This window comes from Nyctereutes procyonoides, unplaced genomic scaffold (assembly GCF_905146905.1).
Source record: "Nyctereutes procyonoides isolate TBG_1078 unplaced genomic scaffold, NYPRO_anot_genome, whole genome shotgun sequence".
Lineage (NCBI taxonomy): Eukaryota > Metazoa > Chordata > Mammalia > Carnivora > Canidae > Nyctereutes > Nyctereutes procyonoides.
In genome coordinates this window covers 20,879,936-20,952,024 of record NW_026575133.1, presented here as the reverse complement: position 1 = coordinate 20,952,024, position 72,089 = coordinate 20,879,936, and the positions used below count along the sequence as shown (strand labels likewise).

General features: G+C 38.3%; 1 protein-coding gene across 1 annotated transcript; it reads left to right on the top strand.

Moving 5' to 3' along the window:
• The first annotated feature begins 25,133 nt into the window (after positions 1-25,133).
• Positions 25,134-67,150, top strand: RAB11FIP2 (RAB11 family interacting protein 2). The gene is made up of 5 exons (XM_055299943.1): positions 25,134-25,710; positions 31,384-31,826; positions 32,527-32,995; positions 56,951-56,996; positions 62,784-67,150. The coding sequence occupies exons 1-5, from the start codon at positions 25,358-25,360 to the stop codon at positions 63,009-63,011; spliced, it is 1,539 nt and encodes a 512-aa protein (XP_055155918.1). The 5' UTR covers positions 25,134-25,357; the 3' UTR covers positions 63,012-67,150.
• Positions 67,151-72,089: the final 4,939 nt, after the last annotated feature.

Sequence of the window (72,089 nt, the reverse complement as noted above, 5' to 3'; positions counted from 1 at the left end):
GATGTTTGAATACAAGAGGTCCCAGAAAAAGTTATCTGACTAAAAAATCAAATTGAAGCTACTTGCAGGTTTTAGAACTGTCCCTTCCATAAGGGACTTCAATTAAAGCACTCATGGTGGGGAGGCATCTGTACTTTCATCTTTAGTTTTTCATAAGAAAAAAGAACTTACCCTTTTATTCCTAATTTGAACCTCACCAGGAGGTAGATGAGTTTATTTCCTAGAGGGAAGAGGCTATTGTAAAAGTCGGCCTCCAAAGTGATCTTCCAGTTTCCAATCTCTCACCCTTTTAATCCATTCTCCACACTAACACCAGAATGGCCTTTATTTTTAGGGGGAAAAATGCGATTATAGCACATCTCTACTTAAAATCCTTTGACGGGCTCCAACTGCTTAGCCCAACTCCTAAGCGAGGCAGACGGCCTTTGTGACCCAGTCCCACCCATCCTTCCAGGCTCACTCCCTCCTGGGCCCTCTGCTCCAGTGTGTTGGGTCACTGGCCATGCCTGCGTGGCTTGCTCATGACTCTCTATGTCTTCACCCTTTGTTTTTGCTGCCCCTATGCCCCTTTTCCTTATTCTTCTTTCAAGGACCAGCTCAAAGGCTACTTCGTGTGCCTTGTCACAAAGACAACCACTGTCCTGTCAGAATCCATTGCTTTTTCAATGCTTCCATGTCATCATATCCTTTTCCTCCCTTTGCGCTTAATTGTGTAGGTGTCTGTCTTGCTATTAAGGTGAAAATCATGGAAGGCAGGGCCCTTGTCATACATCTGTTCATTCTTAGCATCTCAGTGCATAGGGATATAATAGTGCTCAACCAAGGTTTGTTGGATGGAAAAGCTGGACAGAGTGAATTGGAGGGAGAGGCGAGGGGAGATGGGTTACGAGTTTGGGACACAGGTCAGCAAACCTTTCTTGTAGGTAGAGTTAGGGGAAGATTTGGAGACAAACCAAAGTGGACTTTTCATGTCTCCCTAAGAGGCTACTAGATAAAAGCCTAGAAAAGAATACACATTATCTGAGATTGAAAGATATTTATGCATGAGGAAAATTAATGAGGAAGTTATAACCATAATAATAAGGAAAATAAGACGAGGTCACTAAATCTGAGAAGCTACTGTGTCCCAGAAAACAGGACTTAAAACCAGAATCAGAAAACTGAAGTGAAGTCTCACCTCTCTCTCTGTGATCTAATGGCAAGTGTTTCTTTCTTCCTACCTACTTTCCACCTCTGTAAAAATAGGAATTATAATGACTACTTCCCAATGTTTCAGTGTTAATTAAAGAATATCATATATATGAAATGATGATAAATGGCTATGACTTGTTGAAAATCTATGATAGGCTTTGTGCTCTTTCTATGTTTAATTTAATTTTCTGAAAGTACACAATGTATCTGTAATCATTATATTTATGGAACAGGCACTGGTTCTCTTTCCCAAGGGGTCATGAGTACCTTGACTTCTTCAGGCTTTATAATATCAGATTCCTAGCCAAGAGATGTGCTTACTGATGTCTTTACCTTAGACAAAAGCATCTCACAAATGTTTCTAGTGTGTGCAAGTGGTTGACTTAACCATGTGCTTCCTTAGAAGCAGGGCCAGCTACAGTCAAAACTGTGAGAGAGGCAAAGATTTGTGTCATTTCCATATCATCGTCTTTGTCTCCTCTGTCCCCACTGGCAATACTGTCGTGTCGCCTGTGACCTGCACAAGGATTTCATACCTGGAGCTCTAAAATGATCCCCTATCCTCTTCCCAATCTAGTAAGTGAACCAAAAAAGCAGATGAAATTGCTTCATGGCAACTGTAGGTGTCTGCTTCAGTCCTTCTAGGTGGGTATTTTTCATTTTAAAGAAGGGTACAAATTAATAAATCTATTTAGTCAAGAATTTTTAGTTTAAGACTAATCCAGTGGCAGATTTGCTATTAATTAATAAAACTTAACCTTTGGAGTCCTTCATTGACTTATCTCCCTTCTAAATAAATATTTACTCAAATCATTTATGTTTTAGGACTTGGAACAGCCTGTAACAGGTCCTATCTAAAGGTTCCAGCACAATTTGTCTCTGCTTATAGCGTGGCCTCTGGGATTGGCTGACTTCTTTCCCAACTACTACTCAATATCTTTGATTCACTGCATATGCCTTGTATAAATCTAAGGGTAGAAAGGGCAATAGAGGTTGTCATGGGAAGCCCCAAACATTACACAAGCTCTCTGTAGCTCAAGGTGTACCCTTCAACTCCAATTCCCAGAAAATTCCATCTGTTTCCTCTGAGTTTAAAGGAATATATTTATGATCACTCTGCTAATAAAATAAATAATTTAAAGTGTATAATGTGAAGGGGTAGCCATGAGTGTTTCTTTGTGGTGATGGAAGAGTTCTGTATTGGATGGTGGTGGTCATTACGTGAATCTATACATATGATAAATTTCATAATACTATGCATTTCATAATACTATGCATGCTAAAACTGATAAAATCTGAATAGGGCTTGTAGTTTAATTGCACTGTCAGTTTCATAAGGTATTATGGTTATAAAAGACATTATCATTGTGGAAAGCTAGGGCTATTTGGGAAATTTCTGCACTATTTATACATCTTTCTGTGTTTATTTTTGTATCTTAAATTATTGCAAAATAAAAAGTTGAAATATGTAATGGATTCTTTCTAAACTTACCTGAGTAGTTTTCAAGTTTGGGGCTTAGTTGGTAATACTAGTAGAAAACTATTTCAAAGACACTGGCTCACTCTATGAAAGCTGTTACCCTCTTCCAAAAATGGAAAAATAAAACAACAAAGAATGTAGAAAAAAAAATCTCAGTTTTCAACATCACCTTGTCTTAATATATATTCCAGTGCAGAAAAGTCCTGCCTTCTTCTGCTTTTCTCTAAGTGCCAGAGAGATAGGCACAGATTTTGGGGGGCCTCCTACTGTGATCCTCTTTCCCACCTGTCACTAATCACAAGCATGAGTCAGGAGGCTCTCTGAGGGCTGGATGTGCAACAAGCAGATCTTCAAAGTGGCTTAAAGAGGACGTTTGAATCGAGTGGAAGGTTAGACTAGCCTGGTGATTTCTAAAGTACACAGACTGTGCCAGGACAGTATGAAGGTTTGCTGCATTTATAAATGAGAAAAGTAAGGAGCATAAAGCCCACAAGTAGTTTTAGATCTGATGTATACATTTTGAGTGAAGATCAATTTTTTAATCCCAAAATTATGTCCTCCAAATTTTGTTGGTCACTGTTGAACTTTATTTTTAGACCCTGTTTTGTTTCTAAACTATGGTTTATGAAATAATGATGATAGTAGATAATTGTTTATTTAAAGCTCTTGGCAAAATCAAAAACTGGCAATTCTAAGTGACCCTCTTTCCCATGTTTTTCCTTTTTATTTCACCAATCTGTGAGACCCAACTGGATTAAATGTCTTTAAAGCATTTTCAAATTCTATTCCTTCAATTGTTCACTCACGCAGTGGTTTATTTAGGGCTTCTTACTTGCAAAGCACAGTCTTAGGCATTCTGGGGTTCTGCCTTCCAAAAAGTCAAGATAAGACAGGTGCAGAAATAATAATAATGTGAGGTAGAAAGTGAAAAGTGTTGTGAAAAGTTTGAAAAATGAGCTGGAAATTTATTCTGACACCTATAAACGCACTCAACACTGGAAAAGGTGAGAACTGAGATGTCAAGTGGCATGAAATTCATTGGCTAGACCTTTCAATAGAAAGGGAGCCTCATATCAAGTTCGACAAGGGTAAAGGCTAGAAAAAGGCAAAGCCTGTCAGGATTAAAATAAACATGCACTAAACTCGAGGAAGTTTAGAGGGGCTTGGACAAGAACCAGAACACATGTCTCAAAGGTCCTTCCAGCCCGAAGGGAATGAAATCATTTATCTATGTACCTTTAAGCATGTTAGCCACGACACTTCTTTACATGTTGAATCTGAGAAAACATATTGACTGTGACTATAAAGAATTAATCGGTAGTAGATTTTTTTTAAAGCTGAATCCTTAAAGCCAGTAAATTAAAAGAAAATCAGTATGTCAATACATGGATTTATATAAATGATGAGCAAAAGAAAAAAGGAAGAAAAGGAAGGAGCATGTGAAAGGAAAGACAAATCACAGAAGTTACCACTGCAAGAACTAGGGGATGGAAGGAGGGGGTAGCAGAGAAAGGTTGGTGATGAAGGAAGTCAAAAATTCTTCCATTGAACAGAAGGTTTTATTTTCTCACTCCCTATTGTCACTTAACAGCTATGTTCACAAAACACACAAATCATTGCGAGTTTGAAAGCTCCAGTGTGGTGGCTGTATTTGTCTTAATGTCTACACAGGTGAAATTCCAATTGTCAGACTCATTATTAATTGAGCTGGCATTTTATCTAATATATTTCTAGCAGTTTTAAGGCTTAGTCTAGCAGCCCCCCCACCCCAACATTTCTAAGGTCTGCTCTTATAATTCTGTAATAGTACAATCTTGCAACTACATTTAAGGGCTAGAAAAGCATAACCATTTCCTTTTTTAAAAAAAAATAAATTTATTTTTTATTGGTGTTCAATTTGCCAACATACAGAATAACACCCAGTGCTCATTTCCAATGTAAGTATTATACCCTGCAGTACATCTCTCTACTATGGTTATTTATTGTGTCAGAGGATTGATAACTCAGTTCTCTAGTGCTTACTACTTTTTTCCTTAAAGATATCTAGGTAGATTTCAAATCTGGGTACTATACTAGTTATGTATTGCTGCCTAGTAAACTACTACAAACATAGCAGCTTATCACAATACATGTTTATTATCTTAAAGTTTCTATGGTTATCTGGACATAACTTGCCTGGATCCCCTCCCAAGAACCTACCAGGCCACAATTACAGTATTGGTTGACAGATTCTCATCTGAAGACTCAATTGAGGACGAATCTACTTCCATGCTTATTCAGGTTGTGGGAAAGTTCATTTTCTGGAAGAGATTCTCAGTTTCTAGAGGCTACAGCATGGACTTCTCTACAGGTAGTTCACAGCATGGCAGCTATTCCCTCCAGAACAGCATGAAAGTAAGAGCTGGGAAAAAGAGTCCTCTATAGTGTGATACAACCATGAGAGTGACATCCCATCACTTTTGTCATACTCTAATGGTGAGAAGCAGGTCATAGCTCCTGTGTATACTTGAAGGGAGCGGATTATATAAAGATGTGAACGACAGAGGGTGGGGTTCATTGGGGGGTATTCTTAGGGTCTATCTACCACAGCTGCTAAAATCAACTTCTCATATTTCAGCTATCTTTTTATATGCCAAAAATAGACATCACTTAGGTGAAAGAGATAATGGGGAACAGTGCTTTTCACAGAGAGAAAAACAGTTAAAGTGAAAAAAATTTAAAGGCACCTTTTGTAAACTCAGTATGGTAAATTAAATTCAAATTTACATTTTAAAAATTATTAAATAATAAATGGAACTGAATAAATATGTTAGCTAAATGATTTCTTGAAATGTTTACATGCTAGCAATTTTTCTTTTTCTTTTTTTAAGATTTGTTTTTTTTTTTTTTTTTTTTTTTTAGAGAGGGGGTAGGGGCAGAAGGTGAAGGAGAAAAAGTCTTGAGCGGGTTCCCCACTGAGCATGGAGCCAGATAGGGGGAGGGTGGAGCTTGAACCCATGACCATGATCCTGAGATCATGATCTAACCTGAGCTGAAATCTTGCTTCACAAACTGAGTCACCTAGGTGCAGCCCTGCTAGCAGTTTTTCACATACTCAGAATTCAGAAATCTAAAAAACTAAAAAAAAAAAAAAAAAAAAAAAGGCAGTAAACTGAGAGAAAGTATTTGCAACATGTTTAATAGAGAGAGAATTAATATCCAAAATACAGGAAAAGCTTCAACAAAACACTAAAGAAAAAGCAAACACCCCAAGGAAAAATAGACAAAACATGCAATTCTCAAAGAACGTATATAGTAAATAAAGATATAAATGCTCAGCTATTCTTGTAATTAAGTAAATAAGTGATCATAATAATAATAAAATATGAATGTTCATTCACACAATTGGAAAGATAAAACAAAAGAAGATTTGTAGTCTCAAGCACTTCTCAGGATATGAGAAAATGAATACTCACATATTTAGTGAAATGATAAGCTTTTTGGAAGGCCATTTATGGAAACCTATAAAATTTTAAAAAGGCTTATTATTTGACCCAGCAATTTAATTTCTGGGAAACTATCCTAAAGAAACACTCCCACTTTTAAAAAAGTAATACACAGAATATTCATTGTAGAATTTTATAACAGAATATTCATTGTAGAATTTATAACAGAAATAGCTTCAATGTACTATTATAAGGAACTGAACATGATAGATTCACATCATGAAATTCTATGCAGCCAATAAAAAGGAAGATGTTGATTTGTGAGTACATACCTTCTAAAAAAGGTTCCATGACATAGGGAGTGAAAAAAACTAAAGAACAATATATAGGTTATACTCTCATGTGTATGTAAACAAGATATGCAGAGATATGTGCATATATGTGTGAAAGACATGGAAAGGGAGCCCAAAGAATGTACATCCGACTCTCAACCACCCACACCTTTGAGTGGGATGTAGGAGTAGGAGGATGACCAGACAGATTCTTATGCGTTGGTTTGTGAACTTGATTTGTTTGGTTCATGTGCATTGAGAACAAAAATAAATGAAGCAGTACCACCTTTCTCTTTGCCATTCTAAATGGGAAAAAAAGCCACCCCCAATAATGAAAAAAAATAATAACTATTTTAAAAACCAACCACCTAAATTTATTTTTGTCCTTCCTTGGCAAACTTCTTGCTGAGTCAACTGATTTCCTGGCATGTGATAAACACAAGCAAGAAATGTAAAATTAAAGGGGAAGTTCTAGTATCTACTTGCTGATTGACCTATCTGTCTACCTAACTAACAATTTTCTGTGTTCTAGTCCACCATTCATACTCTCTGCCTTTCCTAAATAGTTTGTATTGCCCTGTTGCCAGTCCTCAAATTTGTACCTTTGTCCCTCAGAGGGTTTATTTCTCAAAAGCCATGAAATAACAAGAGTAGGATGGCAGAAAAATGAGATTACAATAACAGAAATAACAAGATCAATAGAAGAACTATATCAAAATTAGAATTTTGGCATCATCTGAAAAATCTTTCTTGCCTCTGTTTGGCTTCCACGTAGAAAAGATTCAGTAGCTCTATTTTCTTAGCAAAATGATAACAAGCTGCAAGAGGTTTGCCATATAATTCTGATTTATTTTGTCACAGTGAAGAATTTTTTTTAACGTGGCCTCATGTCACTTTTTGCTGATATGAGTGTTTATTGGCATAGTTGGTATATTGTATTATGATACAAGCAACATTTAAAAAAAAGCAAATCCAACTTTTCTTTTTACATCAAAAAAGCAACTAAAGAGCTTAAAAATTAAACCTAAAATTAGAAACATATGGCTTTGGGTCTTTGGATTTGATTGGGTAAATATGTATATAAATTATACTTGAACGTACTCATTGCCCATTTTTACTTTATGATTACCTTAAGTCAATGTAGGGCCTTGTAAAAATGTACCTATGCTACAGTCATTCCATAAACTCTATGAAATAAAACACATCTCTCTGGCTCAGCAACGTTCAGAAAATCTGGGTCTTCGCTCCTATAAATGTATCATATTGCATTTACTGCCTAATAAAGTCTCAAAGAACAAGATTGCCCTTCTTTTCACAACTTGATCCTTTACAAATTTACAAATGTAATGCTTTAACCTACTTGAACTCCACTCTGGCTCCCTGAGGGAAGATGCTAACCGAGTAGAAGTGTCTGTTCTCGGTTAGCTGGGCCTTGGCTAGAGGCGTTGGGTACCAGGAGGGGCAGCTGCCTGTGGTGGGGTATGGCTGGCCTCCTGGCCTCTGATGGAGGTCTGTGTAGCCTGAGTGGATGAGGTCAAAATAAGAAGACAAAGGGAGTGGGTACCAGGAGGTTAGGTCACAAAGAAGGGCAAGAGCTATTATCAAGATGGAAGCCAACTCCCTGAAAACCAAATAGAGATAAAACCAAATAGGTGACATTCTTCAGAACTGAGATATTCGTTCCTTCCCAGCTGTCAAATGCTTAGAGCAAAATGTCTCTGCAGAGCTTCTGTATTTAGACAATCTCAGCCTGAAAAGAAATTGGGACATTCAGGTGACTTTGTGGAGGGTCTTGCAATAATAAGCCCTCACTTGAAGCCCACCCAGAACAAGTGATTTCAGTTTATTTTTTGTGAAAAGGTTATGGTTTAAAACGAGAAGCTCCAGAGGAGGTAAATATGAAGGAAGAAACTATAATAACACTGTAGGCAGTCACTTGAATGTGACCTTGCATAAGAATGGAAATTTCTTTATCAAACAAGGAAATGTTTTGTCTACACAACTCAAAGCGTTCTGAACTCTGAACAGTAAAACAGTGAGTTTGCGTAGGAAGTAGAGGCAGGTGGAGAATGTAAGGACCAAGGAAGAGAGGAGGAAAAAAGAGCCAGGCTCTGCTGCCACCTCAAAAGCTTGAAAATTGTCCTCATGTAAAACTGGCTATTTTCTCAACACCCCGGATTCTTAACATCAGAAACCCCTCACCTAGGAGAATGGAAGCTAAAGCTGGTTCCTAAATCATTCAAAGTCACCACAAAAACTCAACACATGTATCATCTAGATAATTTCAAATCAAAGTGTTTGTATCCAAAATAATTATCTAGCTTTTCATTCTGCTCTGCTAGTGGATGCACACCTGAAAAACTACAAGTGACTTTTTTGGAGTGTGAAATACACATACCTCATTCGTTTTGAAGTTTTTTAACTGGGCAGATGCGCCCATCCATGGTGGTGCCATCTCTTAACTACCTTTCTACCTCCTCAAAGGAAAAGCAGTCCATGATCACCATCCAAATGCTGAAAATAGAATCTGTCTGTTTCACTAAGCTTCAAAGCAAACCACTGAAAGCACTCAATGACCACTGGCCACCTTGTGCATGTTTCCTCCATCTTTTAACAATTCAAAAGCTGATGGAAAGCAAGTAATTTTCATCAAAATGGTTGTAGTTCTGGCTGTCTCTAGATGAATCTGGGGCCCTCAGGAAATAACTTTTCATAAGGTCTCCAATTACTAACATTTTAATCCAGGTGAAAAATCAAGTTACATGAGTCTTTGTGGGAACCCTAGAGAACGAAAGGAGGTCAACCTGAAGGTGGTATGTGGAGGTGAAGAGGGGCAGGTAAGGAAATATTGAAAGGCCATATTTTCCAAAGAATTCTCAGGGAAACAAACACCCTCCCCCTCCTTTTCTGTCTCCACTCCATTCTCTGTGATATGAGAGATGAATTTCTTTTTTTTTTTTTTAAGCATATATAGAGAACCCCCTTCACCATCACACAAGTTGTTGTCCTCATCCCTTAGGGCAGGGCCCGGAACAACCATCTTTGATTAACACTTGGATAACAACATCCACTCTAGGTTTTGGAGCTGCAATGCCAGTTGGTCTTTATGTAGTTTTATCTTTATTTCTGATGCAGTTGAGACACCATGTTTGTGTGTGTGTGTGTGTGTGTGTGTGTGTGTGTGTATGTTTATGATTTTGAATATAGGAGAAAAGCTTTCCAGTGAAAAATCTGTTTGCAATGGTAATATGCAAAATAATTTGTCTGTTTGATCCAGAAAACAATTGTTCTGTAAGATAAGACTGTAGACTCATTCTGGAAGATAAGACTGTAGAACTGTAAATAGCTTACTGATTAAGCCTAGCAACTTGCTCAACAAGATTCCCTTTAAAACCTTAGACTTGCTTTGCACTTCCCCAGAGCCATTATGGCACAGACCGCCCAATCTCTCCCAGTGACCTCTACTCCTGCCTTGCAATACTCCCTTCAATATCACCAGCTCAGACTCTAATCACTTTCCCAATTTTCCCACTTTGAAGCACCACTGAGACCATGTCAAGTCTCAATTAGACTTATTGCAATAGATCTAATAAATTTCTCTTGGCTTGACCAGTTGCTTTTTCTGGTAGTTTTAAAAGATATTAATGGTCAGTGCATTCCTTGACAATATCTTTAGCAGGTTTCATAATGGGCCACTCTGGAATTAAGGTCTGGCTTACAAACCAGTTTATGTCCTCTTCACAAAGCATTACTAAGGCTTACCTCACCCCAGGTGAATGGTTCAAGGGACTTGAGGAGGCAGCTTGGCTTTCTCTTTAAGTGGGGGTGGAACAAAAAAGGGAGAGGACATGTGGTTTGAGATGACCTTACCCTGTTTGAAGATGTAACACCTCTGGGAAGAGGGAGGATCTTTGTGGGTAAGTGGTCATTAGTCAGCAGTGTGGAGAGGTTCATTGTCCTTTGCTGCTCTGGCTGGTTCCATATGTTTCTATGTCCAGCAACATGGTGGCCCTTGTGCAGATAGTACACATGGCTTTCTTTGAGCAGAGTCAGCATCATACTGTCCCCTCTATTGTTGATGTTCCACCGAAAGAGGATCGTCCTCCCCATCAGTTCCTAGCTTTAAAAACTTTGGTGTATTTTCTCACCATTCTCCCCACATTGTGGAAAGGAAACACTGTGCTCCTTGGTAGGTAATGAGAATAAAATAGAACATTGTTCTGAGATTAAACACACTTTTAAAATATGTGGCCCGTAGACAGTGACTGGTAATCTTTCTTTCCTATTTTACACAGTGCATTGTGTTGGTAATATTACCTTTGTAATTAAGAATGAAATGTAAAAATATTGTATTAATTCACCAGTTTCAAAAATATAAGGCAAGGTTCACAAGCATTCTATACTTCAAAACCAAAAACTAACCAACTTTGATTTCATCAAAATATAAACTAATGCAAATTTACCAACAAGTATTTTAAAATTCTAGTTCAGATCAATAAGAAAATTTTGATACCAGAGTGACACTCAGCTGTGACTTTTTTGTTGTTGCCCCTTAATAAATGCTCTTCAATTCAGTTTCTTGAAAAATAGATATTTCATTGTTGATATGGTTAGACTCTATTCAAGGTGTGAAATTAGTACGTGCCAACATGAAAGGGGGATAGTTCTCTTAATAACATTTTCCATGACATGTCTTAAACACTATGGCTATTTGGGAAAGATCCAAAAGAGCAGAGTGAGAAATATTTATAGCATATGAGTGTAATAAAAAATGTAATCATGAACAAACAATACATTAAATTGGTAGGACATAGTTTACATTAGATCACAGGAATGAATATCAAAAATACAGTCAATATTTTTGAAAAAACAACCAGCAGTGAAAAATTTATTTATAATACAAACCAGACACTCCAAAATAATTTGTGGTTTACTTAATTCTTACCGTTCATCCTATATTCTTTTGAATAAGCTGAAGGAAGGCACCCGAGTAACTACCTCAGCTGTTTTTAATTTTGATATTGAATTTTCAGTGAGATGAAAACTCTAGTCTATATAACAAAAAGAGATGGCATGTCATTTTTTAGAAATTTGGATTTTTCCCCCTCAATGTAGATTCCTATTAAAAAGAAATGTATTACAATAAATTACTATATTTCTAAATTGTCTCATTATTTCTGGACAAACAATAATTGCATATAAATTCTGAATAAAGGAATATCACATTGCATCTTATGTGTTCTGCAATATGCACTCATAGAAAATCATTACAGTAACAAAACCAGCTGCATGTAATAGAAAGCAAATGATTTACAATGTTACTATGAGAAACTACTTTATTTCATATTATCATAAAAAGAGCAGAACTGAATATTTGCATGACAAACAGAAGAATCCAGGAAATTCCAAAAGCAACTTGCTTTTTTTTTTAATAGGTATTAATGCTGGAAGGTGATTTGAAAGCCTTCTACTCTAGAGAATATTAGCAATTATAATTTGCAGTCATTATTAGGCCAACAATTGAAAGAAAAAAATCTACAAACATTAATAGAATATAGAAAGAAATCCTTGGAGTCATATGTGCTTCTATCATACAACATCTATGTTATAAGAGCTTACATTCAGCGATTTTGAACACCTTATTTAATTTAAGCTGAGAAGTAGAATGTATTTTTGCTCCTAAATGGAGCTTGACCCTGAAATTTGAACCACACCGAAAGTCTTCAAGGTCTATGTTTTAAGATGTTTTGTATGTCAACAATCCTATAGGCCTACCAGCAGCCAGGTCCAAGTGAATTGGCCCCGCCCACATCCCTAATAGACTGGAAATCCCATGCAGCCCACAAGTCCCCAGCTCTCTCCTTCCACCCAGCCTACCCAAGGGTGATGGAGGGGGAGCTGCTATGATGTGGCCTGCCTCAAGAAAAGCTGAGCTGGGTTAACAAGACTCCCTCTTGGCAAGGAGAAGGAACATTCAGATAAGGAAGATGTGAAAGCCATGAGACATGGACAAAACACAGAGTCCAGGGTACGAGTGTAGGAGTCCAGTGTAGGAGTGAGTAGTTAACAGCACAGCCAGAAGCAGAAGAGAGCCTGAGCCAAAGGGTGCATCTGCGGTGGATTACAGGTGCAAGCTATAAACCCCACCGCTGAGAATCCCAAATGTCCCCAGCTCCAGCTCCAGTCTCCAGGACACCAAGCTGAGAATTGGCTCCTAGACCTCAATATCCATATCTCTATTCCCTATCTCTAATTTTGCTCCACATATATCAATGTAGGAAAATCATTCTAAGCAAATTAACTGGTAAGAATGTCAGGTTTGTGTAGCCCCCCAAAATCTATAAACTATATACACAGTATAAATTTATACATTCTAATTATATATATCTCATACATAGCTTATAAATAATATAATAATAAGTATGTAATATATTATGTGATTGCATATTTTATATTTATAATATAATATTGTTTATAATATATTTATAATAATATATAATACTAAATATATTAGTAATCGCATATATGTTATATACTATATATTATATATATAACATTGTAAGTTCATATCGATAGATAGATAGGTAGATAGATCGATCGGTCTATCTTACCAAGGCAGAGAAAGGCCCCAGGACCCAAATATCTATGACTGAAGTCCAAGCCCCAATCTTTGTTAAAGCTATCATATTAGAGTTCTCTTCATTGATCACACTTTCTAGAGAGTCAACTGGTCCACGTTATTTAATAAACTTTATGGTAAGAGCAGTGGATGAATATAAAACATATTTTAATCATGATTTTAAAAATACACCAAAGGAGTGGGGTAAGCTGGTTCATGTTTTCATTACCCCCCATCACATGTCACAGTGGCATTATGCTACAACACTCCAAATGCTACAACAGAGTAAGCATCTCTCTGAACCTTGGTGTTCTTCTAGGATGTCTTTGCTTTATAAACTTGACGTTAACAGTACCCAGTGGATGAAAGATATGTGATTAACTGGATCACATGCTGCTAATCAGCCAAGGAAGACGACTAAAAATTGACCCAGACAACATGGAAGTGTAGAATGGCCAAGACAAAAATCAGATTGGAGCATGTCCAAGAGAAAATGGGAGAAAGAGAGAGGAAGTATGGACAAGTCTTTCAGGAAATTTTTCCCTGAAAAGAAATGGAAAAGTGGGGTGGTAGCTGGAGCAGATGTCGGGACAACTGAGCCATTGTTTTAATATGAGAAATATTAGAGACTATATATGTGGATGAGACTTGGTCCAGCAGGGAAGAAAAACATTGAGGAAGCAGGAGGGAGAAGAGATAATGGCAGATACAAAATCTTGATAACACAAGAAGGGATGAGTCTGATTACCGTGCTTAGAACTGCCCTGAGATGAAAGTACAGATGGACGATCACTGTACCAGGACAGGAGAGGGCAGGAGAGTGTTGGGGCACCTTCATGGCCTAGATTTCCATCAATGCACCCCAAATTTACATTAGCTTTGCAAGAAGCTACCCCACACTATCCATTTCAGTGGATCAGCCCTGACCCTCCATCTTTTCCCTGTATACTGCTGAGAGGTTGCCCAGTCTACCTGCAGGTGATTTTTAAGATCAGGTTCATTAGAGATATCATCTTAGGACAATACATTTGTAATATATTTCATATGTATTAATATGTTTTAACATTTAGTCCTGATGTAAGCTGGTAGCAAAGGAGATCCCGCATCATCTCATAACACCATAGAGGGGCCCCTCACATCCATGGGCAATTCTCTCACTTTTCTTACAATGGGTTATCCCTTCTAGCAAGTATAGTATTTCAGGCCACACACTCAGGTGATATGCAAGATACGTAACTATTTCCTTGAAGACCAACTTAATCTCTATTTGGATTCTCCTACTTCTGCTCCTGTCAAAATTCACCCAGAAAACATCCTAACTGGATATACTCAGTCATTTCAGGTTTTACACTCAGTAAGGCAAGAATTTCTGCCTCCTTATCTTTCTCCCTGGGACAGAACTGAAATCCTTAGGGCTAAACAGAAGTGGAGGTCCCAGGGGAGAAGCCAGGGTGAGTCCACGTCTGTTGGCATCTATTCCCACTAGTCTCCCCTTGTGTACAGACATGTGTGGGTCCCATCAGAGTGGGTTGTTGGTCTTTGACTCTGTGCTCCAGATCTTCCAGATTCTGGCTTGGAGAATCATTTAGGTCTACCAGTGGTTTCTTAGTCATTTTCACACCTTTCTGGGAAAGATAAAATTCTCAGAGGTTTTTTGGTACTTCATATTAAACAGGAAGCTTGGGGAGTTGCCTCCAGTCTTCTCTGCCTAAAGCCTCACTGCCCTGCTAGTCTACTACCACTGTTGCTGCCCCAAGTCAGCATAGAGCAAGGCACTGGGGTGGAGAAGGGGGTCATGCTCTTGGACCTTGCTCACCTTCAAGAGCCCTCCTAGCAAACAAGGTACAACTGATGACTCCTTTTGATGCTCAAATTGGTCTGGAGGCTCAATCAACAATTGGCCCAGTTCCCATGCCAACAAGGAGAGAAGGGAAAGGTCTTGCAGACATTTAAAAATATGCAACAAACTTGATCTTCTCTCCCAGTCCCTTTTTTTCCTTCTCTCTGACCAGTGACATCTTTCATCAATTGCATTCCTTCCAAAATCCTTCCTTTACTTCATGAACATTGGTTTTTATACCTCTTCCCCTCCTGGGTACTTTGAAATGGCAAAGTAATGGACCCTGGAGGAGCAGTAAGTCTGGTTCTGCTTGATGCTGCCTGAAACTGGAAGGAAAGTCACAGGGGCCTGGGTAATACTGGGAATGAAAAATACATCAGTTATTATCAACATATTATCAAACTTGCAGCCACATGAGCTTGTGAAAGTGTGTTTTTCCAAGAAGGAAGTAGGCTTTTCATTTCATAATAAATTTGAATTTAATCTGTCAATACAATGTAATCTTTTCTGCAATGGTCAACCAGTTTTGATCCATCACATGTATTTATCCACTTAGCTAGCAAATTCTTATTTTCAGTACCTTGTAAAGTTGATTAAATTTAACATAGTTTGTATGATGGCAAAGTAGAATTTTCTTGTTTTTAAATCTGTTCAACTCTTAATCATTTTAAGCAATTTTTGATGCTAAGACAATGTGTGAATGCTAAGAGGTATATATTTAGATATACACCTAAAAATTATGAAGAAATCTTATATTTACAAAATTCTTAACAGTTTAACAAAATGCTTTTACATACATTAGTGTGTTTTACTCTTCAGCAAATGTCCAATAAATGTAATTGGTAGGTTGAGATGGTGTGTAAGTTTTGTACTCCTGAATGAAAATCCAGTATTTTTCCACAAGAGACTGTTAACATTTTGTCTTTTGATTATGAAAGTAGGAGAATTTCATAACGTAAAAAGTGATTTTTTTTTTCCTCAATGTGTTCACTAATGCACCTCAGTCCTTCTGCAGTTTATGGATGTCCAGCTGCTGCTTCACAGAAGATGCTATGAGTTGCAAAATAGATCAATTGTCTTTTGCTTGTCTGTGCTTTCACTAAAGCAGTGCTAGGCTCTGGGATTGCGTCAAGGATATTATAATAATGCTTAAAGCCAGTCTAAGTATGAGAGTTGATCAAAGGATATGAAGGATTTGGTTTCCAAGTTTCCTCCCTCATCCTGGTGTGAGCAATGCCTAAAGAGGAGAGTTCACCACACAGACTCCCTTCATTCTTTGTGACGGGTTAGGAAAACATAGTGGTAATGTTTGTGTTGACTGTAGTGTTACCTCTTTGAAATTAAATGGGATTGTGACGTTAAGGCATTTAGCATAAGGTGAGCAATCAGCAAATGTTAGCTATTGTTTTTATTAAAAGAGATAACATGCTTCAAATTAGAGTGTCGGTACAAAGAAATCAGAAAACATGGATTAGTAGCCAAATATGTGTTACTAGGTGTATCAAAGGATGTCATATTTTTGTTTTTAAATTCATTTAAATTCATTTTAAATTCATTATTTCACAATTTAATGTGAAAACCTAGTATATTAAAATATTATCTGGTATACGATCTATTACTTAAGTTTCTAATTCAGCTACTTGTAGAGATGGAAGCTGTATAATTTAAGGAGTCCTTATTTTTCTGCAACTCAGAAATCAGATTAATTCTTATGGAGATGTTAAAATCATAGTTTAATGAATCATTATTAAATTTTAAATGACGGTTTGAAGTCTTATTAAGGGGTTATTTTATTTCCATTTTTGTTTGGAAAAAGTGTCTAACAATGTTGTATTTGGCTTAAGACAGGAGTAACTCGGGATCCCTGGGTGGCGCAGCAGTTTGGCGCCTGCCTTTGGCCCAGGGCGCGATCCTGGAGACCCGGGATCGAATCCCACGTCAGGCTCCCGGTGCATGGAGCCTGCTTCTCCCTCTGCCTATGTCTCTGCTTCTCTCTCTCTCACTGTGTGCCTATCATAAAAAAAAAAAAAAAAAAAAAAAGACAGGAGTAACTCAGGGTCTCCATTCACTGACTCTTGCCTGCTGGGCAAGGAAGGGCATCTGCTGCAGCCTCAGATCCTGAATTAGTTGGTGAAGAACAGCCTAGAACAACTGTTGTCCGGTCTTTGTTTTCAGATATGAGGAAAGCAGTTGCAAAGAGAAGTGGAGTTGCACCATCAACCCAACAGCAACAAACATCTTTTGAGCACTTCCTATGTACCAGGCCCTCCCTGAGCTGTACCTGACCCTTCATTTAATCCTCCTGACAACCCATTTTACAGACAAACCTAAATTTAGAGAGTTGACATAATTTGCCCCATGTCACACTGGTAGTTAGTGTCCAAGGGACAAAACCTGTCCTGGGCTAGGCACTCAAGGAAAGTTAAGCAAATGTCTATATCCCAGGAACTTTGGAGAAAAATCTTGCCCTAGAAAACGTTGACAGCCCTTGATTGTTGAAATGCCTAATGCATCAGACTTCACTTGTACGAAACCAGTTTGCTCCATCCCTTTCCAATGTCCAAGTACATCTAGAAAGGGAAAACAAAACCCCTCAAAATTACAAAGATGATTTAGGCAAAACTTTAACTTAGAAATTCACACAATGCACTTCATACTTGGATGGGAGTGGTTTTTTTTTTTTTTTTCTTAACTTCCTCAATTTTTTTAAGGCCTCAGGTTACAAGAGCATAGTTATAGGCACAAATTACACAATGTAAATACCTTAAACTCTGGCTTATGCCTGATAAACAACCACAATAAAACACAGTGGCTCAATGATGTCAGTCTATTGGGAAGACACTCTGCGTAAACCTAGATCCAAGTTTGGTGATAAAAGAAATTTACAGTCGCTATTCTATTGAGGAAGAATTTAAGTTGCTCAAGGTCATAGAAAACAGTTGTTTCAGTCAAATGACTTCTCTCAGTTCAGCGTTCTATTGTACTACTTAACTTCCTGGATGCAGGTATTTCTTTTAAGTCTACATTGCCAAGCTAAGTCCTATGCTTAACTATGTATCATTAATGATTCCGATAACTTGAAAATGATTATGATACAGTCTTATAACAGTCCTTTTCTGTATCATAACCTGTAAGTGCTCTGAAGGTGACCTAAATCAGGCTAGGTAAAAGATAAGCACCCAGTTCTAAGCCAAACTATCTTTATTATCAGATATTCAGATGGACTAGAACATTGTTCAGGCTGGTTGAAAACTGCTTGGCAGAGATAGTATAAAATCTGACCCTAGAACAAAAAGAGTTAGATCTATCCCTCAAAATGCAACCCCTCATTCCACCCAGTCAGGCTTTCTCTCTCTCTCTCTCTCTCTCTCTCTCACACACACACACACACACTATGTGATTTATATATATTATATCAAATATATATATATATATCAAATACTTTTAATGCCTTTTGCTTGGCTTAGCATACATTAAATAAGTAGAAAGGGAGAGACTACTAGAGTACTGGATTTTATAGAGAGGAAAAAAAACCTAACCACCAAAGGTTTCTGCCAGCTGCCTATTAGTTTAATGAGTTCCAAATGAGCACATACATTAGTTCCAGAAATATTATAATTCGAATCCCTTATTTTTCGTTAAAAAATAATCCTCCATCTTGGATTTTAACTGAACTTGAAAAAATGCTAACATGTTTACACAGTACAAAGGTGATGAATTTTCATAACTCTGATATGTAACTCTGGGAAATATTACTTTCAGTAATATTCAAAATTATCCAGTCTCTGTTAACCTTTACATAAGTCTATACAAGTTGCAATATTCTAGGAGATTTCAGAAAGGTTCATGGTGATGAGACAATTGAAATTTAAAGATAAATATCTGAGTTTCACAAAACTTTTATCCATTAACAATAATCTTTGCTCTTCGGTAATTTCATACATATGTAAATTTATTTTATTATATATATAAATATATAGAGAGGAAGTAATCATATATAATTTAATATATATGATATAACCTAAACGAATATACTATGAATTATACATATCATATATGTTATATATGTTAATAGCATATGTAGTATAAAGTAAAATAGGATAAATAGTATATATAGTATAAAATGATAGTAAATAGTATATATAAATTAATATGAGTTACTGGATATTATGTGGCATATATTATATATAATTTATGATATACAGTATATAATATTACGTAATATATATCATATACATTATATAGTGCATATGTACATATATAATAATATATATTATATATAAAATATATACATTATATAATCTATAATTATATAATATTCTATAATATATATTATATATCTAATGTATGTAATACTTATAAAGGACTTTGAGAATTCTGATGATGGAAGGGACCTCAGTAGCACATTATGACTTATTAGGATAACAACTCCTCAGTTGGAGACTCAGGACAGATCTAATGCTCAGGCCCATGGGTTTTCCACACTATCATTCACAAACTCCTAATAATTTCGGTGTCAGTTGTCAAAAAGAGGCATGGTTACAAAAAAAAAAAAAAACAATTCCCTGCACATGCACATAAGAGACATGCATAGATATCTCTGCAGCATTGTTTCTGATAGGAAAAAATCCGAAACAATTTAAACATCCTTTGGAAAGAAAAAGAGCAAATGGGGGTCATTCACCATATAACAGTTAAAGTAAATCAATTCATGCTTTGTGCATTAACATGAGTAAATTTTGTCAAGGGAACAAAAATTGCACAACATAATAGTATGATTGCATGAGGAAGAAATTAAAAGATATCCACACAAAACATTCTGATGTGCAAATATCTATTCTGGTCCATAAACTCCTATCTTCCTCAGTTGGCATGTCTTCATAGCTTCAAAGAGCTACAGATAGTATGAATAGAAATTACGTTTATTACTACAAGTGAAAAGTTTCAGCTTTTCAAAACCGAGTACGCTTACGTGTCATTTCTTCCAAATCTTGAGCTGTATCAATTTTTTTCATGTAGAGTCTATTAATAAAAGTTATATTTACTTCATTTCTGTGATGATCATTTTCATTTGGGAGAACTCTCAAGACATTTGTAAGATTTTTTTTTCTCTTAGAGGATCCTTTATTAATAAGTTACATAGAAAGAGAATCTGCTTTAGTATATTGACCAAATTCAATTAAATTAAAATGCAATTTGCTTCTTTGTATTGTGGACGTACTACTTAGAATTATTAAATATTATAGAATGCTTTAGTGGTTCCTATTATAGACTCTTATTTTACAGATGAAAAAACAGAGGTCCAAGAAAAGGAAATTACTTCCCTAAAGATATGTAGCTAGTAATAGGCAGACTTGGGATTAAGACCCACATTGCTGACTCGAACTCTTTACACTACACACCACACTGCTTCTCAGGCACCACAAACTGTGTCCATACACTGCCCAATTTCAGAAGACAAATCAAGACACCCAATGATGAAAACATAATGATCATCTCCCTCCCCCAAATACTAGCTTATTGTGATTATAATTTCAAATCAATTTGCCAAATACTCTTTTATTTTATTTTTTTGACTGGTTATGTGAAGATTAATCTATGTATGTATCTTCAATATAACTGGAGTTTTGCCATATGTATGTAAGTTTTGTATATTTTTGATAAAATATATTTTTTGGGACATATAACTCAAGTGTTTGTGTGTGTGTGTGTGTGTGTGTATTTGAAGTCTGAAGATTGTGATGATATTTTGGGAAAGCTTCTGGTTGCCCTTGTATCTTTGAATCTCCAAATGGAAAATAATATTTGTTATATAATGTATATGGGAGTGACCTAGTGGGTTATTTAAACACTAAGAGCGTTATAATTGTCCTACAATCAATTCACAAGGTGCAAGTTTAGAGATACTGATGCCCAAAGGGAAAAATCTTTTATAGTGCTTGGGATAAGTCTCCTTATGGGACTTGACTTAGACATGTAGCACTTACTCAATATTTTCAACTAGTGAAATCTTCCACTTTTGGAGAATAAATATTGACCATTTTTACTTTCTGGTCAAATTGTTCTTATTTGTTGCAACAGGCATTGTAACAGTTTAAAATGAGAACTTTCAGCATTTTACTCCTTTAAGATCTTATTTTCCCAAGTGCTGGTATTTGGTTTCCCAATGCCAAACATTTCTGCACATATCATTAGTCATAGGATAATAATAATAATAAAAATGACTTCAACTTTGGTGTGTTGTCTTTATGGATGCAATCCTTCTCTCCCTTTTAAATTACTGAATATGTATTTCTTTAAAATTAATAAGAAGAATTTTGTAAACTGTAAGACAATAAACATTCTGCAGAACCAATTTGATCCCAGATCTTATATAACTGCCATTATTTCTCTCTCTGAGCCAACCACATATTTGATCCAACTGACATGTTTTTACTTTTTAAATAATCAAAAAAGAAAAAAACACTTACCTATAGGAAATCACTTCACTTTTACAATGTAATTCTTGCTTCTATTTAGCTCATTTTTGTTGCTGTTATTTACTTCCCTGGGACAAAAATATGCTATTTTCTTATTCTGGCTTACGCACATTAGGTCATAACTTATGATCTTGCCAGATAGTAAAATCTAAACAATTTTGGCTCTAGCTAGGTTTTGGGAAAACTCAAAAGAAGTGTGGGTGCTACAGCAAGAGATGTTAGCAATCCTAGTTGTTTAGCTCTTGCCTTTGGAGTATTACCTGAATTGTGTTGGAGTATGTTATTGTGTTGCTGTGAACTACTGCTGCCAACTTCCACCCTAGAGATGACTATATTTCAGAGATGAGTGAAATGATACTTGTAAACAAGTTTATAATCATTAATAAAGCTTACCAAACAATTTAAGCTCTTTAGAAACACACATCCACTATTATAATTAATTGCCTATTGTTTATTTAATTACAACTTTTAATAGAGACATGAAGACTTTAAAAATGCAATGGTAAAAATTCTATTTTTTTTTTCAATTCTAAACTTAAATTTGTTTTTATCATGTTTCATTTTGTTGTTGTAACTTTCAGGTGTCAAATTATTTCTCGCTGGAGATCCTGCTTGAAATTCCACCATTGACTATTCAGTGCACTCTTTAAAAATCCCTAAGAATATTTTTCTTTAAAGTGGACAACTGCCCACTCTGGGATCCAGATGTTGTATATTCACAGTACGATGATGATTTTGTTTTATATTCCACACATGGCTTTTTCATACACTGGCTCAGAGATGGCAAAAAAATTTTTTTAAACATATTTATGGTATGCTTTTCTTAGAATGACCTAAAATCAGGTCTTTTCATTCTAGATGGTGTCTAGCTCAGTATCATTTCAGATTCATCTCTCATTTGTCTCCCTGAAGATTCTGGTGGCAAACTAATCCAGGGTCTCATTTTGGAGTGACTACTTTATGTAGAACTTACACCAGCCACGTGTGTAAGTAGTACTAAAAAACTGAGAATTCCCAATACATGAAAGGAAATCTATAGACACTAGCAAGTGTCAGTGGGTTCCCGAAAGAATGTGCTAGAATTTGGGTTGTCTTTGAGATTCCTGGTGTTGTCTTTTAGTGTGAGGAAAGTCCCTTCTTCCACAAGACTAAAATAACACATAAGGTCTCCCCTCCCCCGCTAAGATTCTTCAATGGCTACTCTTCTGACACAAATATAGTGGGCCTTCACCTAACTCCATTCAAAAAAATATTATATGAAAAGACCCCTGTTTGTGTTCAGTGCTGGTATCCTGCAAACACGGGACACTGAGGAACACGGAGCACATAATGTCCTTAAGTGGAAAAGTTTTAAACCTTGCCAAAAAATTATATACCAGCTTACTTTTATGGCCATTTTTAGTTGGAAAAGTGTACACACATCTATCATATTGTTTCACTCTCAAAATTCATCCTATAAAGGGGGAAGATGCATTGAGTCATTCAATAAATCAAGTACCTACTGGATGCTAGGCACTGTGAAGGGATGATCCACGATACACAAGGCAGTCTAAAGAATTTAGAATTTCCTTGGGAAGGGGGATCCCTGGGTGGCTCAGCGGTTTAGCGCCCGCCTTCTGCCCAGGGTGTGATCCTGGAGTCCCAGGATCCAGTCCTACATCAGGCTCCCTGCATGGAGCCTGCTTCTCCCTCTGCCTCTGCCTATGTCTCTGCCTCTCTCTCTCCCTCTCTCTGTGTCTCTCATGAATAAATACATAAAATCTTAAAAAAAAAAAAAGAATTTCCTTGGGAAGATAAGACACGGATAGAAAAAAAATACAATAAAGGTAGTATACAAATGTCTCTTGTAATGGAGAAAGAGAGGGGTGAAAGGAGACTCGGTGCCACATATGCCAGAAAATGTACAGTATCTCAGAATGCTCCTCCAAACTATTTTAGTCGTGATAAAATAAAATAAAAAGCCAGCAGTAGCCATTTTATCTGCAATTTATGGACAAAGAGATGGAGGCTCCCAGAATCTCAGTTCCTTGCCTCAGGTAAGTGCCCATCACAGGCCACACACTGAATCTCTGGCAGAGGCAGAGCATCCAGCAAGGCTCCGACTCATCAGCCCCACTAGATCTGGCTAGTCCGGAAAAAGCTCAGTATTGCCTTCTCTCTCTCTTTAAGATTTTATTTATTTATTCATCAGAGACCACAGAAAGAGAGAGGCAGAGACACGTGCAGAGGGAGAAGCAGGCTCCATGCAAGGAACCCAACGTGGGACTCGATCCCAGGACTCCAGGATCATGCCCTGAGCCCAAGGCAGACGCTCAACCCCTGAGCCACCCGGGCGCCCCAGTATTGGCTTCTCCTAAAACGCCCCTTGCATTCCTACAGCGCGTGTGTCCATCAGGTTTTGCCCACAGGCACAGGTGAGACAGCCGTCCGCAGCCCTTGGTGAAGGAGAGTCCTCTCTGGGTTTGGCTTCAAAAGGTGGATAGTCCACACGGTGAGCGCCCAGGGGGGGTCCTAGCCCCCGAGGAAGCTGAGGCTCGGGGAGGGCAGAAGACTTGTCCAAGGTCACACAGGCTGATGATGGCAGACATCGGGGGGGGGGGGCGGGGATCAGCTCTTCTGACTCTAGCCCCAGTGTCTCTCCCGATCTTTATTGATTCCTGTGTTGGTTCTGGAACCTTTCATCTGCTTTCCCCCTCTTCTTCCATTGGGGGTGGAGGACGTCTTCCCAGGGAATTAGAGAAGAGTGGATAAGGGGTTGGGGAAAAGGGTGCTTTCGGTCAATGAAGAGGGCTGATGCGCCGCGCCAGCCACCATCTATCTGACACCCACCGCTCTGTGCCAGGCGCCAGGCATCCGGGCGCAGGCAGCCAACACGCTTTCCAAAGACGGAACCCGGGCATCCCTCCCCAGATCGGGCGGGCCCGGGTGGCGGTCGCCACGCTCAGGAGCGCTCCCCCCGCGCCCCCCGTGCAGGCCGCCCCGCCGCGTCCAGGGAGCCCAGCGCCCCTGCAGGCCCCCGCGCCGGGCGCGACGCCGAGGAGGCGCACCCAGCCCCGGGCCCCGGAGCTCGCGCCGCGCGCCGCCGGTCGCCACGGCAACCAGGGAGGCGCTGACCCCTGACCCCGCCCGGCCCCGCCCCCCGCGTTCCCGAGTTCAACATGGAGGAGGCCAACCCGGAAGTGCCGCCGCCGCCGCCGCCGCCCGCCGGGGGTTGGGAGCCGCGGGCCCGGCGAGGCTGAGCCCGGCGTCCGCCTTCCTGACAGCCCGCGGCCCGCCGTCGCTGGGGCGGCCGCGTCCCCTGCCCTCCCCGTCCAGCTGCGCGGCCGGGCGACCCGCCCCGCCCCCGCCCGAGAGGAGGAGCCGAGGCGAGGGGGAGGAGGAGGAGGAGGAGGAGGAGGAGGAGGAGGGAGAGGTTGGCTAGAGGCAGCCAGGCCGCGCGAGCCGCCGGCGGTTCGTATTACCGGGGTCGGAAGGAGGAGCCGGGCCGGGCCCGCCGAGCAGCGCGGGCAGGCGGGAGGCGCGGAGGAGGCGGGGGCGGCGGCGGCGGCGGCGGCGCGGGCCGGGGGGGGGGGGCGGCGGCCCCGCGCGGGCCCCGGCGGCCAGGCCTCAGCCGCCCGCAGGCCCGGGAGCCGCCCGCCGCCGCCGCCGCCGCCGCCGCCGCCCGGGGCCGGTCCCCGCAGCGGGCGGCGCGGGGGGCGGCGCGGAGGCGCGGGCGGCTCGGCCGGGGCCGGCGGGCATGCCGGGCGCCCGGGCCCCTGCAGCGGAGACGGCCCCCCCAGCGCAGCCGCGCCCCCGGGCCGCCCCAGCGAGGCGCCGCGCCGCGAGCCCCGGGCCAGGCGGGCAGCCGTGAGCTCGCCTGCCGCCGCCGGGGGCCCGGAGCATGCAGTGATTCAGGAGTTAGGCTCTCCCTGCGGGAGGGGCGCTGCCTGCGCGGAGGGCTCGGGCGCCGAGGGAAACCACCACCCCCACAACCCCCCCCAGAAGACCCAGAATGATGCTGTCCGAGCAAGCCCAAAAGTGGTTTCCTACCCACGTGCAGGTCACAGTGCTCCAAGCCAAAGATCTGAAGCCAAAAGGCAAAAGTGGCACCAATGACACATACACTATAATTCAGCTGGGCAAGGAAAAGTACTCCACCTCTGTAGCTGAGAAAACCCTAGAGCCTGTCTGGAAGGAGGAGGCCTCCTTTGAGCTCCCGGGATTGCTAATGCAGGGGAATCCCGAGAAATACATCCTTTTCCTCATAGTTATGCACAGGTCCCTGGTGGGTCTGGATAAGTTTTTAGGGCAGGTGGCAATCAATCTCAATGACATCTTTGAGGACAAACAAAGAAGGAAAACAGAGTAAGTTATGTAATTTATTTTGAATTTGGGGGAGATTATCTTATTTACGGATTTTCTGTTCTTGGAAATTATTTGGGGCATTCTCTCTCTCTCTCTCTCTCTCTCTCTTTTTTTTTTTTTGCATTGAAATATGACCTAGTTGTAAGCACCATGGTTGCACGAATCTGGAGTAAAAAAAATAGCCCTTGTGAAGAAATATATATATATATATATATATATATATATATATATATTTTTTTTTTTAATGGAGGCAGTAATGATCCATTACTCTCGCATTTCTGGTTAAGGTAAACATGTTAAATAATTGAGTATTTTGCACTGAATTTTAAGCAAACTGACATGGTTTTCACCGCTCCTAAGAGGACTTGATCACAGTGCTGACCACCTAAAACTTGTGTGAGTTGCTGTGATCGTTAAACACTACAGTTTGCCAGGAAATGGAGAATTAAATGTGTCAATATAAGGTCTCATGTTGAATTTTGAAGTTGTCTAAAGGTCTATTACCAAATTTTGAGGTCAGGATTTCGTTTCAGCTTTAGAAACACGAGCTGGCCGGTGTATTAGCTCAGCCATCTTTCAGGGTCAGTACATCTCGATGGAGTCTAGAGCTGTTGAAAGAAAAAAATTTTAAGTGTGTACAAACATTCGCAACCTTGAATGCACGCTGACATTTTTCTGTGAATTCACAACCTATTGGAGTTCGTGTACTACTTCGGAAATAGTTCTGTAAAGCCCGCGTGTTGAAGATAAGTGATGGAGTTCTCGTGATGAAGCGATTCAGGGGCGTCTTCACTGCAAACACATCCTTTTACCTCTGACTTTCAAGCTCAGGAGAGACACGTTGTCATTTAAAAAAGGATCATATAAATTAACACTTGGATGTTCTGTCTTAAGTCGGAAAATTACGTGTTTTCAGAGATACAGATATACTCACCCTTCCTTAAACCTGATCTGAGAGAACCTTGAAATTAACGGAATTAAGGAGAGAAAAATATAGGTTGAGTTTGTAAGAGGACTTCAAGTGTCCAAAGCAGCTTTGGTGTTTCCCACATGACCGAAATTTATTTGCCCTTTTGAAAACTTTTGAAAATGGTAACTTTCTTGAAGTTCATGTCCATTTCTTATTACATTTTTACAACAAGTGTGCCTTACTATTCTCTGTACATCTTCCTGCAAGCTTCTCTTGATTGGAGTTTTTATTTTTATTACTTTTTTTTTTTTTAAATCAGGACTTGATGTAAGATTTAGTACGTGAAGGGTAAAGGGATAGACAGATAAGTACTAGGAATGCAAGAGGAAAAATGGTAAATATTTACTCAGGAGATAACAGTATTTTAAGAAAAAGGAGAGAAAGGTTTTAAAAAAATGTAAAATTGAATGTATATTGATGATTTTTGATAAGTGTTTGATACCTACAAAATGGTATTTGTTACCTACAGAATTTCCTCTGAGGAGTTTTTCATTAGGTTGAAGCTGAAAGATAGATGATCACCAAGCAGTTTGTTCAAATCACCAATTTTGGATGAAACTTACCCTATGATATTTAAAGTGTTTTGAAAGTAGACTTTCTAGTATATTGTAACTGCAAATGTTATGCTGCCTTTTTTGGTACTTTTTATGTTAATGAGTGACCTATTACAGGCCTCCTATGAAATCTAAATTTCCCGAGCGAAAGTAGGCCCAACTGTGAATCCAGAGATTCAGAGGATGAAGTGAGCTTTTAAAATTCCTTCTTGCTTTACTCCTTATCTTTGGCAACATCCGAATTACAATAAATTTGGCCATAAGTAACTCTCCTATTGTGGTCTCCCTACAGAAATTCTCTATTGGCTACTAAATAAAATTGATTAGAACTTTCAGGAGGAAAATGCTTTTAAATGTTCTCAACAGGGCTTGTGATGTTATTGCATGCAGAGTGATTTTCAGATGTTATTAAATCCCATTTTCTTTGTGGATAAATGAGGACCACATATTTGATGAGATATCTTTATTGGTAATATTTCTAGTTTTTTAATATATTTAATAGCTTCCTTTTCCAGCACAGCTGTGCATGTGGTACAGTACAAGATGAACTTGGGCCACCGGTGTATTGCAAGAAAGATATTTAATATTCTGCACAGTGCTGAGCCTTGTCGGCATATCCCCAAGTGCTTTTTAGAAAACCAGTATGAGTGGTGAAGGCTACCAGCTGATTTAGAAGTCCCATGAAACTGCTGGGTGTGACATTTTATACTCTTGACACTGAAGACAAGTATTTACAGCTTGTCTTCCAATTGTGTCATGATAGGCAAAGAAGTGTGATGGCTAAAACTATTATTTTACTTATTTTTATAATTTAAAATTAAATGCCATTCTTCTTTTTTTCTTTTAAGGAGAGGGAAAGGGCCCGAGTCATAACATTTTGAGTGGGGCATGGAAAGAGAACTTCTGTATCTCCCACTTTTATGGGTGTCTGGGTTGGTTCTGGCATGAGATTTAAGGAAATAATGCAGTGTTTAATAATAGAATGGTAAAATCGTTCATGCTGTTATGTAATATCTATTGATTTTTTTTTTTTTACAACAGGAATGGGTGATTTTTTTTTTTTTTTAATGCTCATGAAAAGTAATAACAATCAGAGTCCCTAGAGGTAGGTATGACTCAAACACATGCAGATTTTAGGACTTTTGTGCGAGTTTCTGCAGTGCACCTGTGTCCTGGCCTCTGGCACCCTTCCTGCCAATCTTGTCCCGTTTCTGACCACACAGCACCAATTGCTTGGGAATAGTTCCCACATGTGTGGTGGTTTTTGAACATGGACCTGTGCCCACTAAAAATTGAACAGAGGCCATATACAGTTTAAAAACAGCACTCCAGAGGTGAAAAAAAAAAAATCAGCATTAATCCACTAAGCCCCAAATGCTGTGTCTTCATTTTATCTTTTTGAAGCCTGGGAAAATGAGTGCTATCTCTGGAATGATTCTTGAAGGTCTCATTAAGACTTCCCCATTACCTCACTTTCAAAACAAAGCAGCTAACGTAGTTTGTCATGCCTAAGTTTTAAGTTTTATACATTTGTTAAAAGTTCTTTGCAGTTTTTTTTTTTTTTTTTCTGGGAGTGGGGGGATGGAAACTATCCTGTATTTAGAGTTTGTATTCAAATACTGACTTGCTTGATTCTTTTAAGCTTACCTGATGAGTCTTTAGTGTTCCCTACCATAAAACAAAATGGTGCAACACACACACAGTTTTAGCTTGGTTACGGTAAGAGTATAGTTTTAGAAAAAAATTATTCAGTAAACATTTATTGAATGCAAGGCAAATTGCCTTCAAGGAGCTTACCCTTTAGCAGTAGAAAACCTGCATTGCCTTCCTCCTTGGTTGTCACTGCCACCTGATTAAACACAGGGTCCCCTAACACATGGCCAGCCCTGCCTTCAACCTTATTAACATATGTGGTTCATCAAATAGGAAAGAACTTCTATTTTCATGCAGATGTTATTCATCAGCTTGGGTATTTTCCTTATTGGCTTTAATCTGACATTGGGATGTTATTTAGCCTTTGTGCCCCAGTTCCCTCATCTATGAAACATGGATGTTAAAGTAGATCATTGATTTGGTCTTATTTCTGAAATTTGGTGAGTTTTGATTCCTCTCACCTCCTTCCATCTATTGGTTATTGATTTATTTATTTTTCCTCAGATTTGCTTTGATTTGTTGTATACATGGAAGTCCTCTAGGCCTAAGTTTTTTTGTTTTTGGTACACTTCCTGCAAAGTGTACTCATTTACTTTGTGTAAAGCCTGAGATGTTACAGAACATTGCCCACGTACCATCCATCAGAAGCATTTCTCCCCCCATTGAGAATGGCTTTATTTTCCAGAATTGGGAATTAATAACAGGGTGTCTGACCTTGTTTCATTTCCAGGCTTTTTGAGTGCTAAATTTTGTATTGTTCATGGTTCTCTATTCCACAGAGTTGATTGCTGTCCTTTCTTATTTCTATTTCTAGTCCCTGTGTGTTCAGATTTCACCATTTGCTTCAAAAGCTTTTCTCAGTGTAGGGTCTTGGGGTAATGCTTTTTATTATAAAACATTTTATTTTTAAAAATTACTTTTTTTAATGCAACTAGATCATAATTGATTGAATTGCTTCAAATTAATGAAGAAGATATTTCTCTTGTGTGTTTTACTTTCTAAGATTGTACATATGGTATGTGCCAATTTTCTCTCCTGCCTGGAAAGACTGGTGAACCAGTCTTCCACCTGATGTATAGTAAACATGAGCTTCTTCTGGCATATCTTCTTGGTAACAGGAGAGAAAGTACTAATGTAAAATTAGATCAGAGTTCCTTTGTAGCTAAGAAAGTTTGTTACACTTGATTAGAGCTATATTTAAGTATAAATGTAACCTATTTGCAGGTTATGCTTCATTGTTAAAAAATGTGGAAATACTATAGAAACTCTCTTCGAGGCTTGATTTTGCAATTTTTTTTAAGCTATTTTCTCTGTAAAATGACCACTTGTAACACTGACCACTGGAGACTTTCTCATAGATAAAAAACACCACAGAACAAACCAAAATAAACTTTACTTCTTATACAGTAGCCCCCTCTTATCCACAGGGGATAAGTTCCAAGGCCCCCAGTGGGATCTAGCCGGAAACTGTGGCTGGCACCCAATCCTAGATATACTATGTTTTCCTTTACATGCACATACCTATGATAAAGTTTAATTTATAAATTTGGCACAGTAAGAGATTAATAATACAATAGAACAGTTGCATACTGTAATAAAAGTAATGCAAATAGGATCTCTTTCTTAAAATGTCTTACTGTCCTGTACTCACCCTTCTGGTGATGATGTGAGATGATAAAATGCCTCTGCATTGAGATGAAGTGAGGTGAATGACGTAGGCTTTGTGACATAGCATCAGGCTGCTAACTGACCTTCTGAGGCTGTGTCAGACAGATGATCGTCTGCTTCCAGAACGCAGTTGACTGCTGGTAACTGAAGCCGTGGAAAGCGAAACCGTGGATAAGGGGGACTACTGTAACATCATTTGACAACGGACGGTGCAATTCAGCGAACTGATGAAAAGCATAAGATTTGGCTCCAATTAGAATAATTTCTCTTTGGTATTGGTACAGTAGCAATGATAAATGAAGCAAATAGATTCTAACAGGAAGCATTTAAGGTTTCTTTTTCCTTCAAAAACTTTACAGGGTTCACTACTATTTGTCACTTCCTGTGTTTTACTCATTTTTCCTATTTTATTCAGGAGAAGGCTTTGGCCCGCTTTACATGAATCTAAATCACATCTTATGTCATTTTCACAGTTAGCACACTGTAATGCAACACGCTCCGGTATTAACAAAATTCTTCCAGTAGCTTTTACAGAAGAAATATTTTGGGGTTGGGGCTAAATATTTAATTATTAAAAATGTGATTATTTTATAGTGCTCAAGAGGAGTTTGTATTGATGAATTATTTCATAGTCTCTGCCTCAGTCCTTTGACATTAACAAGTGTTCTTAGGCCACTAGCAACACTTAAGTCAGATGGATGCATAATAGCTATCATGCTTCCATCGCTTTGATGGTTCATAGCTTAACCTAAAAAGCTATTTGTACGTAACAAGCCTGTATCCTCTCTGCAGTGTGTGTTACAACCCAGTTTTCTCCTTCTCTTTAAGGTGGTTTAGATTAGAATCCAAACAAGGAAAAAGAGCCAAAAACAGGGGTGAGATAAAGGTCAATATTCAATTCATGCGGAACAATATGACAGCAAGTATGTTTGACTTATCAATGAAAGACAAAACAAGATCTCCTTTTGCAAAATTAAAAGATAAGATGAAAGGTAGAAAAAATGATGGGACATTTTCTGATACGTCTTCTGCAATCATTCCAAGTTCTCACATACCCGATGCCAATACTGACTTTTCAAGTGGTGAAATACAGATGAAATCCAAACCAAAAAAGCCTTTCCTTCTGGGTCCTCAGCGACTCTCTTCAGCACATTCAATGTCTGACTTAACTGGGACCCACATATCTTCTGAGAAACTGAAGTCTGGCACCATTGGTCAAACACATCTTCTTGGTCGGCATGTAGATTCCTTTGGAGTGGTTCCGGAAAGTGGTAAGTGACACTTTCTCATTGTATCCTTAGTGATCCGAACTACCCTTTTAATTTTTAAAGTCTAGCTTATAAAGTTAGAAAATAAAAATTGCAATTTCTAGGTAGTTTTTAAGCTTAGCTCTTTATTGAGTGCCGAATATACTCAAAATTGGTAAGTTTATTGAAGGCAGAACTTGTCTGCGTTCAGCATTGTGTTTATATTATTAAATGATAACAAAAATGAGTCCCAGTTGCTTTTCATGGCCTGGAATCTTTTTTTTATTGGTGTTTCTTTGGTCCTGAAAGCCTGAAGCATAAATAAATATTCCATTTAATCAGAAAGTTCCTAGAAAAAAAATCTTGTATGTTCAGAAGTAGCAAAGTATATTTAATGCTAATGATGAAAAAAGTCTTTGAGAATTTATAGCACCATCTTGCCCACCAGAACCTCTAGTTTTGACATTATAGTTTATGTGATTGTTTTTTTCTGAGCTGAGTAAATTACTGATTGTCTAGCAATATGCTAATTATTATTAGCTTACCTACTTGAGACTGCTATACTTCACCATTTTAAGATTGTTTTCCTTGATTATTTTAAAGGTTAATATCTTTAAATAGCTAATTGCTCTCATTCTAAAAGCAGCAGTGTGCACACAGAATGTGTCAAGTAGTGTGATGTAATGTGTCACTGATTATGTACTAACTACAAAATTGTTTGCAGGAAGTCTCAAATCTCCACACAGAAGAACATTAAGCTTTGATACTTCTAAAATGAACCAACCTGACAGCAGTGTGGATGAAGGTGAATCGTCTTTCGGAAGACAAAATGACCCATTTACAAATGTGACTGCTTCATTACCCCAAAAATTTGCAACACTGCCAAGGAAGAAAAATCCATTTGAAGAAAGCAGTGAATCATGGGACAGCAGCATGAATTTATTTTCAAAATCAGTTGAAGTAAGAAAAGAAAATAAAAGAGAGAAAAGAGAGAAAGTTAGCTTGTTTGAAAGAGTGACTGGAAAAAAAGATAGCCGAAGATCTGATAAACTTAACAATGGGGGATCTGATAGCCCTTGTGACTTGAAATCACCTAACGCGTTTAGTGAAAATCGGCAGGACTATTTTGATTATGAGTCAACTAATCCGTTTACAACAAAATTCAGGGCTTCAAATATAATGCCATCTTCAAGGTAAGCCTCATGGGGGAAGTTGTGCTATTTTGAAAAAAACTACACTTGAAAGTATCAAATACCCTTTTAAATACTTGAATGTTTTAAATACCTTTTATTTGACTTGAACACAATTCTTATCTTATTTTTATAATTAATTATGGAGCCAGGCAATGCTACATAGATCTTTGGAATTGAACTTTTTATCTTAGAAGGATAAAAGATTCTTAATCCCTACCCTAGTCTATTTCTATGTGAGCCAGAAACTCACTGAAACTTAGGAAGAGAATGGCATAGCTTTTGATGAGAGTGGTTAAGAGTGAATCACCACTGGGTGTTAATTCAGGCCAGAAATTTAGGTGATACGTTGGGTTTCTAGATACTATTTTCCAGGGATTAGTTCACAGGCTCTCTGGGGAGGATTAGTGGGCCAATAGCAGCCTATGGGCTGTTCTTTAAGAAATACTGGCTTAAGTATTAATGGTTTTCATCGTCGGTGTTAACTAGCCTCATCCAATGGCTATTTAGAAGTCACTTCTATTTGTGAATGTTTATTGGAATTTTGTGACCCTTTGGGTACTATAAATATATCAAAGAGTAGCTGTATGATGATTTCTGGTCATAGGAATAATCACTATCATGATAAAGATTAGATTTTCAAAATCTGAGTTCTCAGTTTTGTATATAATGGTACTTCTTCCTTCGTCCAAGTGGGAACTCTATTCCTTTAAATGAGATTATGGATTTTGCAGAAGTGAACAGTGGAAAAGCTGATTAAAGAAAACTTAATCAAAGAATAAGATGAATGTATTGGAATCCTAAGCAGTTATAGGTTAGCATGGTAGAGTGTTTGCCATGGAATGTAGAAGTTTTTCCTCAAGGCTATAATGTATAAATACCAACCAGAGTGGGAATCCTGGCTCAGTAGCTCTGTGACCTCTATAAACCTCATCTTCTCCATCTTTGAAACAAGGAAAAGAATACCTACTTGGTAGGATTGGGTGATGATAAATTATAAATCAAGTACATTGTATAAAGCCAGGGCCCAAATAGGGAACCCGTGAATGGTGGCTGTTTACTGTATTTTATATACTGTCATGTAGTATTTTATTCAAAAACAGTGCTTTGTTTTGTCCCACTGCAAACAAAAAGTATAGTATTAACAAGCACCCTTTTAGATGGTACTTTCCTACCTGTCTTCTCATTTTCTAATGATGTGTTAAAGTATGCATTTAACATTTCCAAGGGAAACGTGGATCTTTTTCTTTTTTTTTTTTTTTTAGCAATAAATACTTACTGTGGCTTTAAAAAGTATTGTTCAGTTTTCTTTATCAGCTATACTCAAAAAGAATACATTCTTATCGTGTGGTATTAATATTTTACTGAAGAGTCCATAGTTTCATTATGGTATTCTCAAATATTTTATTTTGGTATTTCATATAGTGTATTACACATACTGTCTTAAGTCCTAAATTACAGTGGTAAATAGAAATATATTTGCTTTTTCTCCTTTTTGCTAAACTTTTTTTTGAAGAAGAAGATAATTAAAAACAACTGTCTGAGATAACGTAAGAGATTGCATAATTTAAATAATTTTAGAGTCAAAAGCAAGAAAAATGGGCAGTGGCAGGAAAATAATGTTTTTAAATTATGGCAGCATGTAGAAAAATAAGTATCCTCAAATCTTTAATTGCCCTATACTGGGGCTGTTTACATGGATTGCCACAGGTTTTAAAAGTGAGTGTGGCATTTTGCCAGATTTAGGCTGTGTTTGGGTGACATCAGTACAAATGCTGTTTCTATCGAAATGGGAGCTATTTCTTGGTAAATGGAAGATTTTTAAATTTTAAGCCTTTCTCTTCGTCGTGTTCTTCGGGAGGCCAGGTATGAGGACGACTACATCTGTAGGTTCCTGGAAAGTTACCTTTCCTCTGTGTGTCACAAACTACGTCTGTGGTAAATGCATTTGCAATTAAAGGGTCGCTCTTATTTAGAGTGTAAAATAGAAGGATCACCTATAAGTAGATCTAGGAAGAGAGTTCAGTTCAAAACCTCTGGAAAGCAGCTTTATCTTGAGTGGAGTTTGGGGGGATGCAGTGGAGGTCATTTTGTTTCTGTGTAGCCATATGCTCCTGTTTCTTGTCCTTACATCAGCCCCTGGGGATCATCGGAGACATTTTAGGTTTCTCCCATTCACATCTAAGCCAAATGCACTTTGGAAGCTCTAGACTCCTGTCACTAGGATGTGTGCCACAGATTGTTTTTTTTTTCCAGTACTGTTAAACAGATCTCTTCAGGGTCTCCCGGACTCTTGTCACTGATGGCTCTGAGAACGCTGGCCAGAGCAAAGGGTGGATGCCGTAGCCGTGGAACCGGATCGTGTTCTTTGTGAGTGAGCTGGCTCACCTGTGGTCTCAGGTGCAGGGGGACCGTGATGTTGCCCTGCAAGTGGATAGGGTGTGATTAAGCCCGGAGAATTTTCTTTATTCCAAAAAGTTGACAGCCCTAAGGAACACTTTCTTAGAAGGCAGAGTTTTTATTTCTTCGTTAAAAAAAAAAAAAAGTAAAATCCACCTGAGGAAATCACCTTGTAAACCACACGAAAAAAATACCACGTTCTGCTTCCGTTCTTGGAATAGGTCCTGTAATAGTCTTGCATAAAACCAATAGAGGAAACGAATTCAGCTTTTTGTTGGATCACCCGACAAAAAGAATGGGTTCTTTGAAACACTTTGGCTTGTACTTACTAACTCACAGTCTCCTCCTTACCTGCCCCTCTTCTCTGAAGCCTTGCCTGCTCTTGTTGAGAGAGCTGCTGGATCCCTTTGGGGCAGCCTTTTCTTACACGGAAGTCTTGCTTTGCATGGGCATCCCGTTGTTCAGTAATAGACCAGTCTCTGGTCTCCCTCCCACCATCACCAACATCTTGAGGGCCGTACCTCCATTTCATTCAGCTCTCTACCCTGAATCTCCAGCCCGATGCTTGGTACGTAGTAGGTGTTAGAGAAAACCATTTTTGAATCTGTGAACACAAGATAGCAGACCGATTTCCTAAAATGTGATTTTATTCCTTGAGGCTCCTCTTCTAGCCCGGCGTGGGCTGTGAAGATCTGGTATAGTGAAAACAGACCCACAAAGGCAAAATATGTGCATTATTTATGTACAACAAAGCATTATTCAAAATCTAAGTCAGTGTCAGGGGCTCCTGAAATGTAGTGTTCAGACCCTAAATAGCACATTTCTGGAGTTTCTTAAGAACTCTGTGTTAAATAGCTTATCAACTGTAATAGACAACCCCAGATCTCAGTGGCTTATCACAGTGAAAGCATGGCTGCTCGTTGCTGTCGCCACCTGATTCACAATGACAGGGAGGTGGGAAGGGGGTGTTTCGCTCCATTGGGTCATACAGCTCCACGCCATTATTCCGGAACCAGGCTCCTTCCTTCTCGCGGTGCCACCATTTACCCCACGGCCTCCAGGGCCACGCCATGGGGGAAGAGAGTGAGGAGGGGGGTCACATGTGGCATGGCTTTATGTGCCGGGCCTGGCCGTGGCGTGCATCACTTCTGCAGATGTTCCCTTGGCCAGAGTTCATCATGTCCCCGCCTCAGTGCAGCCAGTGAAGAAATCTGGTTCAGCAGTGGACCCAGAAGAAACGGAGTTGGGTGTGGTGAGTACACCGCACTGTGTTTTTGGTCTCTGCCAGTGCTAAGAAGTCTGGATACTGTCTCACGCTTGGCATGCTGCAGAACTCCTACTGCACATGCGCCGGCAAGTGTCGTTGGAATTCTTGCCATTTTCAGAAAATGTTTCATCAACTTATGATCAGTATCGAGTTGTTTGCGTTTTAAAATTGCAGCTAACCTTGCGTTTTAATTATAAATCACAGGTAGTTTGGTGTCATCCGTATCTACCAATGTGTTGTGTGGTTAACCCCACATTTTGTAAAGTAATGCTTGTTTGTTTGCGTCAGCAGTTACATAATTTTCCAAAAACAAAACAAAAAAAAACCTGAGTGCATGTTATACCATTTTTAAAAAACATTTTTATTCATTTATTTGAGAGAGAGAGCACGAGCAGGGGTTAAGGGCAGAGGGAGAGAGAGAAGCAGACTCCCCACTGAGCAGGGGGCCTGATGTGGGGCTGGATCCCAGAACTTCGGGATCATGACCTGAGCTGAAGGCAGATACTTAAATGACTGAGCCCCTCAGGTGCCCCTGTGATACCTTTTTTTTTTTTTTAATATTTTATTTATTTATTTATTCATGAGAGACACGGGGGGCGGGGAGGCAGAGACACAGGCAGAGGGAGAAGTAGGCTCCATGCAGGGAGCCCGACGTGGGACTCGATCCTGGGTCTCCAGGATCATGCCCTGGGCCGAAGCCTGCGCTAAACCTCTGAGCCACTGGGGCTTGCCCCCTGTTATGCCATTTTTAATCATTTGTTCACAGTAATTTCTTCTTTAACACTAGGCTAGTCTTCTAATGGAAAGTGGAAAGTGGAAATGTGTTCAGCAAACAAGGTGCCCTTTTTTAAAAACAGAAACACAGCCAGACCCTTAGCCAGATGGGGACAGGTGATGAAGTTGTGGTTTATTGAAGAGTTAGTGAAAGAGATATCTACACGTCCAGGTCTGGCCCATGAAGACATCCTATACAGTCATCTATATTGCCTCTTTTCCTCAGTACCTTAGGCCAGGGGTTGACAAGACTAGGGTCCCCGGTCTGGCTTGCTGCCTGTTTTTGTAAATAATGTGTCAGCGGAGCACACCCCTGCTCGTGCTCTCTCTCAAATAAATGAATAAAAATGTTTTTTAAAAAATGGTATAACATGCACTCAGGTTTTTTTTGTTTTTGGAAAATTATGTAACTGCTGATGCAAACAGCCATTACAGCCTAGGCTGTCTAACCAGCCTAGACACTGGTTTATGTCTACTTTAGTGCTACAGCAGTAGAGACTGCATGGGTTGACTGAAATATTTTGCTGAGTCTTGGGCTGGCTGAATAGAGATTCTTGAGAAGGGCCGAGCCAGAAGATGGGCAACCTGGGTCCCTGAATGCATGTGGAAGACCACCTAACCAAGCATAACCAATTAAACCTTACCTGAACGAGACACTCTGAGAGTATTAAGTGAACTGTGGTTTTTGCATTTATTTATCATAACATTTAGCGTTATTGTTACTTGGTATTTAGGGCCCTGGGGCCATGGTAACTTTTGTCTGTTTAAAAAGCCTAGTTTGAAAGCGTTAAGAACCCCTGATTTGTAACACCAAATCCAAACTCTTCCAACTTTCAATGTACTTACTGTATTTTGGGCTTTTCTTAGTTCTCCAACTTTTCTTTTACTATTCCTTATCTCTCAGTTCTAGGTAATTTAATTTCCTTACCTCTCTCTTTTCAGGCCCTTTAAGCCTTGCTGTGACCATCCTTTGGCTCAGTCCTGGAATGCTCTCTAAACTCCTCTGAGCGTGCTTAGCCTATCCTTGAGGCTAAATACTCTTTAATTCTTTCTTGATTAATAACATGGTGTTTCCCTTTGGATTTCTGCTGATATAGAACATAACTGCTCTAGGATATCTATTGTGTCTGGGTCTTAGTCTTCTTTAGTAAGCTATCTAAGCTTCTTAATAGCTATGCTGAATCTTCTTTTGTGGGTGCTCCACAGCACCTAGATCAGTGCATATCCTCAGTGTTGATCATCCGAGGCTCCTGAGGATTTTTTTTTCAACTACAATTTGTTCAGTCATATTGCAGACTGAATTAGAATCTTTAGTGCGAATGGGCCTTGAAATGAAAATCAGCATTTTTAGAACTTCCCACTGATTCTCAGGTCTAAAAATTACTGATCTAAATTATATCATGTATTTCATAAGAGTTCAGTAAAGTACTAATTGATGAATAGGAATCAGGAGTTCTGTTGGTAAATTCCTAGTTGAATAGATGACTTGGTCACACTAGCTTTGCTTCCAGAGCCCTAACTAAGGTGGAGGGCTTAGTTGGGAGGTCAGCCATACTAAAACAGGAATATGGAGAGGAGTAAGAGATTTGGCTGAATGGCTAAGAAACATCTAAATTATAGTAGGTATTGAAGTCCCAGCAGAAATGTCTGACTATTTAATATTTATGGCATCTGTGGATGAATTGTTTCTCAGAGTTCAGGTAAAACCCAGACATCAGTAGTGATGAACAACACTTACAAAATATGCTTGTGTTTATTTGCTACCTATCATAACTTGAAGGGAAACTTTGTGATGTATGTTCTTCTGAGGCTCCCTGAGAAAGTTTATTATTGAGGAAGTCCACCCAGTCAAGGGAATTCATTAACACAGGAGAAAGTTGGTTGTGTGTCTTATTCTGAAATGTAAAAAAAATAGAGTAAAAAATATAAGCATACTCCGTATGGAGAGCTGCTGTTTGATTTTAAAAAGGAAGCTCATTGGAGAGTAAGAACTTATGGAAGATATTTTTACCAGAAAATTTTGATTTGGGAATATTCATCAATTTGTGACTCATACAAAGAACATGCTTTCCCTTCGTTATTTTCTGCCTTCTTGTCGTTGTGAATACAATACAGCAAACTCTTAGTTCTGTGTTAACTTAATGGTATATCTTATGATATCATTCCTGCTATATTGCTTTTATTAGAGCATATATACATATATTTCCATTTACCGTACTTACTGAGGAAAAACCTGTTTGTTGCTTAGCTGGTGAAACAGTTTTTAGGACAGTACAGAAGTAGTGCCCAAGATCAAGAACTCCTATCTGTCACTAATATCTCATAATTTTGCATGACCGTGTGCCTTTTACTTTTGGGATCAGGTTAACCTACTTCCCTTTCTCCCTTTCTCCTTTCTTTTCTTTCCTTAACTCATCAATTCCTGTCTATGGTTGTATCATACCTTTCTCAGAAGCTACAAAAGAATTGGTTACCTAGAATGTATGTTTAAACGTGTGCCTAATTTTCACAAATCACAAAGCACCATAGGCTTATAAGCATGTAGTTGTTATTATGAAGTTATATAACATGTCCATGAAAAGAGACAGACTATTTACTATAGGCCTACATTTTGATTTTTAAAAGTTAAACAAATGTTCCAAAAGAAATGATCCTATTCATAGTTTTAAAACCTTCATTTTTGTAACGCTCAGTATGGACCTTTTCTCCCTCCCCCCCCCCCCCCGTGTGAGTTTATAGCTCAGTTTTTGGCATAATAAACCTTAACATGTGTAAGGTTTATTTTAATAGCAGTATTTATTTTTGTTCTTATTTGTCTAATAGTAAAGATAATTTTGCCTCTCATCCATGGCAGGCTATAAATCTTTACACAGCTGAAAATTTGTGGCCTCATTTAAAGACAGAAAACAAAAACTTTTGAGATGATTTTTAGACCCATTAATCCATTAGTATCCAGGGATTTGCAGAATGTATCCAATGAAACAGTGACTACGAACATGAAATATGCAATATGATTAGTTCCCTTAACACTAACTAGAACTTTTATGCTAAACTCCCCAGATACTACTTGAAACTTTTTTACCCTTTGTCATCCTAATACTCATTATAATAGCTCTCATTAATTGGTACATCTCCCAATGGGTTAATTTGCAGATACCATCCATGCCATCCTTTTGCTAACTCACTAATGCAAATTGATATTTATAGACTTCAAAATTGAAAACAAAAAAGGCTCTGTAACAAAAAAAGACAAAACTTTGCTAAGTTGTTGTTGTTATTTTGAGCTGAGAGATTGAGATATAGAGAGATTTTGTGAGAGAAGAAAACCAGCCAAAAAAATCCACAAAAACTACTGTAGTCTAATAAACTGATGTGAAAATTTCTCAATTTACAGCACTTGACAGGTGCTAAAAGAAAAGCATCTTTAATTTTAATGTGTTGTTAGGACCTCTTTAGAGAGACTGTACAAGTTATTAACAAGGTCCTCTGAGACAGGAGACGGGTAATTAACAAGACCTATGGAGATATAGTTTAGGTAATTAACGAGCTCTTAGGCACTGGACACTGGATAACGCGGCGAGTCCAATAGTTAAAGAGAACAGGTTGTTATGATATGATCAAATACAAGATAGAGTATGTAAGTCCTGAGGTTTCTGATAGGGAAGCATTAAGATAATATTCCAGTGACCCCAGTGCAAATCAATATGTAAATTTTAACTTTTAAGGTAGAATTTGAGAGGATTATTTCATTGTCAAACCAACAAGCTTGTTACATGTAGGTTAATAATTTGTGTTAATTGCCATTAATGAACATGTGTATTTTGAGAACAGTATGTTGGAAAGACATAAATTACATGATTCAAAATTATTGTAGACATTTGTTCTGTTTTCACTGGTGGCCTTTTGGCTAAAATTGCCTATTCCAAGTTGACCTTACTTTCTTTATCCCCTTTAAAGCTGTCAGAATCTAGGCCAGAGAGGAGGCTGTTCATCACCAGTGTAGTTTTTACATGATATGTGCCGCTTCACTCATGCTCTTATGATACTTTCTAGCTGAAGACCTGATTCTTGATTTCAGACATTTGGTATAGTTATTTCCTACATAAACTTGAAATTGTTGGGGGTATGAATTGAATTTTGGTTCAGAAAAACTCCCGCAATCAGCAGACCTTTATTATAAACATGTTATACTTGGAAGATTAAGAATAAAAAGAAAGCCCTTGCATGCCTCCTCATCCATTCCGTTGCCTTCTCCGTGTGACTACTTCCAGATGATTTTTTCTGAATTTTAGATCCGATAATCAAATGACACTTTGATTTGCATTATTTTTGGAATATTTACTCCTCCTCTTAGAGTTCATAGAAACAGGTATGTAAATATTAGGTCTCCATTCCGTGCTAAGGACTGGGCATTGTAGAGACATTGGGGAACCATGAAGATTTTTAAGTTACATTGTGATTTGATCAGATTAACTAACCCTGTAGCATGAGGGAGTCTGGTGGGGTTTGGAATGGGAAGGGGGAGGACTTGGGGCAGGAAAATGAGTCAGAAAGTTACTATGATTGTGAAGGTGAGAGTTGATGGAAGTCACCTGGGAGTGAGGATGGGAAAGAAGGGAACATCTTGGAGATGTGTTCCTTTTATATGTGGGGTCGGGATGGTGGGGGATTGGTAAAGGAGAAGAAACGAGGAGGATTTTTCCAACGATGGTCTTTAATTGGAGTCTTAAATTTGATGAAACAGAGAATTGGAAAGGCTGTACAGACGGTCCCCAACTTAGGATGTTTCAACTTAGGAATTTTCAACTTTATGATGGTAAATTGATATGCATTTGGTAGAAACCATACTTCAGAATTTTGAATTTTGACCTTTTCCCAGGCCTGGAATATGCCTTTGGATTCTCCCTCGTGAGGCTGGGCAGCAGCACCTGCAGCTTGCAGTCAGCCAGGCGATCACTAGGGCACACAACTTACAACCATTCTGCACCCATTCAGCCATCTTATTTTTCACTTTCAGTACAGTATGCAATAAATTACAGGAGAAACATCATAAAATAGGCTTTGTGTTAGGTGATTTTGCCCAACTGTAGGCTAATAGTAACTGTTCTGAGCACATTTAAGATAGGTTGGGCTAAGCAATGATGTCTGGTAGGTTAGGGGTATTAAATGCATTTTCATTTAGAGTATTTTCCATTTTCAGTGGGTTTATTGAGATGTAACCCCATTGTGAGTCAAGGAAGATCCATATTACAGCAATGTCAGGTGTGTTGTCTTTGAATCAAAGTTGGCATTTCAGTCTTGATGGAGACTTCTGAGTTTGTTTGTTTTAATGAGGTGCTATCTGTTCATTTTAGACCTTTTTTTAGAGATAGAGATTATGTGTTTTGAGTTGTTGAAGACAAGCAAGTTAATATCAGCACACTAACTACAGTTCTTGAGAGTTTATTTCTGAATACTGAACCACACTTGGCTTCTTTGAACACAACAGTGCAAATTTCTGTGATTGCTTATGGGTTTAATGCATTTAAAGTGTGTTCACCTTAGAATTATAATTACTACATGTATTTCTCTCCAGCAGTTTTGGCTTTACCAAATCTTGTCCCCGTTGGACCCCTTTTGTTAGTTTCTCACAGGAGAATAACTTCTGTTTCTTTCATATTTAGCCCTACTTCTGTGAACACTACTTTTTGTTTAGAACACTTCCTTTTGGGCCGCTATGACTCCCATCACCTGTGGTTACTTTTTGCCATAGCAATAAAGCTTTAACTTTAGAAATACAGGTACTGTTTCTATATTTTAATAGATGGTAGTAGTGGTACCTGTGGCGGAGATGTTCTAAGTAGCTGCTGGCAATAGAAAGTAAAGCAGCTAATTTGATTATGAAATGATTTTCCTTTTACACATTTAGCTAGTTTCTAAGAATATTGGGATCCAGACATTTGACATTTGTCTCCTTCAACTTATATTTTTAAGGATAAATTAGTGCTCTTTGATTTGAGGTGTTGAATATAATATTGATACATAACGTAATTGTAATATAAATATTAAAATGTAATATATAAACGTATATTGAATACATATGTATCACACATAGGTAAAAATTAATGTATTTTATGTATTTTAACCTTAGAAATTATAAGTTGGGGAGTGAATGTACAGTTATTTAAGTAAATAGCAAGAAAGCTTATTTTAAAAAATTGCAAGATGCATTTTGAAGGAATATTTTATAAATAACGACTATGTACTCTTGTATCTTCACTCACTATTTGGTAAGCTCTTTACTCACTACTTGGTAATTCTGTCATTTCTTTTTTAGTTGGAGTCTTGGAGCTAGGTATACTCTATGCCTGGTAGGTTCCTGAGGAAGTATGTTTGCTCCTTTAGGCTACCAGGGAGCCAATTAGTGAGTGCCCTGCAGCGGCTCTGCCTTAAGTATAATGACCTCTTTGTTATGGATCCTGGAATGGGAATGGGGGTGTTCAGGTTAATCACATATTTTGTTGACTAGAGATATACAATATATTTTGTTTCATGCAGTTTTTTTTCATTTTCAAAGAAATCAAATGCCCCAAATAAGTTAAAAATGGAAATCATACTGAACATAATTATAATATTTGTTTCAGAATATATATTTGATTACCTTCTTCCACTCAAAGATGTTACAATATAACGTGAGAATGTAGATATAGTAATAGTAGAATATTCTAAAGGAAATACAGGATAGGTATGAAGAATTCAAATTTAGGATTCAGGTCTGGAATTGAGTCTTGAATAGCTAGATGTATGACCTTATTTAACCTTTCTAAGCCTCATTTTTTTCAACTGAGAATGGGATAACAACCTTGGCAACCTTGGTATTACAGAAGAAATTAAATAGTGTTGTGCATAGAGTGCTGAGGGTGGTTTGCCACAGGGTGAACCTGGAAATGGTAGCTCTCATTATGATCTTATTGGACAGCACCTACAGAACATGCAATAATTGCTTTAAATAAGGTAAATGAAATTATTTCCAAGTAATAATGTATTCTCAAATCTTAAAATAGAATTTAGAAGCTCATGTTTCTTGCTGACCAGTAGAGGATGTGTACATTTGGCAGAAAGCAATAAACTTGATAGTTTTTCTATTTTCTTTCAAGATGTATGTTCAGTAATAATCTTTGATAAAATAAACTAAACCACATTGAGTTTAAGTAAAATATTCCCTGTATTAAGTAGAAAATATGTTTTATTGCTTTACAAGGGAAAGGTATTATAATCAATATTGCTATTAAATCCTGTGTTCAGAAATTCTTGCATAGCACTGGTAAGGACAGTGCAGGGTAGACAGCTAAGCTTTGGCTTTACCTTAAATCATGGTGAATATTTTCTAAACTCATGTAGCTGAGCTTAGATTAAATTTTTAAAGAAGGCAGTTCAAACTGTTATTATAAGAAGGATAAATGCTGCTTATGGAAAACCCTTGAGAACATTCCAGAGTCCTCTTTGGAAAAAGGGTCTGTCCCTGCCTTAGGAAATTCACACAGACCCTAGTGTATCCCTTCTAAGCAAGATGTGAAGATGGGCTCTTTCATTTCTTTGTTAAGGGAGAGTGTCTTCTTTTCTCTCTGATTTTCACCAAGAATGTAAGATTCTGCTAGAGGAGTCTCTGAACTCAAGGTTCTCTAATATGCCTGAAATAATAGTAATTGCATCTTTAATGTTCTGTCGTTCCAGTTTTAAAAAATATTCCTCACTTAAGAGAAGATATAACCAAAATTTAAATGTAAGATATTTTTGTACTGCCATCAGTTTATTTTATGGAATAATAAGGACAGGTAGGGTCTTATAATGTCACTTTTTTTGTGCCTTTTGTCTTTCGACTGTGAGGAGACAGTATGTATATTAGGGCGACATGCTAAAAAAATGTTCGTTTTAGAACTTGATAATAGGGGATGGACATTACTCTCCTGTCTTGTGTAAGAATTCTGTTAATATTGTGAAACAAAGATGCATCAGGCAACATCTCTTTCGATCAAAGGCAGGTAGATACAAAATATGTAACTGATTGCCCTAATGGGTGACTAACTGGTCAGAGAACTAAAAATGCCAGGTGATTAAATAGGTAAGGTCAGACAGTCTAGGTGTCATAGAAAAGGTACAATTGGCCCAATCTCAAAGGATGGACCTATGGAGAGAGGAAAGGGCTTTTATGAATGGAGATTAAAATGAGACCAGGCAGTGCATTAAAAATGAGTGTTTTAAGTGGCTATCAGGGACCCAGCCTACCTGAAATTGTTAGGGTCGGAGGTAGTAGTGGAGAATGGGACCTTGTTAATGGGAACTTAGCATGCCAGAATGAAGCATTTGCACCTAATTCTATAATAAGCATAAAGATATTTGGGCCTATGAGTGATGCGACGGAAAACCAATTTTGGGGACACCCAGAGAACAGTGACCTGGCTAATGCATATATAATATGAGCCTGAATAGGAAGAAACACTCACAGAATGAGTGAGAAAGATGCCAGTGAGAGCTTCTTTCTAAGTGTGAGTGTTAGATTCAGAATAAAAACTGTGTGCAGTGAAAAGTGATTTTATTTATATAGCTTGTAGGAACAGGACAATGGGGAGGTTACTGTGGCAGCAGAAATTTGCAAATATTACAAGGTACACTGTAAAAAAAAAATCAGTGGATGCCTGTGTTTAAAATGTTAGTTAGTTTTTTTTTTTTTAAACAAAGAACCATTCAGAAAAAGCTGGCTGAGGGATGCAGTATAATGTGCAATTTCCAATAAAATCACTATATTCATCTACTTTTGGAGGGGCTAGGGAGTGTATTTTTATGTAAAACAATATATTATTTTCCAGCAAAATTTTATAATTTTGTAGCTCTGTGAAACCAGCTCTTGATCACCAAGAAAAGATTTGAAGGCTAGGCATCTCAGCTGACGGTATAGAGTGGCTAGAAATCTCCCAGTCATCCTAGTAGCTCTGCTTCCAAAGAGTATGCACGTATGCACAGGAGTCTGGGGTTTGTGTCACCTAATGGAGGGGCCTCCATAAATCTGACTGCCTATGAAGTCTCTCCTTGAAGGCTCAGCAGGGGAAGTGGATGCTTTCTGGCCTGGGGCCTCCTTGCAAGCTGCTCTTGAACATCCACAGCCTTCCCGGTGACCAAAGGGCACTAGTGGCTTCCTTTCCAGAACTTGACTTTGTCCCAGGTACAGAGCCAGCTTGGGGTGTTCTTGGCCCAGGGTGTTCTGGGCTCCCTGACCTCCTTTGCTAGGCCAGAGGGACCGAGGCCCAACCTGCCTGGCTTGCCCCTCATGGAGAAGTTCCCTGTGCCCAGATAATCCTCAGCCTCAGCCTCTCCCAGGAAAAGGCTAATCACACAAGCCATATGTTTGGAAATTTGGGAATGTATTTAAAATAATTTTCATTTCTTCACCAGGAGAAAATGGCAAGTTAAACTGTAGTGAATATGAGATTCTTGAAATACTCCTTAATTTCATAGATCTCTTTAAATCCTCAAGTTTTAGGACTTTTTCGATGACATATTCATTACTATTCATGATTGAAAAGCAGCTTGCTCTGAATTTGCTGTCCATGATCTCTGGTGTCATTGACCACAGTTTTTAATTGTCTTGCCTATGAGATCTCATGAAAGACATCCTGTGAGAATATTAATGAGTAAATTACAGTTAATCCCCATAGACATTTATGCATTAGGTTTTGTTTTGCCATTCAGGTATTCAGTGAGTGTGCCCAGTCCCAGGAGAGATAATGCAGTATTTTAATCTATAATATCATTAATTTGATTTGGTGCTGATTTTTTTTCTTTTCCTAAAAAGAAGGAAAAAGCAATATTGAGTTGTACCTTGTCTCTTAAGCCCTTTTGCACATGTAATAAAACTGAAATATGCTACAGGTTGTGTTAGTGGAATCTCTTTTTGGACACTTTATTGTTTAGAGCTTTTATAAAGAATATCATTAAAGAACATTTCTTTAAACTCCTTTAACATAGAGCTTTTGTGGAATACATGTTTTCAGGATTTACCAGAAAAATCTCAAATTAATCTGTATTGTGGTCAAACACCTAAACTAGTAGACCTGGTTGGTAAACTAGATAAACTGGCTATTTGAATTGATTTTATTGCGGGTCACCAATTTCAATTCATAGTAGCAGTTTTAAGTATCAGAATAATTCTTTCTGTCTTAAAAAGAACTGAAAAATATTCCATTAATATACCATCAGGTCTAGATATAATTAATCTTTGTTACTCAGAAAAATGATTTCTTCTGCTCTTTGAGGACTTGATATCTTCTTGTTAAAACTTATGTTGACCTACCATCGTTTTATTCAGTCAACTACTAGCTCAGTTCTTAGAAATTTTCATTAAGCACTGACTATTGATCTATTCGATATAGATTTGTTAAGCATCTGCCATGCTCTAGATACTGGGTCAGATGCCAGGATTGAAAAGATTAATGAAATATCATTCTTTTATTCAAGTAATTTATAGCAGAAGGGGCAGGGAATCCAGGAATTAAGATAGATGCACAAAAGGCAAATTTTAAAAAAAAATGGTTTGTTTTGTTTTTTGTTTTTGTTTTTGTTTTACAGCAGTTTAGGTTACAGCAAAATTGAGCAAAAGAAAAAAAGTTCCAGTATGTGTCCTACCCCCACACATGGATAGCCTCTGCCACTAGAATGGTACATTTATTACAATTGATGGACTTAGGATGACACATCATAATTATGCAAAGTCCCTAGTTTATATTAGGGTTGACTCTTGGTGTTGTATATTCTGTGGGTTTGGTGGACAGATGTTTAGTGACGTGTATCTACCTTTACACAATCATATAAAATATTTCAGTTCCCTAAACGTCCCTTGTGCTCTGACTGTTGACCGCTACCTTCCCCCAAACCCTGAAAACCACTTATCTTTTTACTATTTCCATAGTTTCTGCCTTTTCCAGAATGTCCTATAGTTAAAAACTTAAAGTTAGTAGCCCTCCTTTTCAGATTGGCTTCTTTCACTTAGTAATGTGTACCTAAAGTTCCTCCATGTTTTTTCATGGCTTGATAACTCATTTCTTCTTTAGCACTGAGTAGTAGTCCATTGTTTGTATGTACTATAGGTTATTTATCCATTCACCTACTGAAGAGCATTTTGGTCACTTCCAGGCTTTGGCAATTATGAATAAAGCTTCTGTGTGCAGGTTTTTGTGTGGACATAATTTTCAACACTTTTGGGTAAATACCACGGTGTGTAATTGTAATTGTGCATGGATTGAATTGTAAGAGTATGTTTAGTGGGTTGGCTGGGTAGTACAGTTGGTTAAGCACCTGGCCTTTGGTTTTGGCTCAGGTCATGATCTCAGGGTCATGAGATTACAGCATGGAGTCTGCATAAGATTCTCTCCCTCTGTCCTTCCCTCTTTGAGCTCTCTCTGTCTCTCTCTCTCTCTCTCTCACTCTCAAATCTTAAAAAAGAAAAAAAAAAACCCGAATATATTTAGTTTTGTAAGAAACCACAAACTTCCAAAGTGACTATACCATTTTCCACTTCCACCAGCAATAAATGAGAGTTCTTGGTGCTTCAAATCTTCATTGGCATTTGGTGTTGTCAGTGATCTGGATTTTGGCCATTCTAATATCTCGTTGTTATTTTAATTTACACTTCCCCAATGTATGATGTTATGGTCATATATTTATTGTCATCTGTCACTTCTTTTGTGAAGTTGTCTCTTGAGATTTGGGGCCTATTTTTCCATGGGGTCGCTTGTTTTCTTATTGTTGAGTTTTAAGAGTTCTTTGTATATTTTGGATAATAATCCTTTATCAGATGTCTTTGCAAATATTGTCTCCCGGCCTGTGGCTTATCTTTTCATTCTCTTAATGCCTTTCACAGAGCAGAAACTTTTAATGAAGTTCAGCTTATTTGTTCTTTCATGGATCATGCCCTTGGTTTTGTACCTAAAAAGGTATTTACCATACCCAAGGTCCTCTGGATTTCCTCCTATGTTATCTTCTAGGAGTTTCACAGTTTTATGTCTTACATTTAGGCCTGTGACCAATCTTGAGTTAACTTTTATAAAGGATATAAGGTCCTATGTGTAGGTTTACTTACCTTATATTTGAATAGCACTTTGTCATAAACATTTCAAATTCATTTCTTTTAACCTTCTTTCAATCCTAATTTTTTGAAGTAGGTGGCATCTCTTATTTCTTTATTAAAAATATGAAATTTAGAGCAAGTTGGTTGTACCTGGGTACTAGGTGATGGGCGGTAAGTTTGGAAAGATCATTTGAGCCCAATCCAATAGGTTCTGAAAGCCAGGCTAAGAAATTTGTTGTTCAGGAGGAAGTTGAAGGCCACAAGTGTTATGACAGGTGAGTAACAAGGTTAGATTTGAGCTTTAGTGTGTCCTACCCAGCCATGTTGCTTAGGCTGTATTGGACAAAGAAGGACTGGCCGAGACTGGTAAGAGGCTGTTCGCAATAGCCTGAGCTGGAGGGATATGGTCTTGTGATCAGAAAGGTAGCAGTGACCTTGAATAGCAAGGAAAAAAAAAGAGATTCATGTTCAGAAGCTGAATGGGGAGAATCTGGCAGCTTACTTATGAGGCAGTAGCTTTCAAGCCGAAGGCTGGAGTCCAGGGCATTCCTGAGGTTTCATCTTGGGTGACCAGGAGACTTGGTTATGCCAGAAATTGGAAAATCAGACAGAACTGATACAAAAGCCAAGATGATGATTGGTTTGGGACATGTTAACCTTGAGGTACAGGTAAGATATCCAATCCAGGACTTTAAACAGACATTTGTAAAGGTGGTATTCAAAGGATAATACAGCTGTAGTGGAAGATAAAAGACTGAGCAGTCACACCAGCAGTCACACTGTATTGTGGTGGCAGGGGCACTGGAGGGAGAATGTGAAATCACCAGGGTAGAGTACAAAGAGGTCTGAAAGCAGAACCTTAAGAAATATCCAGTGTCTCTCTCATAGGAGTGAGAAGAGGAAGATGACAAGGAAAAGGAGTAATTGGAAACATAGAAAATCTCGGCTACTAGGTATCTCAAAAGAGAGTCTTAAAAAGAAAGAACAAGTCATTGGTATCAGATGGAGCTGAGGGGTTAAAGAGAATGAGGCTGTTGCCTTTGGTAAAAATAGTTTGTTGGTGACCTTTATAAAAGCAGCAGTGAGTACTGGTGATGGAGGATGTGTTTCAGATTACAGGAGGTGAGTGAGTAACAGAGTCAGCAGGGGTTCCTCAGGAAGGACTAGAAATTGGCAAGATAAAAATGGGGCAGTTGTAGGAGGGGTAAGAGGCAGTGAACATGCTCTGGTGGGAGAGGTGAGTAAACACAATAAATAAGGGAACAGCTGGGCTGGTAGTGGGTCCAAAAAGCAGGTGAAAAGTGGGGGAATCAAGATGAAATTGATCAGATGGGATTTTTGATTGAATGGATCTGACCGAGAGTAGCCGTATCCCACTCTTCCTTTGGAACTATATCTAGAGAAATTCTCTTTGGGATGTACGGTAGTATATAAATATGAGGTGGTATTATTCAAATTCAAGTCACTTTAAGCCATTACGCCATTTCCAAACTGCAAGAGCAATCAGTCTTTAATAATGTAATTCTGAATTGAAAATCATTTGAACATAAAGTACTCTAGCTCTATGAATGTGAAAAGTGTTGTTAAATGAAGGCCAGGAACTTTTTTTGTGGCCAGCATGTAAATGTGAATTATCATTTACAAAGTAGAAGACGGTGTATATTCTTGGAAGAAAGAAAGGAGTGTTAAAATAAGTAGTGATAGAGCAAAAGCCAGAAAATGAAGGGCAAAGGGAAGTGTAGATAATTCATATGAATAATTGTGGGATATTGTTTTTCTTTGGCTCTTTCTTCTTTCTTTTTAACAGATAAATAGGATAAACCTTTGTCGTTAACCACTTTATATTATGAAGTTAATAGTTTATGGCATTTATTGTATATTCTTGTATCAGTTATAGCATCCCAGCAGGAAACAAATGACACACTCAAAACGGATAATTGAAGAACGTTTAGTGAGAGACCATTTCCAGAGGGGTGCCTGGGGTTAAGGATGGCGCAGAGGGAAGGTATTGCACCAGGAGCCAGCAGTGTCTGGAAGGGACTGCTGTATTAGGTGTGAAGGGACAGCTGTAGCTCATCTGTGGCTGTTTATAGAGAAGCTACTGCTTAAACCTGTAGCACAGCAGGGAGGGCCTGCGGCAGCAGTGACATGAACCGGGAGTGGGGGCGATAAATACCCTACCTCCCCTTCCTTCTATCCCCTGTCTCTTGCAGGTGCCTCCCAGAGCCAGAGAGTAACCGGAAGCCACTGGGCAAAGCAGCCCAGATGAAGCACTCTGCAGACATCAGCCTCCTAGGGCGCAGGGAGGGGCCTGTGGAACAGAACAGTGGGCTTGGTTATTTCCAAACCTCTTGCTTTTCAGCCTGTGTTCTACCTCTTTAAGATTGCCTTGGACTTCTCTTAATCACTTCTGATTGGGAGAAACCTCAGGAAATTGTCCTGGACTGCTGAAGCAAACCCTCTCTGAGCTCAGGGCACAGCTGAAGAGTTCAGAACACGTTGGAGGGTCGGGGGAAGAAGCACAGTTCTGGCTAAAGAGCTTGGACTGTGGAGTTTGGCTGCCTTTCCTTGAATCTCGACCCTGCCACTTAATAACTGTGTTACCTTGAGTAAGCTGCTTAACCTCTCTGTGCATCTTTCCCCTTTTGTAAATGGAAGTAAAAACAGCACGTTACAAGAATTAAGTAAGTTAACGTGTAAAGTGCTCTGAAAGGTGCCTGGTACCACAGCTAAAGTCAATAAAATATCATTTGCTATAAGGCATACTATCATTATTATTTGTAATGATAAAGAATTATATACTTTCTTCACTGTAAGTGGGGTGTTTTTTCTTTTCCTTTTTTCAGATTCATTGCAAAGTTTTATGTTATGTTGTCGTCTTCTCCCAACTACATTCGTCACCAAAGTGAAGGCCTGGGTCTCTAGTGCCTACTCTCACAGCTAAACAGGGAAATCAATAGGATGGTATGCTTTGAAAATGATCTTAGAAGTTCTTCTGTGATAGTTTGAAGTTATACTTACTTCCCATACACAATAAGACATTGAATGTTGTTTGAGAAAGTTACTCCTCTACTACCCACCCCCTTCCTTCTTTGTCCCCTTCCAGCCAGGTGGGGCTGGAAATCCACCTCCTGGATTTTGCAAATAACTTGAATTCACTTCTTGAATACAAAAATGGATCAAGGTATAGGCCAGAAATGTATTTAGCTTCATAATTTCAGCAATGATGGGGCTTGGAAAGAGATATTATGGAAGATGAAATGATACTTGTTTTTAAATGCCTCCAGAAGAGCTTCAAGCGTTGTTACATGATTTCTTACTGAAAGATTTAAGGTCCTAGAGTCAGGAATTTACAGTTTGCATTGTCTTACGCTCAGTTAATCAGATTTAATAGATCTTTGTTCTTCTGTGGGGTTTTTTTTTTTTCTTGACAAGCACTCTATACATTTTTAATTCTCAACAGTCTCTAGTCTTAGATATTCTTGTTCCAAAAGAATGTATTTGTTAGAGAAAAGGAAGGGTGAAGAAGAAAATGATCTCTGCCAAGTGCTTGAATGATTCGGAGGTTGTAAAGATTGTTTGGCCTTTCTGGCCTATCTGTGGAAGGCTGGTCCAAAGCAGATATGTTAGGACAGTTTCAAGTCCTCCCCAGTTATTTCTTTACTCGGTATTTATTTTAATTTCAAAATAAATTAATAAATGATGTTATGTAAGAGATACTAATGATTCCTTGAAATATATTTGAGTGGTATTCACTTCAAACTTATAAATTAGAGTTTACTTGGAAAAAAATTCTTGAAAATTTGGGAAATATCATGTTGCAAAAAATCAGCTTCTTATAAACTTTAGAATGTTAAGGTAAAATAACTTCTTAAGATATTTTTGAAAGTAGGAATTTAAGATATTTTCATCCGTTTGAAGTTTGCTTTAAAGTTCTCTGTCACCCCCAAACTCTTTCAGTTTTGATTTCTCAAACTAATTTTTTTTTAATCATGAAGTTAAAGTTTGTATATAGACTTTTTCAGTAGGAGCATGTCCAAGTTTATCTTACACCTGATTAAAAACACCATTTCCCTTAACCTGTCAACAACTTAGTTGAGCAGTCAGACTGTATTATTCGATATCTTGTCTGACAGGACGACAGCAGTCCAAAGAGAAAGATAACACAAATTGGTGCCACACTTCGATAAATAGAGACATTTTATTTTTTCACCAAGCTAATTCAATCCAGTTCAGTTAACTCTTTTTCCCCCCTTCAGGACAGATCAAAAAAGGCAGCCATGAATGACTGACTGTGTCCTGTGTTTGACACGTCAGTGTGTGAAAATAAAGCCGACCACAAGGGAGGGGCTGTGCCTTTAGATTGCAGACAATGCCCTGAGCAAGAGCCCTCTCTCTGCTCTGCTCTGTGCTCTGCTGGCAGTGATAATGGGGGGAGCTGGGGCTTGCCACGCATGACACCCTTTCCCCTTCCAGTGTGCAACCTTTGTGGTTTCAGCATTCTTGAGACTTTGCAGACATTTTTCAGGCTGTCACTGAGCTGCTCTTTATTTCTAGAGGCTAAAGCTACTGGATGTTACATATTGGTAGTTTTGTGATTTTGGTAAACTCTGTATCCTTGGCGTCTGTTTTCTAAAAATCTTCATTATGATAAATATAACGCTGGCATTTCTGTTTGTCAGGTCACTAATTTCTTCCTGAGACGTAGAATGATATTTACACAGTCATCATATTGTTGATGATACTCATCCAGTGATCATTACTGTCAATTGTTAATGGGTATGGGTTATGCTACCAGACATGAATTGTCTAAATAGCATTTGTAAAAGAAGATTAAGTTGGTCAGAAACTTGCCCACTGCTCTGAGGGATCGGGTCCAAGAGTCCCATCTTTTGCATCAAGTTTTGCATCAAGAGCCTTTAAGGGCTGCTTCCCACCCATGACCTCATGTTCTAGTCTCTTCGGTGTCCTACAATGGCCCTGCTGTCTCGAAGCCCCAGGCCACGTGTCTATTTGCAGAGCCCTCCTTCTCTGCCAAACCTACCCTTCATGTAATTTTAAATCCTACTTTTTCCTTGACTTTGGCCATCCTTAGCTAACTGCTGTGATGGGACATTGCCTTCTTCCATGTGATCTAAAAATTAGACTCTTGAGTATGCTTTCCTCCTTCCAGGGGTGCAGCTCTGCATGTGCACCTCAGAATGAGATGGTATTTTGTTTTCTGAGTAATCCATGTGTCCTGTCTGTTCAGGGCTTCAGCAGTGCAGCCAGGGCTCACTAAGATCTGTGTGCAGAGAGCAGGCCAAGGGGCAGTGTGTCACTGGTAGGAGGGCAGATTCTAGTGCCAGACACCTTCCCCCACCTCTTCCTGACTGTATGGCCACACTCAAGCTACCAAACCTCTCTGTGACTCGTTTCCTTACTCTGAAAATGAAAAATCCTACCTACCTTATGGGTGATCAAGATTAAATGGGTTAATTTTGGTAAAGTGCTCAGAGTAGTATCTGGCACAGTCTAAGTGCTATGTAAATGTTTCTTAAATAAAATAATTTACTGAACATGTTCTGTTAGTCACTGTGCTAAATGTTTTACATGTTGTTGACTCATTTCATCTTACAGTAGTCTCATAGGCAGGGAGTGTTGCCATCCCCATTTGACAGATGACACAAAGTTAAGTGACTTGCTCAGGGTCACACAGCAAGATTAGGGCAGAGTCTGGATTTGAATTCACACCCGTTGGCCCTGGGGGCCTGTGGGTCACTTTTCTCCTTGAACCACTGTGGTTGGTGTACTGCAGACCTGAGTATAAATCATGTTGTCATTTGGATGGAGAGACATGCAGCAGGATGTCCTTCTTGACTGTTAGAAAACAATGGGCCAGGAGATGATAGCCAGGAGAGATTAGGCCCTGGGGACTAACCTGATGATGACTGTCTTGGACTGGAAATCAAGGAGGACAGGGACCACATATGTTAGCAGCTGCTTCAATGGCACTCCAGGCCAAGGTGTGCCATGTGATCATGGCTTTCTGGATTTTATTTTTGTTAATTTCTTTTAAGCCACTCTTTTGTCGGGCTCCTGAGGTCTGGTACACTGACTCTAGCCTGGAACCATACAGAACACCATAAAGACCGTGAATGAGGAAATGGGTCAGCTGCATCAGCCTGCTGATGGGGTGTTCATCTGTGGGTGTTTAAAACATGTTTTCATCTCCTCTTCTGTGTCACCCAGCTCTCCTGAAATAATTTATCCACAGAGTTCTAGCTAGCAAAAGTCAGCAGTCAGTTCAGGACGCTCATACTACGAATCTTAGTCATAACAAATGAAACGTTGGACACGTGGGGCATTCTCTTGTGCAGGTACATGAACGTGTGTGTGGTTTTATAGCTTGGGACACGTACCTGTAGGAGTAGAGATTGTTGAGCTGTTATAGTTGGTGTTTGGACTTTGCAGTCACACTTTGCAGGCACACCGTCAAACATCATAAAAGTGAATTTTTTTTTCAAAAGATTCAATTATTAGGCTGAAAAAGCACAGATAATGAAAAAACTGTCCATTTTATAGTTAAGTCTTTTTTGGAGGGGAGGGGGACAAAAAGGTTCCTAGGACAGTAATGCTTTGTCGAGGCTCTAATGTCCAGTACTCTTAAGTGCCGGGTAAAAGTTAAACTTGAATGGCAATGATGAAATATTTACTCATCAGATGACTTTGAAGTTTAGCCTCTTTTTGGTTGCAGTCCCTTCCTAATGGACATGTTTCAAAGAAGGAAACGATTATAGCATTCGGCTGTGATGTTCTCTGACTCTCTGCATGGAAGAAATCCATTGTATTTTAGACCATTTGGATATTTAAATCTTTGGAGACCACCTTCTTAGAAATCACATTAATGGCAGCAATAGTTCGTACAACTCTGAATTCATTCTCATTGATAGGATTGTGTTTAAAAGTTAATTTTTCTAATAAAAATTTTTTAAATTAAAAAAAAAAAAGATTGCTTTAACTGGTATTCTGCAGTCTTTCTGACTTAAATTTATTGGATTCTCCACAGTCTATATATCTGAAGGGTCTAAGGTGAGTGAGTGCATGTATATAATGTGATAAAATTCAGTTTTGTAAACTATCTTGCAGGGTAAAATCACTTACATTTAAAGATCTTCAGAAATCCTGTATTTAGAGGTACAGTTCTTCAGTTCTGATAATAACCGGAGGGCTTTCCTTTAGAGTTTAAAATTGTAGATGCTTTAGAAGGTTGAGTGAGTATTGTTTTTTTCCTGCATCCTGGATTAAGTTTCATTCATCCATGTGATTTAGGACTTTAAAAGTTGTGTTGGTTAGAAAGGTTCTGTTTTTATGTTTCCTCAACCACGTGGACCATGCGATACACTTTTAACATTTGTGTCTGTCCTTTGTTCCTTAGTTTTCATATGAATCGGACAAGCAATGAGGACCTCAGGAAAATTCCGGTAAGTTGCCGAGGGGCTAGTGCATTTCAGAAAAGAAGCCACAAGCTGGCCTTGCTTCTGGCATACATTTTTAAAAAGACCTTCATCCTGAATCCCCGAGTTACCTTTGGATTGTAGTTTAATGTGGTAGTGTGGGGGAGAAAGAAAAGCAAAATTCCAACTTTGTCTCTATATATGATAGGGTGTGCAACTCTATAATCTATAGAAATTCAAGCAAATATTATAGTTCTAATTGAAGCCAATTTAGAATCCACATATTTTATTTACAGACTTTTAAAATTAATGTGAAAGTTGTGTGTCAAGGTCAACATTATAGTTATGAAATAAGAGCATGTGGAGAAAATGAACCTTTTTTTGTTGTTGTTGTGGCAAAAATCAAAGAATAAAACTGCCTTGTTAACATCCAACAATGGGAAAAGCATCCTGGCAAGAGATCTAGTTAACCAGGAGAGGCTTTGAAAGAGCCTTTAGGACACTTACCTTCTTAGTCAGAACAAGACCAAATATATTAACAGACTTGGAAGCGACCAACTGCATTAACTCACAGATTTTGCAAGGACTATTCAGATATCTCAACTTCATTTTATTATTATTTGAAGTCCAGGTTTGATTGTTCAGAGTTCCACTGCGTCCGCAGTCAATTCTAAATGCATCAAACCTAGAGAGTAAGTTACTTTACAAAAATATGGGCACATGTTCTTGGTAGAAAACTGACTTCTCACTGAATAACAGAAATAGAGCCTTTATTCCAAGAGGCTGGTGGTTGCTGTTTGAACCATCTGTCCCTAAAGTGTGTGTGATCCAGATGTAGAATAAGAATCTTTTAAAGCAATAACATATCAATTTTTCTATGATGTGATATGCCTAGAAGTCACTGTGGTGTGGTGTATAAACCTTTCTAAATATAGTTATTTTTACTTAAAATTGTAGAAAACATTATAGAAGCAGAGGACTTTGTACTGCGTTTTTGCTTGTTTTATGTAAATGATTTATAAGTTTTGATGTTTCATAAATACTCAAGTCTTTAGAATATGGCAGTCTGGCGAGAAATGTCAGAATATATGAAGTCAGCCTTTGATCAGATAGTAAAATGAATTCTATCAGGCGGTTACTTAATCTCAAACAAAATGCAACATCAAAAAATCGATCTAATGTGCAGCCATTGTTTATGAAGTCACCTTAATTACAATTTCTCTGTGCTTGTAAATGTACTTTTCCCAATCTTGTAATTTATTGCTGTAAAAGCATCCTTAGAATTCTTTAAAGAAATAAAATGTGAAAATTGTTTTAGTTAAGGGATTTAAAGGTGATAAAAGAATCCTTGATGTGTGATTATTTTTCTCTGGAATACTAACTATTCTAAATGACAGTGAAAGGATTACTAGGTGTTGTTAATTTACTGCAGGATACAATTAAGAGGAGAAAGCTCATCCCTTCTACAGAGCGTTACTGAGGAAAAGTATTTGAGCAATTTTTATGTTGAAGATTATAAGATGTTTGAAGTAATTTACATTAAGTTCTCCAATAATAGCCATCCACCAAGTTATTTTTTTCCCCTTCTGGACGTAGTATTTTGTAATTAAGTTTGTATGTCTTACATGCTAATGCCAACACCTGTCTGTGAAAGCACAGTGTTTAAACAGGAGCAGTAGCCAGTTGAAAGGGCAGTGCGAGCTCTTTAAGGCCTAATTAAGAACTGAAAGGGAGATGAAGGCAGTAGGACAAAAGATGTGAAAGTAGCTGAGATGATATTCCCAGAGCAAAGTTCCTCATTAGAACAATAATGAGATGATCAGAGAATGCCAAGCCTTCATCTTATCTCTCTCTCTCTCCTCTAGCTGCCTTGGATGTCAGTTAGTACCCCACCAAGATTTGGTTACCAGGACAACCTGTCTTTAAATCTCCAGTTATTTTGAATCCTGATAATTTGCTTTTGTTGAAATTTAAATATCGCAAAAAATATACATTTCCTAGTTTAAAAGGCTAGGCTATGTGTGAAGTAAAAATAGATCACTAGTGATTCTCTGAAGTCTTCTGTAGAACTCTGTTCTTGAAAATTAGGAAACTTCATGTAATAATTCTAACCGATCTCTCACCTACTCCCTATTTTCTGATATCTGCGTATGGCAGTTTTTAGCCGAGGTTCGGTCCGGAATGACAAAGGATTGGTTGTGAAAGGAGAAGAGAGAAAACAAATTTACATTGAAATTCAAGACATCTTAAAAACACATGTGCTATCTGTGCAGAGTGCCAGGGGAGTAAATACCGAGTCCTCCGGAGTCCCACTGTAGGTCATTTGAGTCTCTACCAGTTTGGAGGTTTCTCAATTTCAGAAGTTCTTCCAAGAACAGTATTAGAAGTATCTTTTGGAAAAAGAAGTGATTTTTGTATTTGCCTGAGAGTTTTCTTCTTCAAGCAAAATAATTTTTGTGACCAGAAAATGGTTTAATTTCCTATTCTATGGATTAATATTAATTTTTATTAGTTTATTGGGAACGATATCAACAGCAGAAGGGGCGGTACATATGTACATAGGTATTGAGTATGTCAGTCCGTTGGAGAATCTTACGCCTAAAATTAGAAGGATTAAATAATTGCTTTTCAAATATGAGATAAAACTTGGAACTAAGCACAAAACGGTTTTTAATTATTTTATATTCTTTTCCAGAATATAGTTTATAGTACATGTGTTTCTAAGATGTTTTCCTGCCTAGAATCTTGATGCAGAAATTTGGGGGAAAATTTTCACATAAAAGGACAAATGGAAAATAGTAGTACTGGAAAGGTCAGAAATGTATTTCCAGGAAATCTGTCTGTATATAAGTATTACATGGTTGTGAAGGGAAATATAAGCCAAATAATGGCTTCTCTACTCTAGATTATGGCTTTAAAGCATTGAACAGTATCCTGGGATGATAATTAATTATTTTGAGAGATTAAATTGTTAGATTGATTCGTATCATAGCAATAATGTAAGCTGCATATGTCAGAATAAGAATTTTTCCACACGTCTTTCATCCTCATTGTCTTTACAGCAATGAATGTTTTTTTTAAAAAAGCTTCAATCACATTATCTGGTAGTACTGGTGTGGTGTTAAATATAACAATATAAATTATTTGCTAACTGTATCATCATTTAATTAGTTTGGAGAAATCAGTTCATATATGTGTAATTTGATTAAGATTAGAGAGAGTTAGTGTTACTATGTTAAACCAAGAAAACACATAAAACAGTCAACTAGTCAGTATTGAAGCCCATTTAGTTGGATTTCATTAACCCCTGCAATTCACACAAGAACACCTATTTTTCCGTACACATTTTATTAGATAAATGAAATCGTATTAGTTGGATGTTATTACTTTTCTAAAATGCAGTTCAGAAAAAAAATTACTTTGTAGACCAGGAAATTTTAGAGTTGAAAGGAACCGCAGAGAACATCTCATTTATCAGATAAGGGAAGTGAGGCCTGGACCGGTATCTGTCTCAAATCTATGCAGAATTACTTAGGTTACAGTAAGAAAGTTTAGCTGATTTTTAATAAATTTTAAAAATGTACTTACCTCAATACTGTGTCTTATCTTTTCTACAGAAATCTGCTTAATATAATAAATGTTTAATAAGAATGTGGCTAGGAAATTGTAAGTTTTATATCTCTAAACTGCTCATGACCAATTAAATAAATTAGTAAATACGTGAATTGTGTGTGCATGTGTATGTGTGTGTGTATACTCTTACTATTATGAAAGATTGAAAGAGAAGAAAATGTAAACCAACACTTGTGTCCAGAGTTGTGATTAAAGCAATATTCTTAAATGCTTTTGAGGGACAAAGATAATACAGCTGCTAAAGCTGCATCTGTTCCCAGTTTCTAATACTAAAATGAGTTGTTTTAAATATAATCATATAGACTGTAAGCTCACTTTCCATTGGCATCCCCTCTCTTCATCCTGTTAATCTGGTGGAGGCTTTTACTAACTTGTCTTTAATGTTTCAGTAGCTTGACAACGACTCTCAGCCCCTCCAAATGATCCTACTACCTACTGCTGCCATTTTAATTTTCCTAGAACTTCACCCCAGTCCCATCCTGCCCCTGTTTAGAAACCATCAGTGGCTTCCTATTTCCTGTTGCAGTAAGTCTGAAAGTCCTTTAACAATAGCCTCCAGTATCCTTGAGGGTCTGTTGAAACCTCCCATCTCAGCCTCCCCAGACCATGCCCTGAACCTTGCTGAACCAGCCACTTCTTCTCGGCAGAGTCCCTGAAGACCTGCGTGAGCTCTATCTTCTTTATAGAACATGAGAGATTCCATGGGATTGGGGCAATTATCAGTCCTGAATTTTTCCCTTTGTCCTAGGGAAGGGAATGACTTTGGGAACGTAAACATCAAATTGATATCTGTACTTCAGGTGTTTCTCTGGATGGCAAAGTCAAGGCACCTGTAAAAAGTGACACTTTGGCTTTCCCTGCTGAGCACTAGATGCATATCAAATAAAGTAGATCCTGAAAATCTATAAAGACAAATTTAATCCAATGAAAAAAAAAGAAGAGAGAGAGAAAGGCCTTTCTGCATTCACCTCCTAGTCCCTGTTCTCCATCCTCCATGAAATAGATTACCTACAATTATTCCTTAAGAGCAAGACCGATTTCCTCAGTGTTAGGGTTTATTTTCCTTAAAGTCAGATGCAAGTGTTCTGAAAGAAAGTGATAAAAACCATTTCTAAGTTGTTGAGTTTTAAGGATAGAACTATGTATAAAAAGGCATAAAGGTTGCTCCTTAATATTTGTGTGTTCTATCTCATATAATGAAAACTCTAAATCCTATACACCGTAGATGATGTTCCAGTGCTGTTTTGATTAAATTTCTGACAGATATTTTTCTTTTAATATTAGACTGATTTGTAATAAAAATGAATTGCTTTAATGTATTTTTCCATTTAGTTTATATTATTTTTGTGTAAGAAAGGATATTCATCGATAGAATAAGCTTAGCAAAATAAGTAGATAAGTGAAAGGAGAGAATGCAGATATACTAATCCTGAGTTTACTTAACATGATTGTAGGTGAATTCTGAGTTTCCTAATGACCAGGGCAAAAAGGGAAATAAGTTATATAGGTATTAGCACTTAAGAGGAGGAATTAGACTGGTTACTCGGAGGAGAAAAAGCTTTGTTTGCCTCTAAATTATAACAGAAGCTACTCCCATGGGTCTTCCTACAAGACTGCTCATTGATTTAATCCTGAATGCTTTGAACATATCATAGTAAACTGGAGAAGCACACTTGACACCACTGCTTCTTGAAATCATCTTCAGTCAAAAGCCAGAGTCATAACATTAAACCATAGTCCATCAGCAGCAGTTCCATGAGGGCTAAGCCGTTGTCCAAATGTATAGTTCTCAGTAGCTTCCTAGAGTTTTTCCAAGTGTAGACTCTTAGAGATCTTTAGTCTTTACCTCGTTTAATTATATGTGTCACATAACAGTTTATCTCTTCACTTAGTCCTAAATGATATAGTAGTCAATTTCATATATGAGGACATTGTCCACAATGTAAAACATGGTTCTAGAAGGATTTAGAATTACAGTCAAGGCTATGGTGCACCTGCCCTAGTTCTTGCCTCAGGACTGGCCAGCCATGGTGTGAACTGTCGTCTTGGTTCTAGGCAAGGGCACAGAAGAAACTTGATCATAATTTGAAAAATCAAAAGTTGAAGTTCAAAATCATTCTTAACTTGCCCCCCACTGCCATGTTCTATCTCCTAAAATGACCCATCTTTCTCCTGCTCCAGGACAGCAACCCTTTTGATGCCACTGCAGGGTACCGTGGTCTGACCTATGAGGAGGTCCTACAGGAGCTCGTGAAGCACAAGGAGCTCCTCAGGAGGAAAGACACGCACATCCGGGAACTCGAGGACTACATCGACAATCTCCTCGTCAGGGTCATGGAGGAAACACCCAGTATCCTCAGAGTGCCATATGAACCATCCAGGAAGGCTGGCAAGTTCGCCAACAGTTAATAAGCCAGTTGTACGACGTGTGATGAGGGGCAAAAAGGAAAGAAGAAAGGGCAAAAGAAAGCAGAAAATCTTGGCACTGCAAGAAACTACATTATCAGGCTTCATTACATACTCCACTCCATTGCAAAAAGTTATTTTACCTGTAAATATTAGCAGGGACCATCAAGAGTGACCTCTGAAGTGAGCTAAACAATTTAAACATTTAAAGTGAAAACAGGCAAGATTCCCAATGAATAAGCAGTTCTTTAGGATTCACTTAGGTGCTGGCACTGGGCTACTAACCTGCCGTAGGCCTAGGGACAGCTTCAGAAGGATGTGACTTATTATTCCTCAGGAATAGAGCTTATAAAGCAGAATTGATGATGTGGCTGGTTTCTCAGAAGTCCGTTTGTAGACATAATTAGATGCAGGAATACCGTTCAGTATAACACTAAAAAAAAAAAGTTCATATTTTATATGCATATATATGTACATGAATATATGTTCATGTATCTTTGTATATAAAATACATGCATATACCTCATAGATACATGTGTTTTTAGAACATTTAAAAACAACTGATTGCCTCTAAAATTAGGATACCAGTTTCTTAATTTGAAAATCTATGTGTGCTCTATCGATGCAGAACAAATCATCATTGCTACTAGCACAGTTTGTTATAGGGAAGCTGCTTCAGATCACTCTTGACTTGGCAAATCTTCGTTTCAAAATGAGCTGCTCCTATATATTATTCCAGCATCAGATGTTTGCTCTTTTTCTCAAAGGAATGATCCAAAGGGTTTTGGGTGTTTTTTTTTTTTTTCCAAAGCATGACATAGGAAACTTGACTAGTGTCACAAGAGTACGAATTTCTTGAGTGAATTTTTTATCTTAACACTTGAATTCTGTGTAAGTAGAAGAGAAGCTAATGTAGTCTGTTTTGTTGAGATTCTGAATGCCCTTAAATCCCTAGCAAAGAAAATACTAGGAAGTTAGATCTGAAAGTAATTCTAAGGGAAAAAAAAGTAGGTGATCGTCTGATGCCTGATAACCCAAAGCAATGGGCAAATTTTAGGAATGAAGAATTCGGCTTGGTTTCAAGTTACGTAAATAATAGAACAGATGGTTGCATTTGGGTCTTGAACCAAAATAAGAGTCACTGAAGGAGGAGTGAATTCTTGGAACAGAACTTCACTCGCATGGCACTATCTACTATTCTTCGGCCACCCTTAAGAATTGGTTTATTGCAAAATTATATGTACACTCTTTTTATAAAATCCACACCCCCAAAATATCAGGCACTTGCGTGAATTATCTTGATATATTTGTACTGAATTAGCCTGGAATGTAAAGTGAAAACAATGGTACGAAAATATTACTAATCATCTATTTTTTCCCTTAAAAATCTAAAATACTTACTATGAAACACTGAATCCGTGTCTCTGGTTTTAAATGGAAAAATTCACCTGTATATGGAGACATGTACTCTCCAGGCTTTTAATGAACTGCATCTTTGTCTAATATTTTTCTCCACAAAGACTTTATTGAAAATTCAGTACAAAGCAGATAGAATAGTTTTGCTCATTTTGATATTTTGAATCAGATAATACTTGGCCAAGTGTATATTCGTGAGCTAAAATTGCTCGTTTGTATTTTCTGAGTTTCTTTAGTTTTCCTATGAGAGCGTACATTTTGAAATTCTGAGAACTTTTCCTAAATACAAAAAATTGAATAATTTTTTTAAATGAAGTGGAGAAGGAAAAATATCTTTTACCAACTTTTTTTTTCCATTTATAAATTTCTGTAGTAAACCTCAAAATCTGGTTTAGAATGCTATTTTCTCATTTGAGGTCTTAGTAATTATTATTTTCTAACAGGGTGCCATTTTTAGTTAATATGTTATTAAATATTACAAAATTCTTAGCACTTTTTTTCTGTTGGTATAACTGAAACTCTTCTTATACTTTTTAAAATACTAATATCCATGCGTTTTCAGTATTATGACAGATTATCTGGAGATATTTTAATATGCTTCGGCCAAATTTGTTCTTTATAAAATGAACCAAGATGTCAGTTTTGTATTGGGGATATGTTTTATGTAAATAGAATTCGTTATAAAGTATTGTTCAAATACTATTCTTTTTATGAGGAAATTCATTTCTAAGGAGAGGCTCCACACCAGGATGAAACTGTTAAGGATTAGATTTATCAGACATGAATGATTTGGTTATAACTGAATCAATATTTTTATCTTTCAATCTGAGACAAGAATTGTACTGAAATCTGAATCTGCACTTGTCACTGCCTGAAAATGTTCTGCAATGTTTATGAACTTCCGCTCGTGACCTAGAGTCAAACGTATTACATGTTTTCATAATTGGTCCACATAAAACACTCAAACCAAAAAGTAAAAATGAATTCTCAAGTACACATGTCTGTGTTTCCTGTATTTGGACAGAAGTGCAAACAGAGTAATTTTAGTTTCTAGCATTATAGGGGGAAAAAAAGCCAAAAAAATCACCTTCAGTTAATTTCTCCAAAATGTAACTTTCAGATATTCTAATGGCATATTTTGTTAGTAGTTTAGAAATAGAAATAAAAGACATGCACTCATTAAATAATGCACACAGCACAGTAGACTTAAAACATTTTGCTTTTAGGCTTAAAAAAATGCATGCTGAAGAATATTCCCATTGTAAGAGAATTTTTTAAAATCACAGAATCAATATTTATCCTGAACCTATCTTAAGCTAACCTATCTCTGTTACTGATTAAAGTATTTCTGCTATTATTTTCAAAACAGTATTGTCTTACAACCATTTCCCCTTCCAGTTCTAAAATTTGGCTTTGAGAGTATTGAATATACTGTCCTACCACTTAGGCTTCGAGTTTCATTTACCAAATACCAGGGTTATATCTTAGAATTGTATATAAAGTGACTTGTCACCCATTCATGAAAAATGTTGAGTATTGCTTTTTGCTGCTATATTGTGCGTTGAACCTAGTTTTGCCATCCTCCCATGAGTGTAGTATTATCCTTAGATTAGGCATAACTACATCTATTGCTTTTGGCAGTAAATGAAGATTTTGTTGTAATTTTCCAGCTGTGAAAATGTTGCCTTGTATTTAAAAGGATTTCATGAATGGAAACCTAAGTAAAACTCAGCTCATTAGTGACAGACTTGCTTTCCTCACATCCTCCCTTCACCTACTCCTCCACCCTCACAACCCCTCCACCACCACCTACCACCCCCACAAGGGTGCTTATTCTTGAGCAAAGAGAATCTTAAAAACAAAAACAAAAAAAACCTGCTGTCTTTAATGTATCTAGTAATTGTTACACTAGAGCTTTTATTTTCTCTCTAGCCTTTTAGGAGAAGCATACTACTTTGGATTTGTAATTCAAGCAGAAACTTTTTGATGTCCATGTACTCATATGTCTTATAGATATGGTAGGTGTTGTGTGTGCGCACGCACGTGCGTGCGTGTATGTATGTGTGTGTGTAAGTGAAGTATAAAGCATGCTCATTCACTCGATCCTTTTGAAGTAAGAGGTAAAGGACCACAGTGCCGCTGGTTCATGGAGATGTAAGGGTCTGTCAGCACACATCGAAAGCCCCCGTTTTCACAGATTTATAACTTTAATAATCCAGATGCAATCATTGGAAGTATTTAATATGCAATAGGTAGCACCTTAACTAATTAATCTGCATATGAAGGGTTTTCTGATGTATTTAATAAGAAGTGTAGAAGCTTTCAAGCATTAAACTAGAGTTGACGTTTTATTTCATTTATTTTCTGTGTCGAAAATTTCCACTCTTACAATGGAATGGAAGTCTGTAAAAAATGATACATTGGACCTATTAATCTTTGAAGCTTCCAGGTGGTTTGTATTTTGAGGTACAAAAAAAAAATGCTGCAGATCTAGAAGTGTATATATATTTAGCAGGTACTTGAAAGATAATAAGCATTATTTATAACTGAAGAGTATTACATCCTATTAAGTAAAATGCTCTGGTAACTTGTATACATTTTTGCAGGTACGAACCCAAAAGTCTGTAAGCATTGCATAATGTGATGGTTGTATAATTTATGTAATCTGATGCATGAATCAGAATTTTTATATAATATATAACTATCAATTTATTATAGTTGATTAAAGTGTTTAATCTTAATTCAGTTGTCGGTGATTTCTTGTTGCAGATAAGACTGCACGATGCACGCATTTGTACATGAGTCCTGCTTGTCTTTGAAAAATATGTAGGATGCCTCTTCTTTGATGTATTGCAGCCGGTGTATCGTAAGACCTGCAGACTCACTTCCCTGTGAAAGTAGTTTCGAAAAGTCCTTCAGAGAGTGGTTTCCAGGCCCTTGGGAGTGACATGCTTCGACAGAGATGTGAATGCCCTCCATGTGTAAGACACCCCTTCCGAGGGCTGGAGCTTTGGTTGGGGTAGAAAATGACGTTTGAGTATTTGGGTAGAGGCTAAAGTCAAGCCAGAATGTTTTCTATTTATGCATTATTTCATTTACACCTCACAACAACCCTGTGAGGACCACTTAGGCATTCAGAGGACATTTAAGACAACTAATGAAAAAATCTGCTTGTGAAACTCTAGAATTGGCAAACCTGTAGCACTTCTCACCGTTTCTTGTCCCACTCATGCAGGAGTCGCTCAGCCCTCACCCCCTCCGCCCTCTCAGCCCAGCGGTCCCCGGGTACACCTGTCCATCAAGGTGCTGGCGGCAGGAGGCCAGTGTGGAGAGGCTCGGGAGTGGATCTGGATGGCAGAGTCTCAGGCAGTTGTATGATCCACATCGGGAGATATGATCCATATGTAGCAGTTGGGGACATAAATCATATACACTTGGAGCAAGAGCTTTCTCTGCAGGCCAGAACGTCTTCCTGTTCTCTAGATTTTCCCCTTTCTGCCTCTCCCCCACATTTATGTTTCCTTAGTCTACTGAGACACAGATATGTGGGGTAATTTGGGAATAGGGACGTGTTATTATTAAAGTGGCCATTTCCCCTGTAAGATCTGTTGTGATGCAAGGCCCGACTCAGGAATGTTTGTTTAGTTTGTCAGGGTAATCTCTTGTGACCTGGACGCCTAGCATTCTACATTTTCCCCCCCAAATAATCTTACATGCTAACATGAATGTCATGCTTTCACATTTTTATGCTCGTACAGGGATACCAGCAACATTTTGAGGAACCTATAATTATGTGAACTAGAAATGCTTGATTCTCTTGTTTTACTCCTTATACCCTAAAATTTGTGAAATTTTCATTTGTTTGACATACCCGGAAGCAGAATTTACGCTGGGAAGCACAGAATCAAATTTCTCTATCAAAGGTTTTCTGTGATAAGTGTATTGCGGTCAAATGTGAGATGTGGTCCAGTTTGTTACTAACATTAGTACCAAAGTTTGCAAATGATTTTTTTCTAATGAATTAGAACAGAGTAGGGGCGCCTAGAGGCTCAGCGTTGAGCATCTGCCTTTGGCTCAGGTCATGATCCCAGGGTCCTGGGACCCAGTGCTGCATTGGGCTCCCCTCAGGGAGCCTGCTTCTCCCTCTGCCTGTGTCTCTGCCTCTATGTCTCTCATGAATAAATAAAATCTTCAAAAAAAAAAAAAAAAGTAAAGATCTCACCATCTCACCATTATAACATACTTGCGTTCTGTTACGATGGGGCAAGTGACAGGAGAGCATAGGAGACCAAGTCTACAGGTCATTTGCAGTTTCCAGGAAACTTCCTACTTGTGCAACAGCCTTACTGCAGGGATTGCAGACTCCAGAGTCAACAGAGCCAGGTAAGTATGGTGCGTAACCAGGCAGGTCAGGTGTAGCAGAGTAGGGATTACAGATCTGGAGAGCCCACTTCTCCCACTAAAAGGGGATGGCAGCTGTTCAGCTCCAGCTTATGTGCCCACATGGAAATGAATGTGAGGCCAGGGTTGCTAACCCTGATCTCCCTAGAGAAAAGGAAAACAGATTTCTATGTGAAATACGATTTCCAAATGTTAGCAACTAATTCACTTTTTTAACAAAAAAGCTGAGGGCCACCAATGTATGACCTCATCCCTAGTCACTGTTTCTGATGTGCCATCCAGTCATCAGAGCGATTCAGACTGGTGTTTTTACCCGCCGCACAAATGATTTTGTGTTTAATCAAAAACTGGGTTGGCCAAGGGGCGTGTGGGGTGTGCATGAGATGTTAAGAACCCCAGCTCAGGACTCTTGCAGGGGTTAAGTAACTATTCAATGGGCATAAAGTTTCAGTGATGCTAGATGAATAAATTCTAGAGCTCTGCTGTGGAACCTCTTGTCTCTTGCTAACAACATTGTTTTGTACTTTTAAAAAGTTACTAAATGGGTGGGTCTCATTAAATCCTCTTACTACAGTAAAGAACCAAGACTTCCCCCGATTAGCCTGCCCCTGGACCCGATGTACAGTTGCTTAAGAAGGAAACAGTACAGATAAGCCCAAGTTAGTCAGAGGGCCACTGCTTTAGTGTCTAGAGCATTTTATAGAATGTCAGCTTAGGATCTGCTATGTACCCTTTTTGTGGTAATTATGATTTTTCAATATTTATGATGGTCTTGCCTTTTGGCAGAAATTGTGTTAAAACTCTTAGTGTCCCATCCTCCCCGCCCCCCCCCCAAAAAAAAAACCTGGGGCACCCGGGTGGCTCAGTCAGTTGAGAATCTGACTTCGGCTTAGGTCATAAACTCCAGGGTCCTGGGATGGAGCCCTGTGTCGGGCTCCCTGCTCATTGGAGAGCCTGTTTCTCCCTCTGCCTCTGCCTGTCTCTGCCCCTCCCCTTGCATGTGCTCACTAGCTCACTCACTCTGTCAAATAAATATCTTTAAAACACCTACAAAACTATATGGAATTAAAAATTATTTAAGAAACAACCAAAACAAACAGAAGCCAACCAAAACCCCCCAGAAAACAAAAAACAAAACAAAAAGCCAAAAACCTTAGTGTCCCAGAGATCAGTTATGCACCTAATATGTGCTGTGTTAAGGTCATATGGTATGTGACCATTTCTGGTAATACTTACTTTATATTGACTTGATGTGTTTTCATGGGATTTTTTTAGGATAGAAAATTCACATTTCAATGAAAATATGACAGCTGTCAGTTCCATGGTTTGCTTGATTTTGTACATTAGCCATGTAAAATTTTACTCTACTAAAAAATAATAAAATAAATCCTATACTTTTTGACCAGCCAGATCAGGAAAGGTGAATAGTATAGATCACTGGTTCTTACAGTGTTGTTCCTAAAGCATCAATGCCCCTGTCACCTGAGAATTTGTCAGAATGCACATTCTCAAGCCATTTCCAGAATGACTAAATTGGAAGCTCTGGGGGTAGGACCCAGAATGCTCTTTTAATAAGCCCTCCAGGTATTCCAAATTCACTTTCAAATTTGAGAACCATTGAGATAGAGCCCCTATCTTTTTTTTTTTTTTTTTGGTAGTTTATTGTAGAGAATTTTTTTTTTTAAACTTATTGTGACTTTCCTTGCCAGTTCTGAATTTGTGAATCTTGGGGAGTTTTTTGTTGGTTTTTATTCTTATTTTTTTTAATTTTTTTTTTAGTTTTCTGGTGAGATCAACATTTTGTATTTTAAAGAAATTTAGTCTTCAAGTGTCATACTTTTTTTTTTAAAGATTTTATTTATTTACTCATGAGAGACAGAGAGAGAGAGAGAGAGAGAGAGAGGCAGAAACACAGGCAGAGGGAGAAGCAGGCTCCATGCAGGGAGCCCGATGTGGGACTCAATCCCGGGACTCCAGGATCACACCCTGGACCAAAGGCGGCGCTAAACCACTGAGCCACCCAGGGATCCCACAAGTATCATACTTGATGACACTTCATATAGTAGAATGTTCAGAAGATAAGCACAATGCATCATGCAAAGTAGATACATTATAAAAATATGGATTCATTGATCTGACGTTTTGGTTTGTGCTGTAAGATTTGAGATCGTGACTGAGAATATGGGCCTCCGTGCAAAAATGTCAGAGCATCTTCCTTTTGTTGTGACTTGGCTGTTCCACATTTGGTCAAGGAGGGCAGCATCCTTCTCTGCCTCACAGAGGCCTTTACCTGAAGTCAAAGATACTAGTGTAGAGAAAAATCCGAGAACACAGTTGCATACTAACTGTGGTAAAATAAAGTCTGACTCTGTGTGTGAAATTGGGTAGTGAACCTTAATAGCACAAGCACAGCCAGCTTATGACTGTAGGTGAGAGGTGCTATTTAATAGGCACCTTGGTAACTTTGCTGGTTATAACCATTTTGTCAAAGAGTTATGAAAGCTTATATTATTTTCACAATCGGAACGGGGTTGAGTTCTCATTTCCAGGAAAATCTAGAATGAAATTGAAAAGTCTTGCAAGATCCTGCATCAGTTACTAGAGACGCCAAGTGATTGGGTTCAAGTAACATTATCTAAAGTAAGGGGGTAGGAGGGAGAGCAACTAGCAGGAGAACGTTTTATTGGTTTTTATTCCTCGGTGGAATAACGACTAGAACATTAACTGCGTAAAATGGATCCAGAGACATCTGAACACTGGCAAAAGTTGTTGGGTTGGGGTTTTTATGTTTCTATTCCTTTTCTCCATGGAGATATCAGTGCCAAACACCTGCTTAGCCGATTGTGGAAGGGGAATCGAGAGTTCAGGGCATTCAAGTCTCAGCCAGCTCAGAATCCTCAACTTGAACCTGTAGTTTGAACCTCTTTCAGCAAAATTCTGCTGAAGTTAATCTGAAGAGTACCAGAACTGGCCTACACATTTCCTTTCCTTTCCTAGTTATGAAAGGGGCTTTAATGAGGGGGAAATGGCAAGAGAGCCATGGAAGGTGGGTGAGGCCAGGCCACAGGTAAACTAGTTGCCGGCCTCAGATTAATTTAGAGTCTAATCTGAGACTGTGCAAGATGATCACCTGTTTTAAGAAAAATTCATTTGCCGTAAACAGTAGACTGATCCAATAGTGGCATTTAATGTTTTTATGTTTACATTTAAAGATTTTTTTATTAATGTACTGTTATTGAACATCTTCCATGATTTATAAGCTGT

Coding starts and splice junctions, on each gene's coding strand:
- RAB11FIP2 (XM_055299943.1), top strand. CDS start 25,358: ATGATGCTGTCCGAGCAAGCCCAAAAGTGGTTTCCTACCCACGTGCAG. Junction 25,711..31,383: donor AAACAAAGAAGGAAAACAGA/GTAAGTTATGTA, acceptor CTTCTCTTTAAG/GTGGTTTAGATTAGAATCCA. Junction 56,997..62,783: donor AGGACCTCAGGAAAATTCCG/GTAAGTTGCCGA, acceptor CTCCTGCTCCAG/GACAGCAACCCTTTTGATGC.